We start from the raw sequence: 72,089 nt of genomic DNA on the forward strand, positions 1-72,089 counted from the left end.
CTCTGGTACGGTATTGACATCCTTGCTTTGAGATCCCACTCAAAAGTTTCAGACCATCATCAGTAATGATCTTGATGCAACAACTATGTTCTACCTACGCTTGAAGGTACAAAATCTCTTAAATCTCACAAAGAGTTACACACAAGTCTTTAAAAAATCTGCAAAACATAACTAGGGTTTCCCTTTTATATGTAAAGAAGTTGGAATGAAACCCTAAAAGCTTTTGGGGGCTTGGGCCTGATTTAAAAATCTGTAGAATTTCTGTGCCTGCAATTTTCGATTGGTCGAGCCTAATTTTCAATCGGTCGAGCTTAACAGAAATTTTCTTCCTTTTTTTGCAATTAGCTGAACTTGAAACTTGAAACCAACACTTAGACTAGACATGTTTTGTTCTCGGTTTGCCAACACAATAAAAACATGATTCTAAACATTTAAACCTAAATCTTTAGAACCTAATAGTTAGTGATTGCTCTCCCAAGTCCCAAGGAATGAAGCACTGGTTTCTGTTATAATCTTGGGAAGTATACTTTTGAGTCTATTGGCCAAGACCTTTTCCATTATTAATTTTGTAGAGCACGTTTGTGAGACTAATGAGTCTATACTCAGTAGCTTTTTCAGCTAACTGTGCTTTTGGTATCAAAGCAATATACGTATAACTGTGCCTTTAGTAAATCCCAATCTAGAATAGCCACAGTCACTTGTGGTCTAACAATGATCTAGAATCTCTAAGAAAATAATGCTAGTTATTCATCTAGCTATAGGCCTGGGGCTTTATATTGATGGATGCATTTGGAAAAATAGTATAGCCCTTGTCAAATGTCAAACCTCCTCTGCGTATACTCTCTGGTAAGTGCTGAGTTGAATGAGTTTTGTGAAGTTTGACTGAATGGCTTCGGCCATATATTCAAATCTTCCACAGTCGTTGGAGTGTTTTTTGGGAAGAGATGTTCAAAATACCGTGTAAAAACCTCACTATCCTTCTTTTAATTGCACCATTGACCCGTCTAATCTGGATTCCTGAAATGGTATTTCTTTATTGTCATTGCATATTTCCATGGCTTTTGCATGAAAAAAATCAGGTGTTCTGGTCTCCTTGTGCAAAGCCACTCTTACCTTGACCTGTGTTTCCACATTACCTCCTCCATTTTTGTAAATTTTCATTTATTTTCATTGCATATTTGCATGGCATTTTATATTCAGCTTATGTTCAACTGAGTTCCTTCATGTCGTTCAACTCTTCCAGCTTGACATTCAGGTCTTTTATCTGATGTTCTACGTACCCAAAGAGTTCAAAGTCTCCCCACGTCGATTTATGTTTGGGTGCCCATAAAAGCATGCTTGTAATTAGTGTCTGTTTGAAAATTACTTATTTTTTATAGTTTATTTACATAATGCATTTGAGAGAAAAGGTAAAAGGTTAGATAATTATTTTCAAAAAACTGAAAGTTAAATTATTTGAAATAAAAGTTGAGACAAAAAGTAAGGTAATAAGACCTACAAAAAGTACATAATTTAAGCAAAAAACTAGCTTATAATCGGTTGCTATGTTTGTCCCTTGAATCCGCCCACCAATATGATGTTGGAAGTGTATATATAATGTTATGTAAGATTGAAACTGATATCATTTGTCCAAATTCAACACTAAACCACCTCCTTCACCAAGCTTCGGTACCATGATCGTATTTGGGTAATTAGCATTGTTTTAATTCTTCCCATATACTTTGTTGGTCAATTGTAGTTTCATTTAGAAATAAGACTTGGAGATTTTTCTCTCTCACCAAAAGGCGGGGAGCTTGAATTGATCAAGAGTTTCCAAGCCTTCGGTAGTTTCATACCAATGTCCTTATTTGTGGTTGATGTGACTGAACCTTAGCATCCCCATTTGAGAAAAGTCCTGCTATGCTTCCACCCAGGGCCGGCCCAAGGCTTAGGCCTAAGGCCCCCATCACAAAATGTTTCTACCCCTAAGAAAAATAGACCCCGACCCACCTTTTAAGAGGCCCAAAATTTTATAAAATTATAAAATTTTTAATAGTTGTTCACTTTTTTTTTTAATTTTTTTTTTATGAGTGATACTAGAGATACCACAAATGTTACTATAGACTTACAAAGTGACATGTCACAAATCACAAAAAAGTAATTCAAACTTTTATTAATTAGTTTGTTGATATTCATCAATTATAGCCATTGTTACATTATATTGTGAAAGTTTTGTAATACCTATAGCATTTTCCTTTTTCACTTCTAATAAGGCTTACAATACACAAGACCAATAGAAGTCTAATCCAATTGAAACCCTAAAATGTTTTTTTTTTTAAATGTTGCAAATATGTAAGATCATCAATGCTGATTAATCTCTCCTAATATTTTGAGACTTTAATCTTTATAAACCAATCTCCTACATATCCATATACCAAATAATATATATCTTTTTTATCCCCAAAGAAAAAAAAAAATCTATCTTTCTCTCTCTCTCTCTTGAAAAAAAAATTAAAAATTAAAAATTAGATTACAATTTTACTTTACTATGCATCGTTATATATCAAAGATAAGGTAAATCTTTTTTCTAAAAAAAAAAAAAACATTTTTATTTGTTTTATTAAAACTTATGCTTCAACTGTGATATTCAATTCTCTAGATGAAATTAACCTTAATTTAATTAGTATTATTCATCAAATTAACCTTGATAGGATTAATATTAAATAGGCCCTACAAGATTCTTTTGTCTTAGGCACCAAATTATGTTGGGCCGGTCCTACTTCAACCATAAACCATGAGAAAAAGAAGAAGGTAAAATGTGTATATATTGTACCACATGAACAGTGATTGTGGATATATGTACAGTTATTGTAACAAGATATATTTACACATCTATACACCCATTGATGTGGGCAATTTTTGGGCAAAAATTGAGTATAATTTACCACTTTTTCTATTTTAGACTCACTAATGTGAGCACTCTAATGCCCTTAGTGGGCGTTTAGTTTGCCGTGATGTTACATTATGACGTAATATCACGTTGTTGTAATTTCACATTAATGTAATTTTAATACAAGAATATGATATTACATTGTTTAGGAAGATGATAAAATTAAGATGATACGATATATTTTGTAATTTTAAATTATGGTAATGTTAGAAAAAATAAAATAAACCAAAAACTTTAATGATACATCAATGTAATGTGCATCACATCAAAGACACATCACAACAAGCCAAACGCTAGTTTATTATGTAGGATGGGATTGAACCTCAGCAGCCCCATTTGAGAAAAGTTCTGCAATGCTTCCACCGCTCTTCGTAGCTTGGTTCTCAACACAATCACTGGAGTTTTTATCTCTGCACCACCATTTGCGTTTGCCTACAGCTAACTCAAAAGACTTTGTGGACTCGTTGTCTTCATAGTCCATCACCATGGACTGTGTTCATTCCTTTTTCCATTTTGGGCCTTGAGAATCCAGTTATGTTGTCAATATTTCTCCCCCTTCTAAATGTAAATTCGGATCTTTTCCATTTTGGGCCTAGAGAATCCAGATATGTTGTTAATATTTCTCCCCCTTTTAAAAGCAAATTCAGATCGCATTTCAGATGTTGGTCCATTATAGCTATTTTGATGTTGGCTCATTACTCAAATTTCTTTCAGTTTCAGACATGGCCAGATCTTTGAGTCTCATGTATTCTCCTTCCTTCCCATTCGTTGAGCCACAATCCATAACCACAAAATCTGCTTCTTCGTCCTTGTCATGATTTTTTTCCCCCATATTACCTCCCCATAAAATCCACTTGAAACTAAAAACGTAAGGAAAAAAGTTTGCCTTGTTATCATTTACAATTATACTTTTTTTTTTTTTTTTAAGAATTCTTTTATATTTTATGCTTTATCTTGAATTTTTTTTTTTTTTTGGATGTAAATGACTATCATATTAGTGTAATTTTTTTCGCCAATTATCTATCATGTGCTCCTGATTTGAAAGTCATGGAAATATTATATGAAACATTAAAAAAAAAAAAAAAAATCTATTTGCTACAATATATTGAATTAAGAATGTAATTAAGTCAATTATAAATTGCAGATATGGAATCAAAATAATTGAAAACTAAATAGCATAATAAAAAAAGGGTTTACCACTGGGGGTGGTTTGTTTAGTGGTCATGAGCTCACTCCTAAGGGTTTGGGAGGTGAAGGTCCTAGGTTTGAATCCCGCAATAGGAAGTACTTGGAAATAAAACTTCATATTCTCAGCTTATACTCACTAGCGTTCTTGATGGAGTTGGGTGCACAGTTATGACTCATCCGGATTCCTTACTCCTGTAGGCCTGAGCCTACCGGGTAGAGTGCCACTATAATCACTTCAAAGTGAAAGACGCCAACTCAAGTTACCCCCTACCCATTTTTCTTTAATAAAAATAAGGGGTTTACAATTCGACAGATATTATTACATTTTACACACAAAAAACTAATGTTAAAGTTATAACCTCTCTCTCTCACTCTCTCTCTCTCTCTCTCTATATATATATATATTGTTACTTAGATGATTATAACTTTATTTGTTTGAGTAATTTCTATAAAGATACTTACACTAAAAAGAATTTGGATGACTAAAACATTTTGAGGGCATCAATTATCATTTTTATGAGGGCTATCTACAAATAAATTTAGAAAAATTATTGAATACTCCAAGAGTACTATAAATGCGTACTCCCTATTTCTACATGAATTGTAGGTCCCATCATAAATTTAATTAGCGAAATCCACAATTATGTGAGAGGGGAGAATACGCATTTATGGTACTCTAGGAGTACTTAATAATTATCCATAAATTTATACAATATGGGATCAATGAAGAATATTCTTTTGAAGAAGGGGGGGGGGGGGAGGGAAACTACAAGTCGCTCCACCATATCTACCCATAGAGATAGTGATTTGATGCATTCCTCCTATCTTTATTTTCGTTTAAATCAACATGATAACGCCAAAATGATGCTCTTAGATTTTTTTATTTATATTTTTTATAATTCAATAGTTACGATTGTGGAGGGTGATTTGAACCGTATATCTTTTAATGAGGAATACCAGGAGATGCTAACAAGTTGAGCTATAATGTGCTTTTAGATTTCTGTTCTATACTATTCCTAGAAAAATAAAAAATATATATAAATAAATAAAAGATTTTGGTTCTATACAATAAGGATTTAAGTATATATGGGTTGAGTTCAAGTTACACCTGATATAATTTTAGGCAATGTTACACCACTTAATATTTTTTAATTGAATACGAATTTTAACAAATCAACCGTTGGATTATATTATCTTCGTGCATTCTCTATTCTTGCAAAATTTCAAGACAATTAAATATCAATAGTCATGTCATCAATCAATTATTTAGATTCAAATTTTTCTAGTTTAAAATAAGGTATAAATAATGAGTTTATGGATTGAATGGTAAATAATAACTGATTGGCTTAAATATTGATATGTATGTTAAGAATATATAGAACATGTAAACTAACGGTGAAATTTTAAAAATATAATTTTAATAACAAGCCATTAGCTGGTGTAACATACATTGCTTAAAGTGTATATATATATATATAACGAAATAGGTTATGTGACTTAAGAAAACCCATTTGAAAGGGTCAACGCGCTTTGCTTCACAGTAAACAGAGACTTTTTTTTCCCCCTTGATTACCATGTTTTAGTTTTCTTTGAATGAACACATTTGCTAAAGTCAAAAAGAAGCGATTAGGACAGAAAATGGTTAAGTCCATCTCAGGATTGCCCCCCACCCCCCACCACTTCTTCATATTCATTCCATCCTATATACCCTACTTCCGACCTACATAAGCATGACGTGAATAGCCTTTCATATATAGCACCTGCACCTCCAACACAAACTTATGTAGCACCTCTAGATCTTCGTCAAATGGTGACTAAACAACAAACAATTTTCATGAAATCATGAGGTTTTTGGCTTTACTTACATGTTTTTTCCTCTATATGCTCTGTTATTCACTGAAAAAACGCGGCTTCAAGACAGAAAATGACCGAAGATTTAACAAGATTGCATTATCTTTTTTCTTTTTTTTTCCCACCAAAATGCAACTTTGAATATGACAATTCATTCCAGATTGGTGGGGGCTTCAAATTTGCCAAAGCATCAAGCACTCACTCTCAATGACATTTTACCTGTATGGAAAATAAACTTCCTCACTACGGCATGTCCACATAAAATACTGTTGTGAGTGTTTTAATCTTGTAAGCTAAGTCTTGCTAATCACCACTTTTTTATTTAGAGAAAGGTCTACCTATGTACTTGACATATATATGCGCGTGAAAGACTAAATTTCTTATCGTATTAAACTATGGGTATACTGTTTAAGAGACTGTTTTTATATAGTTAAATAATGAACGTCATATAAATAATAGGAGTGTAGAGTTAGTAAAGTACAATGAGCCTAGAGCCCGTTGGGCTTGTATCTTAGTAGCTCCTCTCAAACTCATGTAGGTGAAGTATGACTAACTTGACTTTGGAAATGAAATCATGAAAGTGGCCTGGTGGAAGAAGCTTGATAAAGATATAGTTAATTAATCTCTTGAAGAGGTAGATCGTAAGTGTAAGGTATCTTGACGTAGATGATGATGAATGAAGTGGTAATTAATCTCAATAGTCACTGTGGACAATCTTGATGGTACTTCAATTGTCACAGTGGATCTGAACTGCAATAAAACATAATCAACTTTAAGAGAATTGGCATCAGGTGTGCCTAATATTAAGGGCCTGTTTGGTATGCAAGTTCAAACAATAGTTTTCAGTGTTTAAACACTAAAAATTGAAAATTGTAGACTTCAAAAATAAAAGTGTGTTTGAGTAGGAGTTTTTTTTTTTTTTTTTTTTATATCAAGATTGTTTGAGTCACACTTCTCAATTTAGGGTGTTTAAAACATGTATTTTGAAAACTTATCCATACCAGTTTTAAGTTTTCAAGTATTGTTGCTAAATGGTCTTTTTGCAAATAAGTTAAAAATCGTGGGGTCTATTAACAAGACTAAATTCGCTTTTTTCTTTCTTTTTCTCCACAGCACCTCCACTTTTTCCTTCTCTATTCTTTTTTTCTTTCTTTTTCACTCTCCATAAATAAAATATTATTCTTTTCATCACTTAAAAAAAACACACACACAAACATACACATACTAAACACACAATTATGGTTTTTTTTTTCATATTTTAAAATATATTATTTGAAACATAGTACCAAACACATTTTTCACATTATAAGTACTTTAAACATGTGTTTTTACAACACTTTTTAAATTACAATTTTCACATCATTTTTAATAACAATACTTGAACACCACTACTAAACAGGCTCTAAATTTTTAGCATTCGACACAACAAACATCAAAAGCCACACCTCATTAGATGTGCTAAAACTCAAAATTTTTTTAGAACATGCTACAATAACCTTCTACTAGTAGAAGGGTACTGTAGTATGTTGTAAAAAAAAAAAAAAAAAAAAAAAAAAAAAAAAAAAAAAAAAATCTCATAGAAGAATACTGCAACATGTTGTAAAAAAAATTATTCTCTCCTCTCTCTCTCTTTTTTATCATGAGAATAGGGGGTTAAGAATCACACTCAACTTAAAGAGTCTACCTACGCTTTGATACCAAGTGAAAGTTTTAATTGAGGCCACTTTATTAATTATGTAGATTTAATTAATATTTATTTGATTAAATTAATTTGGTTATTACTTCATCAATTAACCACAACCACAATAAACCAAATATGAAAAATTAAAGCAAACAACACAAACAAGAGATTTGGGGATAAAATGGAAAATAGATGGAGAACCAACTCCAAAGGGAAAAACCACAATGAGAGTACCTCTACCCTATAAAGAAATCTACTATACGAAGACAAATTAATTTTACATGTAGTTCATACCCATGATTCTATAAACTCTACTCAATAGATAAACTTATGAATATAGATGTGCACCCAAATTTGCTCTCAAACCTTTGGCCACTCCACTACTTTCGGGGTATTGAGCCCATTCAATTCCCTATAGGCCTTCATCTATCCCATTATAGCTATATCTCTAGTATTCTTCAAAACACTAGCATGACCAATGATAAATGTATTCCAGGCATTGCTTTCACTATGAATAAGGTGTGTTACTTCATGCACCAACCAAACAATAAGAATTGGGTTGTAGTCAAACGCATCCTTTGCTATCTCAAGCACACCATGAATCACAACCTATTCATCTCTGAGACCTTACTTCAAGCCTTTTTTGGATTCAGATTAGGTTGAGTATGTGGATACTCGGTGCTTTATATGCCATCTTTCTGGGTAATAATCTCATTTTTTGGTCCTCCAAAAAACAACACACTGTTGCTTTCTCCTCTTAGAAAAATGTTAAGGAGTGAATAAGGAATTAACTCGTAATATGTCCACTTGAATATGGATTTAAAGTGGTGAAAATTATTGAGTCCTACAAAAGATAGGAAAGAAATAACATATGAATTTATATACTCATGGGCTGTACATTGGATTGGACTTAGGCATGTGTGGATTATGCCCCTTGTCCAATTTTTTTTTTTTTTGAGTCAGTAAGTTTGTGCACAATATTTTTTCAAATGTGTCTGTTCATTAGTGTATGTGTGTATATATATATATTCATAGCTCCTCATTCATAAAAAAATGTTTTTTAAAAAGAAACTTTCTCCTAAAGAAAAATATTTTTGTGCATAAACATAGAGAGAGAGAGAGAGGGATACATAGTTCAATTCGTTGAGCATGGATATTGTAGTGCTTCTTATCCATGCTATTAATCATTTTATCTTGGGAAACAGATGTTTGTGAGTCTCTAATCACATGCTGAATGTGTGAGGGACGAAATTTGCTTTAAGAAGATCATGTCAAACACAAGACTTAATCAATTCTGCATTATTCATTCTTCATGCATTTGGTCTATGAGTTATTTAATTATTGTACCGATTTCTTCTTATATATTGAATCTAATTTTGTTTTTGTTTATAATTACATATGTATGTTGTTCTTGTTTGCATAATCACAAAAGTAAATTATTTCTGAAATATATCCAACATCTTCTCCATTAAGCTTGAATACAAGGCCTTAATAAATACCGCCAAGGGCGGCATTACTTGTAAACTTATATATAAATTTATAAATAAATAAAAAAGATTACTTGGACCCCTAAAATAAAAATTTGAACACCTTAACCCTAAATGTTGTTTAAACACAACTAAAATAAGCTTGTATATATCCATCTTAATGTTACTTTCATAATAATTTCACAATAAAGGATAAGTGGTATAAGTTGTAACTAGTTTTTATCTGGACCCCCAACTGTCATCACTATTTTTTTTAATATTTTTTTTGCTAATACATCACTTTTTTTACCTACCTTTAATAACTTGTTACTTAGATTTTAATGTGAAGTTTTTGTGAAAGTGTTGCTTCAGTATAACTACTCCTAAAATATTAATTTTATAAGAAAAAGACAAAAAATTTGCTCCTTCATTTAAAAATATATATATAAAAAAAAAAAAAAACCCTTATCTCCAGGACTTGGCTTACTTTGTTGTTGACAACGGAATCAAGTGTTTTTCCTTATACTTTTATTCTTTATTAGCAAAGAATTATACTATTGTTACAACTAACAGATCTATATCTATATTTGTGATTCTTTCCTTATTCTCTCTCTATTTGATTAAGTTGTTTGATAAATAAACTATAGATTTCAAAATCCAAGAAGTTTTTTAGTACTTTCTCCAATTCCAAGAGAGTGGCCACATATATAGTTAAAAATCCATACACTTCAAAAACAAAAATTTATATCAGTTACTATTTGTTTTTTAGTTTCACATTTACTTCCAGTCCACTTTTAGGTATGTTACTATTTTTCTTTATCATATATTTTTATTTAATTGATATTACATACAAATATAATAATTTATATTAATTTGAAAAAAACATTTATGGTTAGTTATTTAATTTTATTTGTTTATATATTTAATAATTGTTGTCTTACCAATTTTTAAACTATTAATAACTCTTTTAAATTGTTGTATATAATATGAAAGCAGTATATACTAGAAAAAAATATTAATCATTTTATCATTTACTCGTCCTCTATGACAAATCCCTAACTCTTCGCTTCCCAAAAAAAAATCATGGAGACACCACTTAATATCGTGGCTTCAATCTTTACTATATAACCTTGGTGTGGTCGTTCCTCATGCTCCAATTCTTTTGTGTGATAATGTTGGAGCCACTTTCCTTGTTGCAAATCCACCATTTCACAAAAACACAAAATATGTGGAGATTAATTTCTTTTTTTTTCTTTTTTTTTTGGTGACAAACTTGTACGTCATGCACTTTAGGTTCGATTCATCTTGACTAAAGATCAATAGGTTGATATCATGACCAAAGGCTTCTCTCTTAACCAAGATTTATCTTCTTACCTGACAAGTCGAAGCTCTCCTCGAGAGACCCTTCATCTTGAGGGGGCGTATTAAACAACCCTAGCTTATCTTTAGTAATTAGCTCCTAAGCGTCTATTGAATTATTGTATTATATCCCTCCAAGATCTTATCTTGTGCTTTTAAATATATAGATACAATGCATATAACACTTCATCTGTGAGAGTAACAATTTATTCAAACCACTGGTTTTTCATTTTGTCTGATCATATACTATCCTTCTGGTGTTGAAATCTTGGAAGAAGGGGCCCTGAGGGCCCTAACAAAATCTAAGGTTTGCGTGCTTTTGCAAAGATACCATGGGGTGCATCAGTGCATGGAATGAGCAAAGGCTCGTTACATGTAGTCAAAGAAGAGACACCATAGCAGCAATGCTTATAAGAGAGAGAAAAAGAGAACTTATGGTTGAGTACCTAACTAATTATTATTAGGAGCAAATACGTTTATGCTTTTAATGTCACTTACATCTAATCAATCATTTCAAGTCCAAAATAATTTGAAAGAAATTTTGATTAATAAAAACAGTCGTTATCATTTTTTTCCCTCCTCTCAAACCAGATCTTGCTGTGCATCATTATGATAACAGTACCAATGCTATTAAACTGGGCCAAGCAACAATGGAGGCGCACTTATATGCCTATAATGACATCCACATAAACCATAATGAGATGGATTGCTAAAGTTTAAGCAGTTTAAGCAAGCTAAACATTTCATTATGCTGTCACATGTAATAGTTATAAAACTATATGTTTTATGACTATAAAATGTTCTTATTGGGAATCCAAGTGTCCCTTCTCTCTTTTCCATGTTTCCCTTAGCAATGTTTATTACTATTACAATAAAACCAAGTCCTTGCTGCGAATGAGAGACTTATGAATAGAAGTAAAGCAATATTGTTGAAATAATAATTTCCTTTTGTCCCCTCGTCACCCACGCTTTCTGGTACATCTTTAAGTTAAGATAATCATATGAACACTAATTTTGGGTACATGTAAAGGGCATGTGTTCCAATGAATCTGAGTGTTTTTGTGTAAGCTTTCGGTGGATGGAGACATCAGAAATGCCCATGAAACGACCTACAGACAAGCCTGCCTTGCGATTTGATAAGTTCTTGAATTGTAACCTTATGATTCATCACAACTAAGGGTCACATAAACCAAAAAGTGCAGCCCCATAGTACCTTTATTTAGCTTAGTGAGCATTCAAAAATAAAATAAAATTATTGTTAGTACACCAGGGACCACTCTGATCCAGGACCTACTTAAAATTAATGGAGATCTAGTAGTTAAAACAGCTTTGCCCATATTAATCTACAGAAAAAGTCCAAGTGTGAACGTTTCAAATCACTATAGTAAGAATATGATCTTGACTTGAGTGTTTTCTTTTTCAAGCTTTAAACTGCTTATACAGCCTCCATGATGTCACCGCTTACAAGACCATTCCGCCAAAGATCGCCAAGCAAGTACACACTTTTGCCAAAATTTCTACCAATAGAAGTTTTGAGCAATGCTTTCTTTTTAAAGATAATGTTTTTACAAATTTCTTTGGTCTTTATTGCTTGAGTTTTGCTTCCTCAAATTGTCTATATTGTCACACTTGAACCTTATTTTCTTGAAATATTTAAATTTCTTTGGAAAAACTTATCATTATAAAATGACAACAAAGATTTTATTTTATTTATTTTTGCCCACATAATCAGTGACGAAGCCCAAAGTTTATCTTTTGGGAGCGGATTTAAAATTATGATAGATATGTTTATATATTTTACATATTATGTATTGTTGAGAAAATGCTATAAACGTATTTTATAATGGAAAAAAATAATATAAGCCAATAAGTGTATCTATAAAAAATTGATAAATAGGTGTCGCGATTAGCAAAATGATTGGGTTAGTTTAATTAACTTGGGTTGATAAATAGGTTTCTTTCACACCATAGTTATCCTCATAAAAGAGGTTAATTAATGTCACTAATTAAAATGACTCTTCGAAAAAAAAAAAAAAAACTAAGTATTTGTATTCTAAAGTATACCCTACACTCTTTCTGAAAATTAAAATAATCCAATGGTGTATATATATTGCTCATAAGTAATACTAATAAGTTTATGAATTTATCTAAATAAACATAAATGGGACTTTTTAACAAAAATTGTGTACACTTGTAATGTTTATCTGTTACAATTTTTTTCATGTATGTTCTTGTATTATTTATAACATATCAAAATAGAACTTGACATTGTTTTAATCCTATCAATCATCCGTGATTTTTAAACTAAATGTTGTGACGATTTCCTTTTTGATGTACAAAAGAAAAAAATCCATTAAAATATCACCTTTCATTTTGTTGTTGTGAAATATAGTTTTGATCATTTTCTGTTAAAAATGTTAACAGAGTATATCGGAGAGCACAGATTTAACCATCCATGACACCCAGAATTAATGTTCTGACTTCTAAGATATGGAATGAGTTGGGTTTTCCAATAGACGTAACTGGTGTTGTTAACTTTGATGGCCAAAAAGTGATGAGCATCGGGAAAGGAAAGAAGAGATTGTAGTTGTTAGGAAAGATTGGATTGATGAAAAAGGAAGATGAAGGGAAGGAGGTTTGAACTACTTTGAAGTCACGAGGGTTGAAAAGGGTCTGATACAAATCAAAACTTAAAGTGGTTTTCGTTTCCAATAACTTTAGAGTCACCAGAAATTTCACAAAATTTTTTAGAACTATTGAGGTGGCTAGTGGCTAGTTGTTAATACTAAACAACAAAGTAATATCAATAATAGTCCAGATAAAAATTGGTAAAAATTTACTAATTCATCTATTGTAAAAATTGTTATATCTATAACATTACTCTTTGATTTATTTATCACTCACATAATTATGTTGAGTTTGTATGTATTTATTTATCACTCAAAAGGGATTGAGTTCAAGTTATACCTAGTATAACTTTAAATAATATAACACCATCTAATAACTTTTTACAGGATTAATAATTTGAAAATCTCACCATTTGATTATATATTCTTTATATTCTTAACATGCATACCAAATATCACGTCAGTCGTACTTTATTTACTATTTGATCCATAAACTTATATTTGATATATAATTTTAAGTTACAAATCTTTAACTTTAAATATTTGTTAGATATTGATCATTGATTATCTTGAAATTTTGTAAGCATGGAAAATATATGGAGATAATTTTGTTGAAACTCGCAACCAATAATAAAATATTAAGTAGTATAATATAGCTTAAAATTACACCAAATGTAACTTGAACACACTTGAATCCATGGAAATGGGTTCAAATTCAAGTTATACCAGGTGTAACTTTAAAGAATGTTACAATATCGAATAATTTTTTATTGGATAAATAATTTGAAAATCCAATCATTGGATTACATATTTTCTATATTCTTATCAGACATTATTTACTATTTGATTCATAAACCCATCTTTTATGCATAATTTTAAACTAAAAAAAAAACTTGCACTTTAAGGGCTTGTTTGGTTGTATTATTTAAACAACAGTTTTTGTTGTTTAAACAACATAACATGTATTTCCACAACATTTTTTACTTATACGTATTTCCATAACGCTTAAACAACATTACTAGAACAATATTACCAAACGGACCCTAAGTATTTGATCGATGGCCTAGTTATTAATTTTTTATTTTCTTGAAATTTTACAAGTAAGGAGAATATAAGAAAATAATGTAATCTAACCACAGATTTATCAAAAATCTCATAAAATAAAGAAATATTGAAATATGTAACATTGTTTAAAGTTACTTCATCAAGATCTAAGTGTCCAGTCGAATTACTTAGAAGTTTGAAACCTAGTCATTCACGGTATGTTTATGTTAAGGAATTTTTCATAGGCTTGAGGTTGAGGGGCCTTGCCCGCGGGTCTCTATCTATAGCTCGGCCACTGCTCACAGTCATGGTTCATGAATCAGACATATATATATATATAGCTAGGTCCCTACCTATCTCCATTGAACAATAACCCTATCAAATTCAAACCTTCCTGTTCAAACTACAAAGTCATGACCTTTCGGCATGCGTTGCATAACGTATGTAGTCTTCATTGCTTCATGCCTTACCGACCGCAGGATGCATGGCTAAGAGAATCCACAACATATATAATATATTACTCTTATCTCTAACCCAGAAAAGAAAAACATATCACATCAAATATTTGTTAGGAAGAGTGTTGTATTAGCTTTATATGTTTGTAATATATATAATAAGATATTCCACGAGTGAGAAAAGAAAGAAAATGAAGGGTGTGTGACTGTGTTAGTTTTGTGACAGGTTTTTTAGAGAGACTCTGCAGAATTCAAGGCAACCCCATATTGCACGAATAGAAATTTCACAAACCCTAAGATAAGAACCACGTGGGGCGGGCCACATAATTTTTGAATTAAAGAGAGTACTACTCAATCTCACACGTATACGTCGGTGTAAGTGTTTTGTAGTCACACAACTAATTCATACTATGATAATTCCATGCATATATACACGTTGCGTCAAAATTTTATTGCTATACTTCGGTGTAAGTGTGATGTAATGTCATACAACCAATTCATACTATATGATATATATTCTTCTCAAAAAAAAAAAAAAACCATACTATGATATATCCACGTGTACGCTGCATGTTATTGTTGGTAAAAGCTAGATAGAATAGAATTAAATATAATTTGATGTAATCCCATCGCCACCATTTAAGATTGGGAGAACTTTTGTCAAAAAAAAAAAAACTCGTAATTCAATTGACGTTTTCTGATTTTCTATCAAAAGTTCAAATTTTTCTTCCTTATTATCAAAGAAGTAGGGGAAAAAAAAAAGGCTAAGAGAATATTTTATATATATTTATAATTAATTTTAAATAAAGTTGGGAAGCTGACTCATGAACACATCAAAACCATCCAGAAATGCATTATTAACATGAAGTTGGCCAATGTACCAATCATGTAAATAGCAATAGACAGCTCACCAAGAATGGTAGTGGGATTTATAACAAGACAAGATATCCATTTAGGAATTTTTTTTTTTTTATAATGTGACACACAAATTTAACAACTAATTAATTTTCAAAATGTTGAAAGTTAGATTATTTGAGATAAAGTTGAAACAAAAAGTAACTTGAGACTTACAAACAGTACATAAAATAAGCAAAAATATAACTTTAATCTCACACAAAATGTCTCGAAGCAATCAATACCTTCTTATTGAAAATGAGGCTTTGTAGAATCAATAAAGTCAAGAGGCTAACTCATGAGCACATCCTCATCAAGAAAACCTTTCAGAAACACATTATTGATATCCAGTTGGTGAATGTGACAATAATGTAAACTAGCAATAGAGAGCACACTACGGAAGGTAGTGGCCTTCATAACAAGACTAAATATCTCAGAGAAATTGATGCCTTCTTGTTGATGAAAGCCCAGCCAACAATGAGATTTTTTATCTATCAATGGTACCCTTAACTTTACATTATCTACTTTCAAAACTTGCCATTGATGTGTTTTGCACAGAAAATTGGCAACATTGTGATATTAAGGAATTAAATTGCAAGTTTTGAAAGTCGATTATGTGAATTAAATAATTTAAAAGTCAAGGGAACGATTTAAAAGTAACCAAAAATTTAGAGAGCGTCAAGTGCATTTTGCAATATTATATATTTACACTTCTTTTGTTTGAACTTTTTGCAGCATATTTTATTCTAAACTTATGTAGTTGAGGTTTAAGCTGTAGATTTCCAAAGGTTAATATCTAATTATTCTCATGCAAAATTAAAATTTAAGGGAAATTACATTTTAAACATTTTTTTTTATGGGGGGTTTGGAATCAAACCCTAAAGTTTTATAACTTGCCAATTAAATCCTATACTTTAAAGGATGTTTCAAATCATATAGTTTTGTAAATTTTAAATTAAACCTCGAACTTTCAAATCCTTTTCAATTCAAATCTAAACCCGATGATTATTGACAAAGGGAAAGAAGAGAGAATTTGAATTGAAACATATTTAAAAGTTGGGTTTCACTTTTCTTTTCTTTTTTTTGGATGTTTGTTAGGTTTTCCTTAATTTGAAAACCCTTCCTAAATTATAAGAATTAAAAAGTAATTTTCCTTAATGCACCACTGAAGTGAAAATCAGCTTCCTTTAGCTAACTAGTAAATTAATATCATTAATTAGAACATGATTGAAAATTTTCATCGAGACATCAGCTTTATTTGGATCCTCGAAGCCAAAAAAAAAATCACTCTTTTCAGCATTCTTTTTGGTGGGAGTATACATGGTTGCTTGACTTTTTGATCTAAAAACTAAACTCCCTTTTTTTTAAGGTCAAATACAGGTTTGTTTGGTCATGGTCAACATGCATCTACCCTTAGCATGAATAAATTATGTCAGGTTGGTACATAGGTGTGGCTTAGGCTCTGACGAAAAGAGCTCTAAGTAAGAATAGCACGTGTTTGTTCAATCAATAAGTGTTGTTCAAAGTTCAAAGTCTAATAATGGCACATGCATGAATTTCAAAAATTTGGAAAAAAAAAAAAAATGTTAACAGTAATACGTTACGCTAATCACAATCAATTTAATATTTCAATAATTAAATTGTGAAAACAATTTATAAAATTTATTGTGTGTGTAGTATTATTGTTGTTCAAATTTTAAAATTGATAATAATAATAATAATAAGAGATATCTCGAATGTATTTATGTATAGTGTATACTGCTCTTTTCTTTTAAACTTTTTTCCACGTTCTTATATTATATTACTTTGGTATTGCTTCTTCAATTTGTCCTATATTTAGAATTTTCTATTTAATTATTACAATCTACAGTTCAGATTTTGTTTTAGTTACTCTTTGTCTCTCTTTCCAATTCAACCAGGGAATGCCTTTCTGACTAAAATGATAATCTTAATTAACACACTATCATCCCATAACTATACACATATAGCCTCACAGTTACAGAGTCCCATACAAGGACAACTTACTACAGCTTTAGGCTAGCTAGTTTAAGTTTTTAAGGGGGCAAGTTATAATTCTTTAAGGGAGGCCAAATATAATTATTTTAGGCTTAAATAGTAAAATCTTAAAAATATATACATATATATATATATATATACTATTTAATTTTAGGAAAATTAGGGAGCATCTCCCCCCAGTCTACACCTGGGTTTGACTCATATTATGTGTTGATATGTATGTAATAAATATATTTATATAAAATTGATGTTGGATTATGTAAAATATATATCAAATTTTTATTTGTGAAATATAAATAGAACATTTTTGTAATAAAAATAAAAGAGAATTTTTTTAACAATACAAACTTGGTTAATCTGATTTTTATAACTTGATAAACAAAAATCGTTATATTTAATTAATTCTAATAATATAATTTCAACTATAATTTAGTAATTCATTATTAATTTAGATTTGTGAAAGGGTAATAAAAATTTAATTTTAGTGTTTACTATATATAGAAAAATAATAACTTAATCAAGCAGCTTATAAACAAGTTTGAACTTGTTCAAAATAAAAATGAACCAAACTTAAACTTGTAATCTAGTTTGGTGGTATTCAAAATAAAATTTCATTAATTATAAACTTTTAATACTAAAATAAAATCCTACATATCTGTCAGGGTTTGTACTAAATGCAATGGTGTTGGCTTTTGCTTATAAAATTTAAGAAAATTGAAACTCTGCCTTGTGATAAAATGACATTTGCCAATTTTCTTTTAAAATTAGATTGGCAGTCATGTGTCGAACATTTAAAAACGTTTAACACACAAATTCGAAGGAAAGCAGGATGATATCATTATGGAAAAATAATAACTAAGATTTTTTCTTTAACAATACAAACTTGGTTAATCTAATTTTTATAACTTCATAAAAAAATCGTTATATTTAATTAACTCTAATAACATAATTTCAACTATAATTTAGTAATTCATTATTAATATAGATTTATGAAAGGGTAAAAAAAATTTAATTTTGGTGTTTACTATATATGGAAAAATATATTTGGTATAAAAATTAGATTTATGAATTCTAATTTCTAATTCCATTTTTCATAAATCTAATTTTTATTAGATTTATGAACGTTTTTCTTTTAAAAACTTTTATACTAAGATGCATGCTCCAAAAGAAAAGAAAAAGGACAACATTAGTGGAAAGGAAAAGTTTGGTTTTGGAACATGGGCTACCAAATGTATAATATATATATATATATATATTTATTGTGCTGTATAGAAAAAGGGGTCTCCGGTGTAGACTCATTGACTCCACATCACATGACAGCAATTAATGGTATTACCCATTAACACTATGGTATTACCCATTAATTAATAACGACAAAAAAATTTGTTAATTGAGCTAAATAGAATTCACTAAAATATGTTAACTTAATAAGGAAAGATCATTATAGATTAGATGTCAAAAGTTATATTAATCACACACTCTTATTATTATTAATATTTAATGTAATTTTGCACTTTTTATATATATAAATATATATATATATACCCAATATTTATATTATCTTTAGTTTCGAAAGGTGAATTATATAATTCATTTTCTCAACAACAACAAAAATCCCCTAATTTGTAACCTAAAATTTATTCGCGGAGGCTGATATCTATCCAGATTTTGAACAAAAGTTGACATTGAGAATTCATGATTCCTTAAAAAACGATAAAATGAAAATACAAAACAATCAATCTAGTGCCATCCAACTTCAAATCAATACATCTCAAGTATTTCTTTCTTCTTCTTCTTTTTTTTTTTTTTTTTAAAAAAAAAAAAATCAAAATATACACCCTAAGCTATATATGCGTGTTACACTGTGGGCAACCGTTTTGCCCCTATGATTGACCTAGGGTTGGTATTCAATCAGTTTCAAGTTTCAACCTCACTAAGTCTTAAATCAAACCAACCACTAATTATGCTTAAGTATTTGATCATGAGGAAGCTTAAATATGATTTGAGAGATGAGAGAGGAGAGTTTGAATGAAAGGATTATAATTAACATGCACCGACGAAATTGAAAATATTATAAGTCAAATCCATCAATTTCCAGATATATCTCACTGCAACTACTAGAAAAGAAAGGGTGGTTGAGACCTATATAAGATTATGAAGTATCCCTTCATCACTCTAACAATCTTTTCTTTTTAATTACATATTAACGTAAACAGAGGATAAAAAGTTTAACGTCATATTCATTCACAGTTAATCTTCTCATAATTAATATGATTTTATTTAGTATTTCTTATGTTGGGTAATTTAGACTCCTGTTGCAAAACAATTAACCAAATTTATGTGGGAGTTGTTCAGTTTTGGTAAATTCAGGTCACAAACCAATATCACTAAATTAACCAAGTGCAGAAAAAAAATAACACATGATATATGTTTACAAAAGAGAAAACGCTAATGGATAAAACTGTTACCAGGTTTACCACCATCCCTCAAGGAAATATATCCACCATATAGAAATAAATTTTTATAGTAATATTAACCTTAATTCTACAACTACATCAAATAATACTTATTAACATGTTCGCACATTAACATGTTCACACGTAACTCCAAATTCTTGTACTCTTTTACCACGAACCATGTTCACACAAACACCTTGTCCCGTGACCATAAGAACTTTCTTAAAAATTCTCTTTGCAGCAATTTTTGTGAAATTTGAGTGCAACAACTTCACCTTGATCACCGGTTTTGACAATGTGGGAGAATTTGTTGGGAAATTTTGACCCCAATCAATTTTTATCAATCACTCAACTCAACGTGATTAATTATACAAATTATGCATTGGTTCAATTTAGGTTGTGACGGGTGCAACCATTTAACAAAATCTAAAATGCAGCAAAAAGTAAATTTGAACATAGCAAATATGGTTACAATGGGAAAACCCTAACAAGAAAAACCCATCATAATAGAATGGAAGTACAACAACACACAAATGTTACCTGATCTTAGGTACTACTACTTATAGTAGGACTTACTCACGTAACCACATGCAACTCCAACCTAATTAGACTCCTTTACGACCTCATAAATCTCTTCGAAGCACAAATATCCAATTCGTGCCTTACTTCACTATCAACTCTTTGATCCTAGTACTGTTACCTACTGTAGAACTTACTTATGTGACCACACGCAATTCCAACTTAATTGGATTGTTCTACCTTGTGAATCTCTTCAGTGCAAGAATATCAAATTCATGTTTGACTTCACAACATTAACTCTTTGATGCACTAGTCTTGGTGCAATGTCTTCATTGGAAAATTTCCTGATATTTAATGAATTTTGAAAAGGTTTCTCAGTATAGAATTCATGGCACACAGTCGCTGCATCAATGATCTCAAACTTTCACATGTTCACCATATGTCTATGAAGACCTAATAAGGCTTTAAATACGTTCAAGAACCCTAGTGCATGGATTCGTAGGTCACTTAGTCATCTTAGGTCACAACATTAGAAAACTAAAAACACGAAACTTGATTGGTCGAGTGGAGTTGAGCTTCCAATCGAAGTTAATTGAAGCTTGATCATTCAAGCTGCAATTGAGCTTGTAGTCGAGGCAACAATACCTTCAGCTTTTAAGCAGTTTCTTAAGTTGTTTTCTAGTGTCTTCAATGTAGATCTTCAACCACTATCTAGATTCTGGAGACTAACAACTTATAACTCAAGTAGAATCAAAATAAGTTTTGGATACAGATTATATAAACCCGAGGAGCACAATACACAGCTCCCCAAAACTTCAACTTTGTTGTTTTGTATTACTCCTTTTATACTCTAGCAATTAGGGCTTGAAATAGAAATTAAAATACTCACCTTAATTGAATTCTAAATCCACGGTTCTCAATCAATCATCAGGTGTCAAGCTAAGTGTCGAGCAGTCAAAAACTTCAATCTTCTTGAGTTGTTCCGCACATAAGTCTTGGTCATCAAATACTCTTAAAAACTCATTTTAGACAACTTTTATTCAAGATTTCTCAACCTATACAACATGGACTTAACATCCATATTATTAATATTTTGGAACCAAATTCTTTCTACGTTGTATAATTTTATATTTATGTTAGAATATATTATGAAATAATTAAAAAATTTAACTATTGTTATATCTAAAATCTTGAATAAGAGGATTCTTTTTCAAGGATTATTATTCCTTAACATGGACATCTATCTGTCTTATATTTTATAGTTTATCATGTTTGTGTTTCCCCAAAAAAAAAAAAAAAAAAAAAAAAATCTTACGACTATTACTTATAACAATAAAAACTTATATTTATCTTAAAATATATTATGAAATAATAATTTAAACTATATTTATATCTAAAATATTGAATAAGAGGATTCTTTTTCAAGTATTAATATTCCTTAACATGGATTGAATTAAGTAAAAATCTCAAACTCTACACTTCTTCCAATATATCTTAAATGGGTACGAAATTTTGAATAATGGACGTCTCTGTTGAAAGCATTATGAAGTAATAAGTTAACATAAAGGTCATTATTAGCATCTCAAATCCTCATTGAATATATCAAATCTCCTTCTTTCTTTTTTTTCTTTTTTTTTTTTTCTTGGAAGGCTTATTCCTTCTTCCCCCTTTTTATTTTTTACAAGAATCACTTCAAATTGATTTTTTTTTTTTAATTCTTTAATTTAACTGAAAGATGTCCGTATAACCTTTATTTTTGTATCCAAAATATTATAGATTGATAAATTATTTGATTGAAAGTTGTAAAGAATTTAAAACTCAGATAAATAATATTTATTTCATATAGCTCTATGATTAATTATTAAATATAAAAAAAAGCTTACCGTATTTCTAGAGCTAGTGTTGAAGAAGTTACTGCTGTGTTTTTCTATCAGGGTAACATATTATGATTCAGCATGTGAACATGTCTCGTACTTTAGTTAGATTATTTCATTTTCTGTCCATAAATTGAAACATTCTGAAGATCTTATAAATCAATGATGCGGTAAATTGAACCTAAGATCTCTAAATTTATAGCTTATATCAACCTATAGCGGCCGCCTGAATATAACCGGTGGGGTTGAAAGAGTTTGAAATTGTGAGATAAGTATGATTCTATTTCTATGTCTCTTACTACAATATTCGTAACGAAGTAATAGACTTCTAGCTACCTTTATGTAAGTCTCACCACTAGCAGTTTCCTATTTTATTTGTATTCGCGACAAGGGGACCATATCTAAAGTTTTGTAAACCAATGAAAACACACCAATTCGTCTGTTTCATTTCAATAATTTTCTCAATCATACTTCGTTTGGATCAAACACGCACGTCCAGTTACACGTGCAAGTTGCTAGCTTATTCAGGTGTAATTTGATCAAGTTTTTTAATTTCGTTTGGTTAATTTTGCAAACATTACTTGACTACTTTTTGAACTCAAGTCTCCAAGATTTAAGTTTCAATGTGAAAAACTCGAGTCTCTTAAACTCAAGTTCCACTAGAAACTTTAAAAATATATTTATCATCTCATGATTTTCTTTATAAAACTCGAGTTTTAGTGGTCACATAACTAATACGTTTGCAAAATTAACTTTATGAGCAAAAAAAATCTCCACTATTGTATGTCAGGAACTTACCCAGAAGCTTCGGTCAATAAAGACAACAAGAAAGCTTATATACCTCGTGGTGACCACACTTATAGATGCAGATATGTTTATAATTTGATCCATCAAAAGTGTTCTATATTACTTTTAAAAATTTGGTATATTATGGGTCTAATCAATGTATTGTAGGAATCTTATTTGTTAATAACCATTGCAAATGACTGTGACAATTAATTTTATGGGTAAAAATTAAAGAATTAAAAATCTTAAACACCTTTTAAAGTAGTGCACGATAGCGGTGGAAATTAAAGCGTGGAACTTAAATAAAAACATTTCGTGTCAAAGCACTCGCTCTCATTGATGTTACCTGCCTACCAAAAAATCATTCAATATATATATCAATGAGGTCACCAAGCATATATGATATTCATTTGCCTAAAATTTTCCACTAATCACAGCGTTAGTTCATGTGTTGCATTTGTAATAAGTTTGATTCCCATCTTATCATGCATATCTAATCGCTTGGATTATAGTACAGGGGTTTTAATTGGCTTTAAATATTGATCACATATTATCCTTGTCCAATTGTATCTAAAGCTCCTAGCAGGATCTTACAATGGGTCACTAAAATATTTGAAAAAAACATAAAATAATTCTAAAACTAATTATAATTTAATTGGATGATATAGCTACAGAATCAAGCTAAGCAACAAATAACCATCAGCTTATACATCTCTCCCATCTTAATCCCATATGGCGAAAAGGATTCCAAGCAATTAAACTAATATAGTATTAAGGATGAAATTAAAAGATTAAAATTTACGTAGTAATAAATTTAATTTTTATCGCCACATTTTTATTTTAAGTTATCCTACAAAGTTTACGTATCAATTCTGGTCAAGCTAATTGAGATATAAGTATAAGCCGCCCACTTACATTTACATAATGAAACTACATTTTTTTTTTTTTTTTAGTGTGCTTTATTTTCTTGTGATTCTTATGTATTTTGTTCTTATTTTGGGCTGTCAAGGTTAGTGTCTGAATGAAATTAGGGTTTGTAAACTACTCAACCAAGAATTAACACTGATGACGTTTATTTTATAGTGATAGATTTAGATTAATTCTAAATTTGTTGGAATGTAGTGGCAATGGCACAAACTGCAAATTATATATGAAAAAAAAAAAAATAAATACTGCAAATTTTAGGTATTGTTCTTTTTTATTAGTTAAAAACTTAGTAGGTATGGAGAAATTTTTCACTACAGTATAGTAGTAATGGTACTAATATAATAAGAAAACAATAAGAAAACAAAAAAGGAATTTGCACTTCCATAAAGCAGGTTCCTTTGTATCCATTGTATTTCGGAGATTAGCATACTCGGCATTCGCTGCTAAATAGGAGAAGGAATTAAAATTCATTATGAACAGTCTAGACCATAAGCTCTTTATAATAATAATTTTACGATTTTTAGTGTTGGCTAAAGTTATATGACATAAAATTCTTTGTAATGAAAGTTTTCATTGTAATTGTTATTCAAGTTCATCTGTAATCATTTGGTGCAAGTGAGGTTGAAATTAGAAGAAAGTTGTTCACTATGTATTATTATAAGAATTCGATCAAGCGGACTTGTGATCGGTCGAGTGACATTAAAGGCCCATTTGGATTGAAAGGAGAAGGAAGGGGAGTAAAATAGAGTTGATTGTTAGCTGAAAATAAGCTAATTTTGGATCAAATATATTCTAATCTACTCCACTCTCCCTCCCTTCTCCTCAATCCAAACGGACCATAAAGAAATCAAAATGTCGTTTGACAAAAAGTTCTAGTTGATGTTTACTCAACACTCGATCGAGTGAACCTATTATGAAAAGCTAATAGACTTGGGCTTTCACTGGATGTTTGTAGCCTCTCAACCTTCGAACCCTACACCACATAAGGACAAAATTTAACCCTAATATTCAAAAAAGACGACAAAATAATTTATTAATAAAATCTACCCAAAGTCTTCCAATCTCTCCAATTGCCATTTACTTCAAAGAATAATTGTAAAGACGCAAGGTTGGAGTCAGCAGTTGCAAGCAGGAGCCAAAAACTCAAAGTATAGTATTTCTTAAAATGTACGCAAAGTCTAGTAAGTGAGTATGTATCCAAAAATGTTCAAAGTGGATTTGATGAGTTGGGCTTGGCCCTAGAGTGTTTTTTTTTTTTTTTTTTTTTTTTTAATTGAGGTTTCACTTCATAAAAAATTCCTTGTCTTTGTGTGAGTTGTTGAGTAATTGTTGTTTATATGCATTATCCATATTATACTCGAAATTGGTTAATTAACTATCCCAAAAAAACTAAATGTAAAATTAATAAAATTGGAAGTAATTATAAACAGCGTTTTTCAAATAATAATATTATAATAATAATAATTTATTATTAGTGTTTAACAATTCAACTGTTGAGCTAACTAATCTTAAAAATAAACAATGTTGAAGTGCGTGACTTATATCTGACAGTAAGTGCTAGGTCTCGATGAATAGAAGGGCCCGATAGTCTCTGCCAAACCTAAGGCATAAGATCAGACATAATAACGGTCAAGGTAAATCTTAATAATAGTAACAATCATTCAAATTAAAACTTTGAAAGTGGAGGATGAGAAATATACTACTTATTTGAAAAACACTTGCATGAGTTAGTATCTTGTATATTAGATACATGCCGTTTCACTTTTATAACGTGTGAACTCTACAAATAAGTGGAGTCTACACACAGAAATTATGATATTGCATATATCTGAAATATATATATACATTTTTTTTTTTTTTGGCTAGGTAATTGTTTATGCAGGTGCGGGGGCTCGTACCTCTGAGCTAACGGTTTCATGGTAAACCGGGTACCACTTGGGTTACAAGGCCCGGTGTTGAAATATATATATATATATATATGATACCTTTTTTTTTACTCACGCATAAGATATACTTCGCCTCTTCCTATTTGATTTCTCTCTTTGGAGTTCTTCGTACGTCTCTGCACTATTAGTATAACACTAATTGCCTTTTCCATGCCCTAAAATGATTAAATATTGGTTTATAAAACCTTAACATTTGAATATCTTCGACAAATTTATTGACCATAGTATAAGGAAGATTTATACTTATCATCCAACCTTCAAAGTCAAATTATACCTACCAGTATAATTTCTTAAAATTTTCCTTAGGATGCTTAATTAGTCCATAGTTTTAAAATCTAATGTAATTGCATGCCTACAGAGACAGATAGTGCTTAGCCCAAAAAATAATTGTAAATAAAATATGTACCTTTAATTTGTACTTGATTAGTTCAAGCAGAAGCAAGTAGTACAAATTTTCTGTTTAGTGAATAACTTAGTCTTTTTTTTTTTTTTTTTCTTTTCTTTTCTTCCAGGATACAATAAGAGTATAGTATCAAACTCTCTAGAATATATCAAATTTATACTGTACTAACTGATTAAAGTTAAATTGAGGATTATACTTAAATAAAACATAAGAAAAAGTGAGATGAAATATACAAATTTGAGGGTGGGGCAAAAAGATCTTATCAACAACGATGTTTTTGTCCATCGAATCTAAGGCTCTTCTTTTGTGGGACCCTCTCTAAGATTTGCTGTCACTTGCTTCTCTATATAACTTCTACCACCTCTCCTTTCAAGCCCCCCTCTCCTCTCACTTTCTCATCTTAATTCCCTTATTGTCCAAGTTTTCATTTCTTTCTTTTCATCTTTCTTACTTTTTGTTTGTTTCTAAGCAAAAAAAAAATACCCAACCATCTCAACTTGATCTTTTAGTTAATACCTCTCTCTTTTCATTTTTAATTTGCTAAATTCTATAAGCCAATTAAATTAAGCATATTGTAATTTCAACTAGTGCAACTTGCAAGCTAGCAATTAGGACAATGAAGGAGAGTAGAAAACAAGGTGCAATGTCGCCATGCGCGGCATGCAAGCTTCTTCGAAGGAGGTGTGCGCAGGACTGCGTGTTTGCGCCTTATTTTCCTGCTGACGAGCCTCAGAAGTTTGCTAATGTGCACAAGGTTTTTGGAGCGAGCAATGTCAACAAGATGTTACAGGTTCAATTCCCTTGGACCCTTTCTCTCTCTCTCATAATTGATAATGATAATTTTTACATCCTAGTATTATTGTATTATATGTTCAAGTCATTTTCATACATGTAGGTTAGATAGTGAAGTTGGTTATCTCAAAGATTTTTTCAAATTTTCTATATTTTGTATGGAGGCACAAGGTTATACCCTATTCTATATTTAATGCAAGTTATTTAACCTAGTTTAAGCAAACTCCACAAAGTTCTATGGAGGAAGTTGTGAAAGATATTTACTCCTCTGAATTAGTCACTAAATACTGGCTTTCTGCTTCTTGCTGAAACTGTTTTGGACTATATTGGAGCTGGAATGAGTGGCAGCAGTGTGGAAAGAGTTCAAGCTCAAGTACTATTGATTTCTAAAGAAACAAAAGCAGATAAAAAATAAAGCAGATAGATAAGAAGATGAGGTTTGCTTTTAGGACCAAGTTTTGCTTTTGCTAAAATGATTATATATTCAACCTTCTTTTCAAAAATGATGCCTTTATCACCACGCCAGAGGTTGCACTGGTGATAAGACTATATATATATATATATATATATGTAAATGTATATATAGAGTATTATACAGTGCACACTTTCTTTATTGTTGCATCGATGTTCAGGAAAACGTGGTAGAGAACCTCATTAATTTGAAAATTCTACTACAAAAGCTTCTTAATAATATGTCTATCCAAGAAAATCTATATGTAAACACTGTCCTTGCGAGCATGCCATGTGGAGAGCGATATTTAATCTTCTTAATTTTGATGATTTACTAATATTTAATTAATTTGTGCAACGCACGCGTTAATTACTAGTACTTAATATGGTTTAATATTGACTATAGTACTATTCAGTTCATACCTTCCTTATTTTTGCATCTATTTTCAGGTAAACGTGGTAGCTAGAGAACCTCATTTGAAAATTCTACTAAACTTCTCAATAATTTGTCCATCCAAGAAAACTTCTGTGAAAACACTGTCCAAGGAAAAGAAGAGAATAAGGACAAAAAAAATCATTTCCCGAGCCAGGACGATCATTTTGTTTCTTTCTGATTATTAGGATTCTAACATGGATCAAATCAAGGGACATAGCTAAATACTATTTGGCAAAAGCTTAGTATACCTTACAAATGAATAATTACACTTAAGTGTTAAAGTTTGCCAACTAATATAAGAACACACACATATATACACACACAAGGTCATAGATAAGTTTTTTAGAAATTATAAATTTTAGTACAAGAATTATAAATTAACATGACTGTTGATTTATCAAACTGCATATGTTATCCTCACTACTCTCTCATTTGTATGAATTTAGGGCACAAAATGCACAACTAATGGGTACAACATAAGCTTGTTATAATCAATGATCATCTCATCCATAACTATATGAAAGTAAAACTTTTAGTACACAAAACATAACAAAATGTGAATATAACTCAATTTATTTTATTTGCGCTAAAAAAGGAATGATCTTGGAATGGAAATCATGTGGTAAGAATTATATAATGCCATTTTTATTAGACCTTATGTCTCATGTTGTTACACCTTATTTCTTTCATTTTTTATGGTTCATGTTCTTAGACCTTATTCCTCATCTGGGTATGCAAAACTGACTATACTAATTCAGTTGCTTTTTTTTTGTTAATATTTATATTTCTTTGATTCTTAGATTGAAGAAACTTTTTTTATGGTTCTTTGCTATTTTTATTCCTCTCTTATAATCTTCATCAACCATTTGATACTATGTTACTATTTTAGGAAGAAACAATTTAAAAATGCAAAGCAAGATCTTCCAAATTTTCTAATATACGCCTTTACTTCCGTTATAGTGGTTAATTTCAGTTGAAGACCCCACCTAAAGTAACTAGCTAGAATTCTCTTTTTTTTTCTTTTTTCTTTTTTTTCTTTTGGAAAGTAACATACTGTTTTACCGAGTGATTCCTTAGTACTTGAAAGAGAATAAAGGATCATAAAATTAGCTTTACTCCTTGAATCACCATAATTTGTTGTGAATGGAAGATGGTTACGAGGATATTGGATTTAATAGTGATTAGCTCCTACTTTACGACCATTAAGCAGCTCTTTTTTGGTCTTGGAATTCTAATATTCTATATGCAATTTTGGAAAAGAAAGTTTGTGTATCTATCAACTTGCTTTTTTGCTTTAAGATCATGGGGGTAACTTTGATAGAGACTAATTAATACATAAATAGGTCCAAAAGCTAGGTTCGCTCCAAGTAATCCAATAAAGTAACTGGAATTTTTGTTAGGTCTCAGTAATATCTAGGAGTAAATAATGTGTAACCATGACATCAGAATGACATAAAAAACTATTTAGGACCTGCCTCTTAAATCAGAAGATATTTCATTGAGCGGTTTAATCTTTTAATTACTTAATGTATTTGTGTAAATCATATATGTTTTAAATGTGTATTTTACAATAACTTTGGCATGTCACTTTTTTTTACTTGTATTATCTCAAAATTGAATTATTCGAACCAATAGATAAACCAAAAGTTTCAGTAAGTGTCTAACTGTGACATGTGAATCCAGTAAGCAATTTAGAAAATTATAAAACACGCCGAATACCAAAAAAGTATTACTTTGTTTGAAGGAGGTTTAATTTCTAGCCTTTTGTTGAATTTCACATCCTTGTCCATGGAAATATTTGAAAGTGTTGGTTAAAACTGAGGTTCAATCGATTGCGAATATAGAAATTATGAGCTTTGGAAATAAGGCTTTTTGACCAAGTTGGCTTCACTTTTACTTCCACTCTATGGATTCAATTTAAAATGAATAATTCCTTCTTGTGGTCCAGCAAATATGAAATAAATAAACCAAGAAAACAGTATTAACATGGAAACCTAGGCCATCTAGGCTTCCTTCAAAATATGGCAAATAAACTAGGGTTCTATTCACACACCACCACACCATCACCACCTACACCACCTAGAAAGAGAAGGTAAAGCCTATGAACCACTGACCAATATTTTATTTCTTTTTAATCCACCTTCCAAATCAATAGTTGTTGAATAATTTTAGGGACACGATCAATCTCATACCCAATTTTATAATATGTGCGATTGTAAAAGGTGAACATTTTCTCTCACTCTTATTTACATAAACTCACTGTTTTTAGTTGATCACTCACAATCACATAAATCAACAAATTATGAAATTATGTGTGAAAATAAATATATCTATAATATTATACCATTCATCTCTTTCACAATATCTAGAGATTACAATAATTGTAGAGCCTTTATGTTATGATATGCATATGTTAGGTGCCAACATACTATTACTTCCCAAATAGAACAATCTAACCAAGAGGTTTTTTTTCCCCCTTTTTAAGTTGTTCAGTAAGTCTACTAAGGATACAATAATTCTCATAATCATTTTTTACAAAGGTTAAAATGATATATTATAATCAATGCAAATGAAAATAATGTTAATGGTGAGTCTTTGTGAAAGTCATATCTTACTTTAATCACAATTTATCATGTCAGTAGTTCTGAAGGAAAAAAAAATGTGAAAATTATTCCTCACAAACCATCTTGAATCAAGTGTGTTAAGGGTCTCTTGGGTTATGAAACATGCAGGAATTACCAGAGCACCAGCGCAGTGATGCTGTGAGTTCCATGGTGTATGAAGCTAATGCTAGGGTAAGAGACCCTGTTTATGGTTGTGTAGGAGCCATATCATCTCTACAGCAACAAGTTGATATCCTTCAAACCCAATTGGCAATTGCACAAGCTGAGGTGGTGCATATGAGAATGCGCCAATATCCTTCATCTTCTAATAATCCACCAGACAATAATGACTCACCCTCACCCAAGCTTATGTCTTCTCAGACCAAGTCCTTTTTTTCCATGGACATGGTGGTAGATCAGGCCAATCTGGGGGAGTCTTTGTGGTCATGCTAGCTAATTAGCTTATTGCCTTCACTTTTATTATTTTCTTATTACTGTCGTGGGCTTGCTTTATTGTCTGCCTCTTTAATACCTTTTTGTCTTTTATGTTTTTTTTTTTTTTTTCCCTCTTTGTTTAACATATTTCCTTGTAGAACATCTCGATCTTACCTAGAGATGATGATGATGATGATCATTAACCATATTGTAAATTTCTAAACATGTAATTATGAGTAATGATATAATTAGTATGAAGTTGCTGCCTTTTTCAGCACCTCATTACTATATATTAATTTTCTGAGTGAAAACATCTAATCCATCTGTCAATGTCAAAACATATAGTAATATGATTTAGCAACCATGTTGTGTAGTTATTATTTCATGCTTAAGTGCTTGACCTTTTCATGAATTCCAAAACATGTCATTATGAGTTGTTAACCATGTTTTCAAGGTGTAATGTCATGCTTGACCATATTGTAATGATGAAGCCATTGCATGGTACACTAAAGTCCACATGCAATTAACTAGAATTCACACGCATCATGATTTGGTTTCCTTTCTCTCAGTGCAGAATTGATAGAAGTTCCATTACTTATCTTAATTATTAGTCATTTATCATTGTTCGTATCAAATTGAAAATTCAGTATTAATCACATTATAGTTTTCATTAATTACAAAGTACTAATGCAAAATTAGATTAAAGCTCTTAATTAAATATCTTCAATTAACTATTCAATATCTATTTTTCAATTTTTGTTTGAATTGCAGGTAATTTATACAGCATTCAAAAGTTGTAAAAGATGTGAGGTAATATGAGCGGATCATATATAGTATTTAAGACCTTTTCTTTTTGAGAAGGCATAATATTTAAGATTTGATTCGCCAACACCTTTGCGCACCCTTGATACAGTGGTCACTCCACAAGTATAAATGCTTATGAAGTGTGGGGTGTAAGAGTCAGGGTTCAAGTTTCCAGAAGGGAGCTTTACACACATATACAATTAGATTAGGTTAGAGTGGAATTTCTATCTTGTATAAAAAATTAAAAAATTAAAAAAAAAAAAAAAAGACTTGATTCGCCAACAAGACCTATTTGTTTAAGCATATAAGCTAACTTGTTTTTTTAAACCAACTTCCAGGTTTTTAAATCTTCTTCTTTTTTTCTTTTTTTTTTTCTTTTTTTTTAAGAGACAATAGTAGTTCAATCCAACTTTTTTTTTCAAGTCAAAGAAATCAATAAGTTTGACCTATCCTAAACGGACACTTAGTCAACTTATGAGAGCTATAATATTATGATCAATATTAAAGCAGAAAGTTATTTGATTTTATTGATATATACCATATGGTACACATTAATCTATTGAGTATTGTATGTATATATTATTATATTGTATTTATATAATTGAGAGTACATGATAAGATTTGTAACAGATAAAAATTATAGAAAGTCAAAGATATGAATTTGCTAAATATAAATGATAAGATATGATCGCTCAATAAAAGTAAGCTACAAAGATAGCAAAATTCGGATCTAAACAAAAAAAATAATGAAAGCTGCATTAGAGCACTAGTGTTGGGATGTAAACACCTCCAGTTGTTATTTTACAACCTAAGACAGCAAAAAACCACTCCATCTAGGTTTGTATACTTAAAAAAATTTGCAACGTATGAATAGTAAGGTTGTATATATGCAACCTTACTATTCATAGGTTGTAAAAAAATAATATTTAATCTAGTGGTTGTGTATGAAAAGAAAAAGATAGTGGGAGGAAAGAGAGAGAAGAGTACATTTTATTATTTTATTAGATAATTTATATTATTTTATTAGGTTATATGTAAAAATAAAAATGGAATGTAGGGTAAATTGTAAAATAAGTTTGTAAAATACATAAAGTAGTATTTGAAGGTGCAAAATAGTTTTTTTTTTTTTTTTTTTTTTTTTTGCATCCCCAAATGCTAGTACTCTTAATAACATAAATAAATTCAAATCTTCTATCACACTCTCACTGCTTCATTTTATATCCCAGCAAAAAAATAAAATAAAATAAAAAACAAAACAAAACATGTCACATTTCCACCTATCCACTTGAAAGTTTAAAAACCAACTTTCTTGCACTTATTTTTCAAAAAAAGTATGATTTTATTTACAACCAAAAAGAAAAGGGAGGAAGGGCTCTTAAACATCACTAGCCTAGTTTGACTGGCCCAGGAAGGTTTGTGATGGGCTCGATCCAGTTACACTGAGAAGCTAATTGAGTTAATAAGTGGACTAAGGTATTACAAAGTTTTGTTTTTTGAGAAAGAAAGTTGATATACAAAATTTATACATTAATGTTTAAACCTATTCAACAACAAACTTATACATTCTATTATAAAAAGAAAAAGAAAAACTTATATATATTCTATTATAGAAATTATATTTCATAATGGAAGTCATTGGATTTCTAAGGGGATTTGATATTTTCAGATAGGACGATGTAGCCTGATAAGAACCATGAAATGACTATACATTTGGTAGTTAAGACACCAACTTCATGTGTCCCACACTCCCACTTCCCAAAAAATCAGAGGAGCTTGAATATAACATCACAACCATCAACTTGTGAAACAGCCCAAAAAAAAAAAAAAAAAAAAAGAAGAAGAAGCAAAAAGCAAAAGCAAAAGCAAAAACAACGAATAGAGAAGAGTTTTTGAAGAACTTTAGGGCTGTTGGGTTAGCCGCAAAAACACCGTTTTTTGTTTTATTTTCAATTTTTAGTGGGTTTCACTGCTGAAAAAAAGTGGTTTGATTTTAGCATTTGTATTCAGTTTTCTTTTTCAATATTCTAAAAATTAAATACAAAAAATAAATACTACTTTTTAGTTGTAGGGCGTAAATGATTTATGGGCCAAGCCGAGGAGGATTATGGCCCAAGTTTAACAAAATAGCCTTTGGGTACCGCCGAGGGTAGTTCAGTCCTCGGCAGACCCAAAGTTCCCCCTCGTAAAGAAGGGTAAAAATGGTATAAAACTGAAACTCGGAAAAAAGATCTAAAATATCCGGGGAAAGCTGCTGTTATTATCATTTAATGTTCTGAACCCGACAGGGCCGCATTCTTTGGCTTTTACAACCACCCCCAACGACTTTGGGGGATAGACTGATGGGACAAGTATCAGTCTTGGAAAGATTGACCCTACACGTGGATGAAGGATAAATGGATACAGGCGAGTATAAAAGGAAAACAAAGTAACCTTGGGGAGAGGCTGGGAAAAATGGCCAAGAAACGAGAGCCTCCCAGCCTACCTCCATGAGAAGTACTCTAGGGGTGACGATCATTTAACCTTGTATGAACCCCCTGAAAAACCCACCACCTATCGATCAAGGCCTAGCCTTTCAAACCCACGCTCTACAAATGATATTGTTAGGGCCGTTTTACGTGCGAACCCGACACTGTTACGGTCCGCCACGAATCGTGACCCTACATTAGTATTTTCGTTTTCTATAAATACAAATATAGTGACATATTCGTAAATATTGTGATAATACAAAATTACTTTTTTTAAGTGATGTGACATATGTGAATGAGAAAAATTATTATTTTTTAAATAGAAAATAATGACCAAATTTGAGTATGATGTATTTTATACCCAAATTATATATTCAAAACAGCATATCAAACACTACTAAATATGAAAATGAGTGTTTTTTTTTTTTTTTTTCCTATATTCAAATTCAGGATTTGAATATAGAATAAAGAAAATGAGAAGTGGATACACCAATTTTTGAAAATGTGATTTTTTTTTTCTTGAGGATGTAATTGGTAGCCTTGAACTCGTGACTTAATTGAACATCAAATGGCTTAAAATGCTTAAAATTGAATTAGATGTGGAAGTGGCGTTAATTTCATCTCAAAAAGGGCAAAACTGAGAGCTTTCTTACTTCTCTTGTGAATCATTATAGAGATCTAATGAAGGAATTTGAGCTATGCAAATGTTTTTGTAAAGATGGATTGCTGCTAAGATGTAGAATTTTTTTGTTCATCATGAACACCACTAAGAGTAGCCACATGGCAGTGTAATTGGATGTTTCAAACTTATACTATAGAACGATTGTAACAACTATTGTTTAAGAAAATCCATATTAAAGGAAAATAAAATTCGCGTGCATAAAATTATGACTTCTACAAAATATTTCTAACTACATGCTATAACTACAAAATTTTATATTAGATTAAAAAGTTTTCAAATTTTAAATCCAAGGCCCCATTTGATTGGGGTGATTTTAGGAGTTATGGAAAAAGGAATTAAGGGGAGGGAGGGGAGAAGAAAATAGTACAAAAAATAAGGGAGAGGGGGAAAATGGGAGGAGATTTATGTGGCACCTAGGTGTTTCTTCCCAAGCTAACCAAAATTCTATCTCTCCAATTTTGTGAGATATGAGCAGAGGAGTCTTGAGAAAACACCCAAACTACCCCTTCAACTATGCATTAATGTTATTATTGTTGTCGTGTTTTTTCTTTTCTTTTATGGTTGAATCAAGCCGTGGGGTTTTTTTTTAATCGATGTGTTGTTTTAAATCAAATAGTGGGTTTTGAGTAGATTTTGGTGGGAAAGAGGGGTGGAGAAAATAGTAGAGAAAATGAAAAAGGGGAAAGGGAGGAGATTTTGGTAGGACCTAAGTATTTTCTCCCTTGGCCCACCAAAATCCTATCTCTACAATTTGAAGATATTTGAGTAGAGGAGTCTTGAGAAAACACCCAAACTACCCCTCAATTGTGCATTAACATTATCGTTGCCATTGTGTTTTTTCTTTTTTTGTTGAATGAAGCTTTTTTTTTTTCTTTTTTTTTTTCCTAGTCAACGTGTTGTTTTAAATCAAATGGTGGGTTTTGAGCAAATTCTGGTGGGAGAGGAGGGTGGAGAAAATAGTAGAGAAAATGAGGGAGGGGAGAAAGGGGAGGAGATTTTGGCGGGACCTAAGTGTTTTCTCTCGAATCCCACCAAAATCCTTATCCCTCCAAATTGGAGAGATTTGAATAGAGGAGTCTTGAGAAAACACCCAAACTACTCTTTCCATTGTGCATTAACATTGTTGTTGCTGTTTGTTTGTTTGTTTGTTTTTTTTTTTTTTTTTTTTTTTTGGGGGGGGGGGTTGAATCAAGCCATTTTTTTCCCTATTAACATGTTGTTTTAAATCAAATAGTGGGTTTTGGTTTTTTTTTTTTTTTTAAATCAAAAATGGCTTTTAAAAAAAATATTAAAGTAATGATTAAAAATTATTTCTTATACTATGTAATAGGGCATGAAAGTAAATTTCTAAAAATATATTTTCTGCCCTCTCATTTTTCTTCTCAACCAAATAAATAAATTTTCCACTCCTCCACTTTTTCATCCTCCAATTAAACACTATGAGAGAAAACTAAAATTTCTTCTACCCTTCCACTTTTCAATCCTCTCTTTGTTAATCATCCTAATTTTCCATCTCCCAACCAAACAAACTCTAAGTCTAGACTACAAAAGTTGAGTGAGCATCATTAGATTCAACCTTGGGTAAGTGGGCTACCCTTGGAAGTTTCTTCTTATTCTCACTCTTCATAAGTTTTTAAACTTCTTCACAAGAAATACTACTTCCTCCTCCTCTAGGGATTCCTTATTAGAGGAGACACTTACCTCTTCTTACACAGTTTTTAAGGTTAGAGATTTCTCTAGGTTGAGGGAGGAAAATTTCATTCATTTGGATATGAATCCCACATGTTCTTCTATCTTGATTTTATTGAGATCCTTATTTTCCTTTATGTTTGTGACTTTTGGATGGAACCTCTCAGAAAGAGATCTCACAAGTTTTCTCAGAATTCTAGGTTTAGGGATTCTCTCTCCTAGGTTGAAAATCAAATTGACCATGTCATTGAGGTTATCATGAAATTCATCAAAAGTATCATCTTGCTTCATCCTAATTTCCCCAAATCTAGATATCAACATTTGAAAAGTTTTGAGTTTTTCACTATCTTAGAGTCCTCATGTATTTTCTTTAGATGTCTTAAACCTCCTTACCAATCTCACACATATATTCTCTAAAACTCCTCTTATGAGATTGCCATGAAAATAGTATTCAATCATTACTATTTTAATTATGTTGGGTTAAGATAGATTGACTCTAGTTAATTAATTCAATTACCCAAGTTGATTAAATATGTCAAATTACATGCAAATCATGGAGACACCAACAAATCACAAAAAAAAAAAAAAAAAAACTAAATACAGTGGAAATTAAATTGCCACGATGATTTGTTGACAAATGAGGAAAGCCTCTCGCAAGGCGAAAACTCCCATCGGGTGAATTTAAGGTCACTACTCCCAAAAATTCACTAATCAATACTCAAGCAGTTACTAGTATGAGGATTCTTACCACTACCTTGGCATATCCCAAAATACCAACTTACAGTTGAATCTTCACTCTAATTCCCAATCGAACTTAATCTTGTAATAGTCTTCTTTCCTTTGTTATACAAATCTCCAATTTGTGACTAACTTATTTGTACTAATCCCAGTACATGACTAACTCCAACAATTTGATTGATTGTTGTTGACTACAAAGTTCTTCACTTCATAAATAATGAAGATTAGGAAGCACTTGGTTACAAAACCCTAAAGTGCACAATCGCAATAACTTCTTACAGAGTGTATGAGTTCTAGGTCTCTGTTTTCGTGTCTAATGACTTTTAAAATAAGCCTTATATATGACTAGGGTTGTAAGAAGAGAAATCCTAACTATTCAAGTCATCATGGGCTGTATTTCAAGTCTGAGATTTCTGAAATTGTAGATCAAGCTTGTGTTGAGCTTTTCCATTCATCTTCGATAGTTGCATCTATCAAACTTGTGTCGAGATTTAATGAAACAGTTTTTTTTTTTTTTTTTTCACTTGTTTCTTGGATCAACCTTCATGTCTTTAATGATATGATTTGTTATGTTTGAACAACATTCTACTTGATACATTAAAACCAACTTATATCTACCAAATTACAAGTAAAATGTGTTTAATGATATGATTTGTTATGTTTGAACTACATACTACTTTATACATTAAAACCAACTTAGATCTACCAAATTACAAGTAAAATGTGTTTTGTCAAATAATTAGCCAATTACATAGAAAATATGACCCTGACAATTTATATTCAAGACTTTCATGAAGATTTACTACAAAAACTCACTGGATAGGATCTTTGTGATTTCAAAACAATCTAACTATCACTGTCATTAGAACCACAAGACGAATGAATAAAATTTAAGGATTTTCAGTTTGGCACAAGGCAGAAAAGGCAAAGGTTTTCGTGTTGCTCATGGTGTGGAGGCCTTTTTCTCTGATGAGAATTCATGCAAAGTGTGATTTATATAGGTGCAATAGTTTGTTAAAAACCCAGCAATACACCTAGTCCAAGTAAAAATAGATAAAATTTCGCGTGATCTTGCTCAGACGAGTGACAAGCAAACTATAGATGCTTTAATATTTCATTGGTGTGGAATTTGTTATATTACAATTTCTTTGAGATATTTAGTGCAGCTCTTGGCAAACTTTTACAATAAATCAAATACACCCAAATGTTTGAATAAAAAATGTTGTCTTCAAATTAGCCTATACTTACCCCCAATAAATAAAATAAAATAAAAAACCTAACAAAAACATTGATACATACACATCAATAACAAGATGTTACACATTTAAACCTTCTTGAGCTTTTTATATAATGGTGAAGGTGATTTAAGCATACGGCACTGCTTCAGGGAGGCTAACTGCTGTGCCGATGCCCTTGCTCGCTTGGGGTCTAAAAATTGTGATGTGGATATTTCTTTTGTAAACTCACCTCCCAGTTGTATTATTTCTCTGTTGGAATCTGATCTGTTGGGAACTTATCTCCCAAGACTTTGTGCAGACTTGGCTGCATCCTCTGTTTAAGCTAATATATTTTCCAGTTAACCAAAAAAAAAAAAAAAGAAGGTGATTTAAGCATATTCAGTGCGAGCATAATTCTTTGAGGCAAAGAGGGGGTTGCTGATATAAATTCTAATATTGCCTTAATTTTATATAAACCTTCACAAATCTCATATCCATAACTTTTCCTTTATAAGAAATCCCTCCCTACCTTATGAGTTGTGACCCAAAAAGAAAGACTTTGTCATAAGTCGGGCCGGGTTGGGCTCAAAATTTGAGGTTGGGTCGATTTTATGGCCACACATTAGCCTGCCAATGAAGCAAAGCCCAACCCAGAGATGTACTGTAATATGTTCTGAAGATCTAGCTCAGACCTGCATGCGAAATTGTAATAGAATGATGAAGAATCGGACCTTCGTAGTTCCTACCCATTGGGCCTAAACAAGCGTAAATAAAAGGACCATCCCAACGTCAACTAGTTTAAACTTTTATGCTTCTTATTTCGAAGACCCAAAAAACAAAAAACAAAAAATCAACCTGCTAAATGACAATTGATAAACCCATCCACAGTCCACACGTAAAATTACTGTCTTATTTTGATAATGAAAAGTAATGTAGGATGATCTTAATACCTATTATTGCCTCAGATACCATTCATGGCAAAGTGAAAATATGCCACTACAAAAGATTTTTAATAAAATCTGTGGGTTCCAAATAATTTTATTACCATTATTTTTATTAAAAAATATAGTTTACCACATAAATTCTTAGCTTTACTTATAACTCAACTAATAAAATCTCTATAGACTTGTCAAAATAGAAAAACTTAAATTAGATTTAGGGATTTTTTTTTTTTGGTATGTGACAAGAAGACTATCTAGAAGTGTTGGCTAGATTCAAACTCTCCTACATAAAAAACTAATATATATATATATATATATATATATTTTTTTTTTAAATTATCGATGTCTTTTTTTTTATAATAAAAAGTAATTATCATCAAGTAAGCACCATAAGTTGTTAATCCTCTTGTATTTATAAGATTATATATATATACCCAACAAAAAGAAAATGAATCTAAGGCTCTTAATATTAAGTTATCAACATAAGGCAAATGCAATAGACCAACATTAAAGGAGGAGAACGACACATCATGGCAGGTAAGTTTTTGGCATATAATAAGACTTTCTTGACAAACAGTTGAAGTAGGCAGTTTTTGGTATATAGGAACTCAGTAGGGAGTCTTCAGCAGTCTTCTGGGTCCAATAATCCTAGGCCATGGCATACTTCTGGTCCAGGATCGGGCAGTAGTCTCGTACTTCACTCTGTCAGTCTTATACATGTAAGCAATCTCAGGCACCAGAGGATCATCAAAATTTGGATCTGCCAGCAGTGAAAATATTGAGAGGAGGACCTGCAAGCACATTACAAAATTAATCACAAATCGAAATATTGTTGAGCAAAAAAGACAAAACCTATATAATTGGGCTTCTATAAAATGCAAAATTATTATGCATACTATTGCCAACTCCAAGCCTTACAGGGGATGGTAGCCAAAAAATGTACAGAATAGTGAAAATACCTAAAATATTGTATCACATGTAACAATTAGTAAGAAATATTGATGCCCATCAAACAAAGAAGCACATTACCCAGGATATGCTAAGGTCAGGGTTCCACTTCTCTTTGAGAATGTCAAGACCGATTGTACCATAGCTGTCAATGTTAGGGTGGAAAACCTTTGTCTTGAAGGAAACCTGTCCATTGCACAAATATGCAGAGTTCATGTGACCATAAAACACCCAAAGTAACGTATTATGAATGTCACACACACCCAAACCCCCCCCCCCCCCCCAAAAAAAGAAATAAGTTCCAACTTGATGAATTTGCAAATATGTTCATATGCTAAATGCTCGACGCTAGAGTAAGATGGCAGGCTTTGCAATTCATAAAACTTGATAGGTATTTGGAAACATGCATTTCAATCCCAAATCCGATAAGTGCAGTTCTTAAGTTAACACAAAAGAGACAAGTAGGTAGAAGACAGCCAATAACCAGCGCTCACAATCAAACATGCAATTGTGAGGCAAATTCACACTCATCCCACTAAAAAATTGTCAGAAGTTTTATGTCCAACATTCAACAATTAAATTGTAATGTTGTTGTTGTTGTTGGTTTTTTTTTTTCAGCCAAAGACCTTGTAGCTGAATTGGCACCTCCCCATGCACAAAGTGCTTGGAGGTCTAGAGGGAAAGAGTTCGAACTGCGGGATTAGCAACATATTGTAATTATTTCTCAAAGTAGAAATGGACCTAACCTCAAGTGTGTTATCTGTAATTACCCCTATTTCAAGTAGTGAAAACAATTATGCTATGTGAGAAGAGATGCACCCTGCAGACAGCGACACACATAAGGTATTAAACAAGGACATTGAGACGTGAGTTTTTACCTTGGGTGGCCCGTCTGGTTAATCTGGTGAGAAGTGAAGGTGTACAAGGAACAAACCCCCAGCAAATGGACTTTCTGCAGGACCCACAATTGTTCCTTGCCAGTGGTATATATCCTTATCCAAGAGGCCAGCAAAATGGAAATTGGAAAACCGATGAATTAAAAACTGTAACAGTAACAACAATAAAAGCACAAAAAAAAAAAAAATTAAAGATAAAAAAATCAAAAGCCAAACCAAAACCAACCATCTAACCAGCACCATTACAAGGTACTGGCCTTAATTATGAATAAGTTAACCACTTACCAAACTAAAAACCATGCGAAACACATTAAAACTTTATGTTGATCATCTTACTCACACACACATATGCTGGATGCCAAAATACCCACTAATACTAATGCAGGAGCATCAACAAGCTACAAGTTGTTATTTGTGCAACAGCTAATAGGATTCACTTGTAACTAATTACATAAAAAGTTAGTTAGTTAACACAGCTTAGACCAATAGAAATTAGGCTGGTTTTGAGCCAATCAAGTGGTTGTTTTGAATCAAGTGGTTGTAAAGTCAAAACAGTTTGTATAAATACCAATTGGTATCCCATTTGTAACTAGTTTTGATATATGAATGAAATAAGCCTTTGAGAGCTTTTCTTGAGAACTTTGAGTTCTTTATAAAGGTGTCTAATCACCTATCAATTTGTTCTAAGAAACTCACATCCCATTTAGTTCTAATTCATATCACAGCACATCACTTTCTCGGCGTCAAATACACACAAAGATGAGTGCACTCTAAATCCTGTAAGAGCCATATGTATTATTCTATGCATGCCATTCCTACTCTCTTCTATCTTTTATGCATTGTTTGGATTGAGGGGGGAGGGAGGGGGAGTAAGGAGAAGTAGAGTAGAGTTGGCCAAATAGTAGGCTAATTTCCAACCAACTCTACTCTACTCCCCACTATTCCCCCTCCCTCCTCATCAATTCAAACAAACCATTAGTTTCACCCACTTCAATAAATCTTTTTCACATAACTATTACAATATTTTCTATACTCATGTTTAATACTACAACAACAACAACCAAGCCATGTACATGTTTAATATCCTTCGTAAAACAATAAGAATTATTAAAAACCCAAATCGGCAACAAATGACGTATTCAAAGATTTTGGACAAAATCAGAAAACAATGAAACCAGCTAACACTAAACAAAATTATAAACGGGTATAGTTTTTCTCCTCTATTCTAAGATTGTAAGAGATAGTGGCTCATATTCTAAATGAGTAAGTAACATAGTTCTCTATATTTCACTTAAGTTGTGTAAGACAATCAAATTCATACTTACAAAGCCTGGATACTATCAAACTCATATAGGCTACGGTGAACATAGTATATGCCTTATAAGAAAAAGGGAAAACTTTAAAAAAATGAAAAACGAACCAGCACTGCATGAATCAGAGGGTCTTTCTCGAATTTCTTCAACTCTGTGGTCATTTTCTGATAAATTTCTTCACTCAAGCTACCACATAATTTTTCACAGTATCTGTGTAAGAAAGAAATCAAATGTAAACATTTGTTCTCAACCATAAAAAATAAAATAAAAAGCCTAGATCCCACTTCAATCAAATCTAGACATACTAATTCCCCCCCCCCCCCCCCCTCAATGCAAATAGAAATCCATATTCAGTTAAATTTGTTGTAAAATAATGGAAGCTCAAATTACCAAAATTGGTTGTTGTAAAGTTGGAATTTACAATTATGTTTATGTTAGCTTTAATTCTGTGTCAAATTTAATTGTATTTTATTCAATTTTTTCCCTGTATGTTTGTAGGAGATTTAATGTAAGAGTTGAGTGTGAGAGTTTGAAGAAGAAAAGCTCAACACAGTGAAGATCACGACTGGCTCGTGACTTTATTTCCAACTTGGCAGAGATTGACCGAGATTTACACAAATTTGATCACGTGACTAGCAACACTCCAAGTCTCCACAAACAGGGGAGCCCTAATCAACCCTTGTATCCTATGGTAAATCAGGTATCTGACGTGGCAATTCAAAATTCTAAGGCTGCTCATCCATCTATTTCACCCGGAATTTACAACCTCAAGCCAAATCCTAAGCCTTTACCAAAACAGGGAACGTGGATAAGGTTTCAGAGGCCAGTCTGCTTGGAGAATTTTGACACAAATGGCTCGTTGGCAATACAGGGAAAACGGACAAAGAAAGCAATTGATTCTTCGCCGGAGTTACCAAACAATAAATTCAAGGTTTCAGTGGTGGAAGTCTCCTCTTCAATCAAATTGGTGGAGGCTATTAAACAACCTTGCCAAGAGCAATGAGCCTATTAGTTTGGAACTATCATGGGCTTGGAAACCAACATACAGGGAAAGAGCTCAGTGAATTAATTCAGGCATAAGATCTCTCTGTCATGTTTATAACCGAAACATGGGCAAACGAAACAAGCCTAGATTGGTTACAAAGAAATTATAATTTTGAACATAAGTGGGTGGTGGAGAGAAGTACACAAGGCGGAGGTTTGGTTCTTTTCTTGAAGTCCATGGTTAACCTTTTGGTGGTGGATTTGTCCAAGTACTATATTGATGCTTTGATAAACAAAGATACTGAGGAGGAATGGCGATTTACTGGCTTTTATGGTGAACTAGAGACATGCAAGAGGCATGGGCAAAGCTTCGAAGTTTAAACTCCCACCCAAATATCCCTTAGCTATGTGTAGTGGATTTTAATGAAATTTTGAAGCAGGATGAAAAACTAGGAGGTGCAATTCGAAACCATAATCAAAGGCAACTTTTTCGTGAAGTAACAGATGAGTGTGGCTTCCTTGATCTGGGATTTGTCGATCAAAAATCCACATGGAGTCGACACTATGCGGATGGTCACTTAATATGGGAGAGGTTAGATAGAGGCTTAGCTACCAATAATTGGCTCCCTAAATACCCAGGTACCCGTGTTCAACATCTAAGGTGTGATTCATTGGATCACTACCCATTACTTATCAATCCCTCGGGTATTGACTATCCAACTCAACAAAAACCATTTTGGTTTGAAGAAATGTGGCTCTTCGACTCTCGCTATGGTGAAACTATTAAGGTAACAAGGAGACAGTCTTTCAACCTGAATTCTAACAATGAAGTTTTAAAAAAAGTAAAACAGTGTGGCAAGGATCTCGCGTGTTGGAATCAAAACTGTTTTGGCAATGTACGGAAAGAACTGGAAAAAAGAAAAAAAAAAATTGCTTGCTCAAGCCGAGATTGAGTCTATGCAAAATGGAGATAATTCTCGAATTAGGGAGCTGAAAATTGAGATTAATGTGCTGCTTAGAGAGGCTCAGATGTGGAGCCAAAGATCACGTGTGAAGTGGGTCAGCCAAGGTGATAGTAACACAAAATATTTTTGTAAGGTTGAATTTATTCAACCATCTTATTGGCTTTATTCCGTGCCAAATTTGCTTGTAATTCAGCATTTAGTAACCCTGTATTTAGGTGGGTTTGATGTAAGGGTAGTGAGTGAGATAGAGTGAAGTTTGCTCAAGAGTGTGCAAGAAAACAGAGTGTCGCGGCTGGGACTCGCGGGTGACTCGCGGCTGCAAGCCGCCAGAAGCTGCACACGTGCCAAGCGTGCTGGAAGATGAACAGTCATGCTAGCTGGAGCACTACAGGACAAAACAGGACAACTGGCCATACGGTTATCTCGCGACTGGATCTCGCGACTTAGTCAAGCCGCGAGGTCAAGCCGCGAGCCACCCCTGTTTTGTAAAAACCTGACGTTTCACATTCCTCTCCACTCCAGTATAAATACCCCTATTACCCACGATTGAAAGAGAGCTTCCAGAGAGAATTTTGAGAGAGAAACCCTAAAGAAAAACCAGATTGTTTCACCCACAATCTATACCTTAGAGACTCTTCAAATTCCTCAACTCTCTTCCTCTCCATTGTCAAATCCTTGAGAGGCATTATACCAAACCAGGTTCTCACCATCATCATCATTGTGAGACTGCTGTTTGGATTTCTGGGAAGCAGTTAGGAAGGAGCCAATCTTTATTGGTTGATGCTACGGTCTAGTAGCGGAATCCGGAAAGCTAGAAAAGAAAAAGGTTCGGCGCAACCTCGTTGGAGCAAGAAGCTTGGAGGGCTTAGGTGCACTGGGTAGATTAGGCTTGGAGGGTCTATTGCTATCCTTGTATCCCAACTGTATTTTCTAGTGGATTGATTACCGCTTGGAGGGCGGCGGAGAGGTTTTACGCCGAGGGCTTCGGTTTCCTCTTCGATAACACATCGCGTGTTGTCTTTGTGTTTGCATCTTCCTTCCTCTCTATCTTTGCCTTTTATTTATCTGCTGTGGATTTTAATCTGTTATGGCTTAGATAGTATTTAATCAATTTCGCATGATAGCATATGTTAAGTTTCCGCACACTAGTTGTTTGACATATTGCTTGAATTGATTAAGTTGTAATTTGGGGGTCTAAACGTTCAAAGGTGTTTTTGTACACGTTTTTGAACTTTCAATTTTCACAGTTGGGCAACACAGTGACATAGGAAAAATAAAATCCTGGGAACTAAGGATGATCAGGGTTTATGGCATGACCAGCCAAGTGACATATCTACAATTTTGGTGAATTACTACCAAGTTCTATTTTCTTCATCAAGGCTGAATCTCAATGACTGTGTGCTAGATCAAATTCAACCTGTAATCACTAATGAAATGAATAGCCAACTTACAAAAAATTTCCTCGCGAGTGAAGTAGTAGTGGCACTGAAACAGATGGACCCACTCCAGGCACTTGGACTAGATGGGATGCCTCCCCTCTTCTACCAACATTTCTGGCCTGTTCTAAACAGTGATGTAACTCAAGCAGTCCATTCATGACTCAATTCAAGTACTTTACCTAGCCCGATTAACCACACTTTCATTACATTAATTCCAAAGAACAATAGTCCTAAATATGTTCATGAGTTTAGACCCATAATTCTCTGTAATGTCCTTTACAAGATTTTCTGTAAAGTGCTAGCAAACAGGTTGAAAAAAATTCTACCAGCAATCATTACAGAACACCAATCAGCATTTACTAAAGATAGGCTAATATCTGACAATATTCTGATTCCTTTTGACACACTACATTGCATGAAAAAACACAATATAGGTAACTTCGACTTCATGGCACTTAAACTTGACATGAGCAAAGCCTACGACAGGGTAGAGTGGTCTTTTTTAGAAGCACTCATGAGAAAGATAGGCTTTAATGAAAAATGGATAGGGCTTATCATGGTGTGTGTGAAGATGGTTACCTACTCCATTCTTACTAATGGCGAGCCCAGAGGAATGATTCTACCAACAAGGGGTATTAGGCAAGGAGACCCGCTTTTGCCTTTTCTCTTTTTGTTATGCAAGGAAGGGCTGCATTGGATAATAAACCAAGCTGTAAGATGGGGAGAGATAACTAGTTTTTCTATTTGCAAAAGAGGGCCAAAATTAACTCACCTATTATTTGCAAATGACAGCTTGCTATTCTACAAAGCAACACTTGATGAATGTGAGAAGTAATGCAAATTCTTTCAACCTATGAGTCAACTTTAGGCCAAAAAATAAACAAAAACAAGACAACGATTTTTTTCAACAAATTGGCCAAGAAGGATACAAAGGAAATGATTAAAGGAGTTTTAGGGGTGCAAGAAATTAAACATTATATAAAATATCTGGGATTACCATCTCTAGTTAGGAGAGAAAAAAGGCAAGCTTCAACTATATTAAGGAGCGAGTTTGGCAAAAATTGTAGGGTTAGGCGTATGATAATAATTTACACTACTAACCCTGCAATTTTTTCCAAACTCACTCCTTAATATAGTTAAACCTTGCCTTTTTTTCTGTCCCAACCAGAGATGGTAATCCCAGATATTTAGCAATCATCCAAGTAATCCCAACATATGCTATGGGGTTGTAATGCCCCAACCTTGCTAACGTAGATAAGTATGAGGGCGAATTTGGGCTCCAAATCTATTTTTTGATAGGATTCCTCACAGTCCTATGGGTTAGCCTCAAGCAAAGCCTAAATAGCCCAACTACAAGCACTTTGGTGGCTGCTAGCCCAAAAACTCTCTTAATCTTAAAGCTTGCCTCTTCTCCTCTCTCGTGTATCTCTCTCAGTTCTTTTGTCCTCCCTCCTAGTGTTTACTCTTTTCCTCCCTTTTTACTCACCTCTTGCTTACTTCCTCTCCCCCCCTATATAATCTCTTTTGAGTGGGGTTCAAATCATTACCGTTTCCCCAAGTTCCATGCAATCCCACCTTCACCCAGAATCCCAAGGAATTATCACATCTTCTAAGGATTCTCTTGAAACTTGTTCCAAACGCCAAATAGTGCTCGACAAGGACTTCCTAAAAGCACTTCTAGTGCTCGGTGACTATCTAAACTTCTCTACTTCCTCGTTAATTTCGTACTATCTTGATGGTTAGTAGTGGGCCGAGATGTGACCGAACACTTAACGAGTTCACTGAGTATTGCTCTCCAGATCCTAATACACTTATTGTTGGGTTGGGCCCATCCCCACAGGATTCGGGCCAACCCCAATCCTGTGGGGCCGGTACCGATCACCTAGCCCAAGACCCCTACAATAGCCCACCACGATCCTGTTTTCATAAAGTGGAAATAGGATCAAGGATAATTGCTTTGGTGATCGGCTATTTAAAAAAAAATGACTGTTATGTCTCGAGAAGTGTAGACACTCGATTTTACACCCATAATTTAATCTTAGGAGATGACTAGAGTGACCATTCATATACCCAAAATTTAGAGTTGCATTACATGCATTAATTCATTCATTTCACATCATAAAAATGATCTTGAGATTTTAACGGTCGACGATATGTCCGATTTCCAAATTGGACTGTCAGATTGAAAGATATCACATGATCGAATTTTCACGGTATGTATGCATTTTGTTTGGGTGGAACTAACCATGCATGATTAATTTAAATTAATTCTGATTGATTAGACAATTAAAATTAATTAAATAATTTTGTGATTGGTTGTTGGTTGTTGGTTAGTGTCAAAAATAGACTTGCATGCATGGGAACAAAGTGGATAATCAGATAACAAAGAAATTGTGGATAATTAAGACTTTTTGGAATATTTATCTACAAGATAATTATCACTTTAATGACCTGAATATCAAGAAAAATGGATTAATTTTTAGAATACAGATTAAAAATGCGTCTAGGTGCAATTCCTGGCTCAAAAATCCTCAAAAATGGAGTCCAAATTGGACCAAAATTCAAATGCAGGCTTGGCACCCATGAAGGCCATTCAGCACTCTTAGAGGCCCGGAGACCTCCTGATTGAGATAAAGCCTATCTTTTTCAACTTTTTAGAGATAAGGACGCATTCCAAATCATATCTAATCTCATTTTTTAAGCACCTAATCTCTATAAATAAAGGAAACAAATTAGAATCAGGGGCTCTTCTCTTTTGATTTTTCAAGTCCCTTTACGTTAAAGACGTTCTAGAGGCTTTTGCTTTAGGAACTTCTTTTTTGTAAGTAAATTATTTTAGACTTCAAAGAGGTGAACAAACTTCTTTGATTTCTAAAATAGTCTTTCATTAGAAGAGTACGCTCATGCAAGAGGTATTCCGTTTTTCTTCTTTCTTTTCTTCTTCCATTAATTATTGTTATTGTTTGATGCATGAATATGTTTAGCATGTTTTATCATGTCTTGTTCTTAATATATAATTACCATGCTTAGATAGTTTGCTAGAATTTTCTTTAACATGTTATTGTTTATTGTAATTCTTTTTCTTAAGTTTCAAAATCTACTAATGACTATCAAAGATTATTTTAAAATTCAAAACTGATATGTACTTTTATTAAATACAGATTTGATTTTTTTTTAACACAAAACTGATCTATATTTTCAAATTTGATTTTTTCTAAATTCAAAACTAATCTGTATTTTCAGATCTGATTTTTTTTAACACAAAACTGATTTGTATTTTCAGATTTGATTTTTTCTAAATTCAAAACTGATTTGTACTTTCATTAGATACAGATCTGATTTTTTTCTAAAAAGTTTTCTTTGTTATAAAATTGCAAATTTTGAAATTTAAAAGAAGGGATTGAAAGTTAGTTTAAAGTTTTATTAATATGTGATAATGCATGCATAATAAATTTTCTCACAAATGTGGATCCTCTTTCAAAAGTCTTTTTTTATTTATTTGTGTCAAACAATAGATCTATTTTTTTTCTTGATAAAATCATTTTTTTAAATTTACACAAAAATAAATCTGATTTTTTTAACAAAATCTTATTATTTCTTTTACATAAAAACATATCTGATTTAAAAAAAAAAAAAAAACAAGTCTCATTATTTTAATTTTCAAAACAGATCTGAATTTTCTTGAAATAGAGGACACATCCATAAGGATTATTTATTTAGATTAATTTTTGTCAAGTGTCTGTTATGCGTGTTCAACATATCATTCAACATCATGCAAAAAGGGTATATTGGTCATTAGAGTTTAGAAGATCAGACTCTGTCTGGGCGGAATGGGTGCCTAACACCATCCCATTCCGTAATCTAACTCCTGAGCTTGGATTTTTGGATAGGTAGATTAGTGTTTTGTCTTTTTAATTTTGGTAGATTGTAACTAGGACCAAAGTTTTGTATTTTTTAGCATAGATTGTAACTAGGACCCAAAGCCTTGTAAGGTTAATTTACCAAACTGTATTTTTCTTTATTTAATCAATGATATTCAAAGTATTTTGGACTTGTAATTTGTATTTAATTTTTTCTTATTTTTTTGTATAAAAAAATAAGTGGCGACTCCACACCACTACCCAAAAGAGAGGTGCCCTTACAAGTATCAAAATCTCTTTTTGAGGAATTTTCGCAATCTCTCACAGGAAGATCAAACGTCAATCAGTCAATACAACAAAAATGACATCTCACCTATGGGGCACGCATGGCAATATTCATTATATCGAACGGTTGTGATGAACTGATGCTTCAATTGCCAAGACGCACATGAAAAGAAACAACGGTCTGTATTAATTATGGCAGTTGCATTAAATGACATTTACTCCTTTAAATACTAACACAGTTTACATTATTCTTTTCTTTAGTTCTTTTCAAGTTCAGAGCCTTATTTCTTCCTTCTTCACGAGCCCTTAAATTCATTCCAAGACTATTCTTGTCATCACAAAGTTACTCAATAAGTCCTCTTCCCTTTATCTATTTCTTAGTAAACTTGATACGAAAAATGGGTTTTTCATATCTTTTAAGAACTGATGCAGTCGTAGAATCCTTCAAAGCAAGGTTCAATATCCCTCGTGATGTGAACATATCATACTGTCACAAGGGAGACATAAAAGACCAAAGGTTACCACATGTAGTATTTTTCCCTTTAATGTCTATATTAGAGGATGGGGTTAGATTTCCAGTAGATCCTTTGTTGCTTATAACCCTTAGTTTTTACGGGCTTAGCCCCGACCAAAGTTTACCCAACTTTTATAGGCTAGTTAGTTGTGTAGGGTGTCTTAACCGATTTTATGACCTCAACCTTACCCATCATGATATTAGCTTCTTGTATGCTATTCGGGGGAGCTTGAAGCATGCATATTACCTTCAAACCTGAAACACTATGGTTAGGTTGATATCCTGTCTTCCTGACTCCAATAGGAACTCTGTGAGGGAGTTCATGAGAGTGAGCGGGAATTGGCTGAATGGCGAACTTACCTACCCACCTCTCCTCTTCATATAGGTCAATACTTTCTTTTTCGACTCCTTAACATAACCCCACCATGCATACTTTGCACTTTAAGTTTTTTTCTCTTTAACATTTGGTGTGTTCTTATTGTTGTTTTCATATACATTTTTCATTGACTCATTCATTATTTCTCACTACAGTTTCTTAAAAATTTCTACTAGATCCAAGTGTGATATGGACTCAGGAGCTCAACTTCGTCTATGTTCGGAAATATTCGTACATTATGATGGGCAATTGAGAGTGTCCGATCTAATCTTTGGTTATGTGCCCTCTTACACTAGCTACCAAGATTCCTCAAGCGCTTTGATGGTCGGCAGCCCACTTTTGTCTTACCTTAACGTTCGGTTGCCCGGATTTCTGTCAAGCGGACTTACTAGCGGTGAGGTGAGACACCAAGGACCTAGAAGAGTCAGACAAGGTTCACTCGAACCTGTATGTGACGGTTCGGCTGACACCGTTTTTTAGGGCCAGGCTGTGCATATTCCAATAAAAGCCCCTAAATTAGAACCCCTGTTGTAGAAGCCCCTGCTCCTTTCAAACAAAGTGGAAGTGAGATTCGAACCTGGATTTGCAACAAGCCCACAGGTTGTCGATGAGGAAGTGGCACCCTCTTACGTTGGCTTTGGCGGCAAGAATATCTTGATGCGATGTTGGGTCTTGGAGTGCTGACAGTGGAGATGAGCTCCAAGGAATGTGAAGCCCAACCATGGATTGGCTGCTGAGTCAATGGAGATAAGGTGGTTGACGGCATGGGTTTGGTTTTCTGCTCTCAGGGAAGAGAAGGGAAAAAGGAACACTGATTAAAAGAAGGGCAATGGGAATATATTTCTTCTATCTCCTCTAGTAAAAAATTTTATTTTGTACAAGGTGTCAGCTTTTTTTTAAATGCAACACACATATACCAAACACATATTTATATTTTTCGAACACTGAAACATGTTATTTAAACCATGATACCAAACACTTTTTTTTTTTTTTTTTATGAACACTAAAAACACGTGTTTCAACAACATTTTTTAAAACACAGTTTTCACATCATTTTAAACAACAATGTTTGGAATCAACTACCAAACGGACCCTAAATTTCACAACCATTAATTAATTATTATTCTCATTGAAAATGTGATTTTTTTTTTTTTTTCTTGCGGATGTAATTGGTAGCTTTGAATTTACGACTTAGTTGAACATCAAATGGCTTAAAATTGAGTTAGATGTGGAAGTGATCATTAGTTTCATTTCAACAAGGTCAAAACTAAGAGCTTTCTTACTTCTCTAATTGTGAATCATTATAGAGATCTAATGAAGGAATTTGAGCTGTGCAATTGTTTTTGTAAAGATGGATTGCTGCTAAGATGTAGATTTTGTTGTTCATCATGAACACCACTAAAAGTAGCTACATTGGTGGTGTTATATGTTTCAAACTTGATGTACTATAGAAAAATTTTAACAACTGTCGTTTAAGAAAATTCATAACAGAGGAAAAATAAAATAAAATTCTTGTGCATCAAATTATGGCTTCTACAAAACATTTCTAGACTGCATGCTGTAACTACAAAATTTATATTAGATTGAAAATGTTCCAAATTTTAAATTTAAGGCCCCCTTTTGGTTGGGGTGATTTTAGGAGTAATGGAAAGGGGGAGTGGGGAGAAAATAGTAGAGAAAATGGGAGAAAGGGGGAAAAGGGCAGGAGATTTTGATGAGACCAAAGTGTTTTCTTCCTAGGCCCACCAAAATACTATCTCTCTAATTTTGAGATATTTAAGCAAAGGAATCTTGACAAAACACCCAAACTATCCCTCCCACTATGCATTAAAATTTTTGTTGCAGTTTTTTTTTTTTTTTTTTTTTTTTTTTGCCGTGTTTTTTAAATCAAACAGTGGGTTCTGGTTTTTTTTTTTTTTTTTTTCCTTTTAAATCAATGGTGGCTTTCACCTCTAATTCTATATATATATATATATATATATATATTAAATAGAAGTGGTAATTTTTTTATTTAATGACTAAAAAAAATTATTTCTTATATTATGTAATAGGGACATGGGAGTAAATTTATACAAATATATTTTCTACCCTCTCATTTTTCTTCTCAGCCAAACAAATGAGTTTTCCACTCCTTTATATTTTCATCCTCCCAACCAAACACCAAGAAAGAAAACTAAGGTTATGTTTGGTAACATTTTTTGTTTTCTATTTTCAAAAACTTGTTTTTGGGAATATAAATTAAAAAAAAAAAACAATTTTCTTGTATTTTTGAAATCAAAAACATGTTTGGTTAGTTGAAATTTAAAAAAAAAAATAGTTTTTTGAAGAAAAAACTAAAATATATTGTTACTAGGATTTGAACTCCAATGCTAACTCATTAAATGAGACAAATTCATTAAATTAATATGTGTTTTCATTGACTTTTGAAAATTAGAAACTGAAAACAACTTTGTACATGTTTTTAGTTTCTTTCATAAATTGAGTTTTGAGAACAATTTTTGTTTTCTGTCTATTTTAAGTTGCCAAACAAGTTTTTTAGTCTCAAAAATAGAAAATTGTTTTTGGAAACAAAAAATAAGGGGGGAAAATAGTTACCAAACATACCCTAAAATATCTTCTATCCTTCCATTCTTCCATCTCCTCCCTATTTTTTATCCTCTCACTTTTGCATCCCCCGAACCAAATAGACTCTAAGTCGAAATTGCAAAATTTGTGTGAGCATCACTAGATTCATCGTTGTGTACGTCAGCTATCCTTTTAAAACTTTTTTGCATGAAATACTACTTCCTCCTCTAAAGATTACTCATTAGAGGAGGCACTCACCTCTTCTTACAAAGTTTTTAAGGTTAGAGATTTCTCTAGGTTGAGGGGAAAACATCCCATACGCTTGGATATGAATCACACAAGTTCTTCAATCTTGATTTTGTTAAAATCATTATTTTCCTTATGTTTGTGACTTTTGGATGGAACCTCTCAAAAAGAGACCTCATGACTTTTCTCACAATTCTAAGTTTAGGGATTCTCTCTCCTAGGTTGAAAATCAAATTGACTATGGCATTGAGTTTATCATGAAATTCATCAAAATTATCATCCTGCTTCATCCTAATTTCCCCAAATTTAGACACCACAACAAAAGTGAACTATGGTGATGAAATCAGTGAGGAAAAGAAGAATTTGTCACCAAATACTATAAGAAATTTATATAAAACTGGTGATGAAATCAATATTTCGTCTCTAAAGATATTCAAATTGGTAACAAAATATTTCTTTCATCACTATAGGTCATGAAAAATGGTGCGGACCCTACAGGTGTCTATGGTGATGAAATATTTTGCCTCAAAAAGTTAGATCTAGGGATACTTACCAAAGGTGGCGAAATTCTAAATTCATCACCCAATATTAAGATTTAGGTATCGTTGGTGTTGAAAAAATTTTTCATCACCTATCTGTTACAAATACTAGCACGCAATGCCAATTTTTGAGCACGTATTGAAATTTTTTTTAGTAACCAATTTTTTTCATTATTATTATTTTTTTTTTAGGTGTAAAAAAGCCCAATACCCTATCACTTTCTCTCTCTCTCTCCCCTCTCCTCACGCCTCTCAGCCTTGTACAGATCAGTAATCTCTCTCTCTCTCTCTCATGCTTTTTATTCTAATTGGTATATCTTTTTACTGATTCCTAGTTAATTTTTCTTATTATCTTGTAATTTTGATATTGTGGGTTTTTAGGTTTGAAGCCATGAGCACCATATATATGAGTCCTATGTGTATGGTTCATTATAAGTCTATTAATGATTTGCTTAACTTTGCTTAAAGATATTTAACTTATAAAATTTTGAACTAATTTACTGTGGCTGTAGTAGATGGTGGTTTTCTAGTGATATTTTTGTTTAGTTTTGTTGTGTGGGGCATTTGTGATTTTTTTTTTTTTTTTTTTTATAATTTTGGGTTAGGATAGGTTAGGGTTTCAGATCAATTATCGAATCCCTTGAAAATGTAATCATGATGGAGAACCCATTATATATAGCTACAATCCTCAAAATGCGATAGTAAGTCATAAATTTTGTTGTTTGGAATTGATACATGTGTGGATCTATCATTTTTTTAAAATTAAAATTATTGGTAACTAATTTATTTTGTCTCTAAATATAATGCTTAGTGACAAAAATATTAGGTGACGAAAAAATTTCTTCACCTATCATTTTTTTATTAAAAAAATTTAGACATGTTAGTGATGAAATTTTCTTCACCAGGACATTTGGTAATTAAGATTACGTGACGAATGCAGTTTTGTCACCATATGTCTTAGGCAATGAAAAAAGGATATATCTTGACAAAAAATTTCGTCACTATAGTCCATGTTTGTTGCATGATCTAGAGATCAACATCTGAAGTTTTAAGTTTTTCACTATCTTAGAGTCCCCGTGCATTTTCTTTAGATGTCTCAAGCCTCTTTACCAATCTCACACATAGATATTCTCTTGAACTCCTCTTGTGAGCCTGCCATGAAAATAGTATTCAATTGTCACTGGATAGGGTCTTTGTGATTTCAAAACAATCTCACTGTCATTAGGACCACAAGATGAATGAGTAAAATTTAAGGATTTTTCAGTTTGTCACATGGATGCAAAGGCAAAGGTTTTGTCATTGCTCATGGTGTGTGTTAACATGTATAGTGTTGTGGGCTTTAGGCCCAACTAGATTACTTGTATTGCACACATTATTATGTACTACACTCATATGCCTCCTATATAAAGGCACTCATGAATATTCTTTTATTTTGAGAAATACAATACAATCATTCAGTATTTCTAACAATGTGAAAGCCTTTTTCTCTAACGAAAAATCGTGCAAAGTGTGAAATTTTTGCTCGAACGAGTGACAAGCAAACTATCGATGCTTTAATGTTTCATTGGAGTGAAATTTTTCATACTTCAATTTCTGACATATTTAGCGCAGCTCAAATACACCCAAATGTTTGAATAAAAATTGTTGTCTTAAAATTAGCCTATACTCAAAATATATATATATATATATATATATTGATACATATACATCAATTACAAGAGGTTATTTCTTCTCAAAAAAAAAATTTACAAGAGGTTATTTCTTCTAAAAAAAAAAAAATTTACAAGAGGTTACACATCAAAACTTCCTTGAGCTTTTTAAATAATGGTGACGGTGATTTAAGCATATTCAGTGCGAGCATAATTCTTTGAGGCAAGGAGAGGGGTGTAGATATAAATTCTAATATTGCCTTAATTTTATATAAATCTTCACAAATCTCATACAGAGTTGGACTTAGATCCATAACTTTTCCTTTACAAGAACAGGAAGTACTACTACATTATTTGAGGTTGACAAAAAGACCAAGGGCTTTGTAACTTAATTTGCACATTTTTTATATATAAAATGCTTGGAGGTTTTGGAAGAAAATTATTTGACCAATGGAATTAACAACATGTTGTAACTGTCTCAAAAATAAATGACGAAAAGAAATCCCTACCTTATGGGTTATGACCCAAGAAGAAAGACTTTGTCATAAGATGGGGCTGGGTTGGGCTCAAGGTTTCAGGTTAGATTGATGTTATGGCCAGTGGCCACACATTAGAGTCATTAGACTGCCAATGACGCAAAGCCCAACCCAGAGATTTACTGTAATATGCTCCGACAGATCTAGCTCAGACTTGGATGTGAAATTGTAATAGAAAGATGAAGGTTTGGCCCAAATGCACCCCTTCCTACTCATTGGGCCTAAACAAGCATAAATAAAAGGATCATCCCAATGTCAACTAGTTCTAACTTTTTATGCTTCTTATTCCCAAGACCCCAAAAAAGAGACCAAAAAAAAAAAAAAATCAACCGTAAAACTATCCACATGTAGCATTAGTGTCATATTCTAATAATAAAAAGTAATGAAGGATAATCTTAATATATATCTACTTTCACGAACATCATTCATAGTAAAGTGAAAATATCTCATGCTGCAAAGGATTTTTAATAAATTTTGTGAGGTCCAGATAATTTTAGTACCAATTTTTTTATTAAAAAAAAATGATAAAATTTTATAATTTTTAACTTAGCTTTTTATCTGTAACTCAACTAATAAAATCTCTTGAACTCGTCAAAATAGAAAATTTTAAATTGGTTTATTGATTTTTTTTTTACGAAAAAATTTATTGGTGTGTTGTCATGATAATAAAAATTAATCATCACCAACAAAAAAAAGGAAAGAATGAAAGGATTAGTTGGTAAATTAAGAGAGTCGATTAGGTTATCAACATAAGGACAATGCAATAGACCAACACAAAGGAGGAGAAAGATACATCATGGGCCAGAGCACATGAAGATGGTGACTAGACTTGGGTTAAGGAATAAGGATAGATGGTGAGATGACAGACAACATGATGGTGATGGAAAAGATGCACAAGCAGGTAATATCCTATATGTTCTTTAAAAGGAGAAGTATGATAATGTTTTCCTACCCTAAAAATTTGGTTTGTAGAATTGTAGGTGCAATTTTTTTCTCTTGCTTATCTAGAGATAGACTTTGTTGTTCCAGTTATAATTGCAACATTAATATGGTATCATATCTTAGAACTCATTTGGCCATGGAAGCATTATAGACAGTGCCACTAGGCGTCTAGCCTCAATTACAAAGCTTAATCTCAAATTTTCATCATTTTGGTACCCAAATTTCTGCAAGAATGTTGACCTCAATTTCTTTTTTTATTTAGAGAAATTTTGACCTCAATTTTGAGTGAAAATGGTCCACAAAAAATTGTTCCCTTGAGAATCTAATGAGGCCTGAGCCCGCAAGGAATTGAGGCAATTGTTGCTGTTTATAATTTTGTGGGTCGCAATAATGGGCAAGATAAGGCTGTCATGACCGACAAATCTTCTAGATGATTTTGCGATTGATCTAAATTTGGACTCTATTTGGAAACAAAATAGCAACTGCCAACAGTAGTTAATTATCAATTTCATCAATATATAGGCTCGATCCCACTAAGCCTTGTTAACTCTCCCTTTTCTTGAAGGGACTATTAGTTTTAGATGGGTTACACTTGCAGCAACGAGGACATCTTGCTAATTATAGAAAGGACAAAACGGGGGATTTTTTTTTTTTTTTAAGATAGAAATTCTATTCTAACCTAATTTAAGTGTATATGTATATGAAACTTTCTCCTAAAAACTTAAACTCGAGTCTTTACCCCCCACACTCCACAAGCATTTATACTTATAAAATAACTTTCATGACAAGGATGCTCAGTAATCCAATGAGTTAAAAGTGAAAAAAGAGCTAGCTTAAAAAATACAAAAAAGTTATTAATTTTTCTCTTTTTGGCACAATACTTGTGCAATTAATAGTTTTTGTCAGTAATATATGAGTGAAAATGATGCTACTCTAATCATTACTTATTACATCAATAATTAGAAGGAAAAAAAATTGTGTCTCAATTAAAATAAATTGTCGAGAGTGGGCTAAGGTTGTATGGGTTAAACAAAAACAAAAAAACAAAACTTAGATATGTTTATTGAAGTTCAAAATTTACAGCTAGCCATAGCACCAACCACATGCTAATGAATATTTAATATTATTACATGATGGTGACTAAATATCATTCTATTTCTTTCGTTTCCAAATTGTAATTATACTCCAAAATTATAGTTCTTCATCAACAAATGAGTTTTTCCATATTCTTCCAACTGCTCTATTATGAAGGCCAAAGAACCATTGTGAACATGTCCGGCCGCCTAGTCTACTAGCTGATTTCTCGCTGTGAACATAACCACGTGATTGATGATATCATGAGAATTCCTTGGGTAATCATTTGAAGCAAAAAAATGATTATTTTTTAGTCACTTTGGCTTATTAGTGCTTTCTTACGATTGTAAGAATGCTTGCTTGTGACACCCATTTGCATAGTTTTTTTGTTTATTTTATTTTTTCCCTGCTTTCGTTTCCTCCTAATCCAAAGTCTTTCCCACGGCAAAATGTGAAACCAGCATCTGAAAAGACTCTTCTTCCCCTTTGCTCTTTCATGTTCACGTTGACTTGTACAGAGTTGCACTGTGCAAAGACCTAAACCTTGACCATGTATGCACAAAAAGGAATCCAAAGAAGTAGTACTTATGACTTCCTTCCCTTGTTTTACCTGCATTGCTTTGGATACCCATGGTCAAGCATTTGTCATATTTAGTGTAAGTTCATTTGCTCAGTTGCACCAAGGGGGTACAGGGTACTTTGATGAACATAAGAAACTTCATTGAGAAAAAAAAAAGAAAAAGTAAAATATGAGAGAGAGTTCTTCAAGAGGATAGTTTATCCTTTGTTTCTTTACTTTCCATTTTTTAGCTTGTTGGGATTTGTGGAGCCTAGTTTTATTTGATCCGGTTTGACAACCCGACCCGACCCGAATAATTTTGCATGGTTTTTAATGGGAGATTTACTGAGGCTTAGTCCATGGAGTGGAGACTTGGGCTAATAAGCCTAAGCCAGAGCGCTCATGGACAAGCCTCTTGGGGGTCCGGGGTCAACGCCCCCGGGAAAAAAAATTTTGCCCGTTTAGTCCATTGTGGAACCGACTTTGGTGATTAGGGTTATTATTGTGAGTCGGTTGCCGTGTTTTTTATATAGAGTGAAAAATCTTGTAGCCGCACCTTGTATTTTCTTCTTCCTTGATAATAGTGAAATCTCTGCAACTCCGTAGACGTAGGCAAATTGCCAAACCACGTAAATACTGTCTTATACGTGTGATTGTTTTTCTTTAGCGTGTGCTTTCTCTATTTTTTTTGTTTCTCATAGGTTGGAAATTCGGGTTAATTCCCTACATAGCTAAGATACATTTCTATTTCTAAGAAATATATCAAAGTTTATAATTATGTACTATTGGTAATGGGAAGAATTGTTTTTCTCCTTTTTTTTTTCTCATAATATTTTGCTTTACTATAAATTGAATTCGCCTCACGACAATGGTGGAGCTAGGATTGGACAGTTTGGACTTAATGGGAGCAAAACTATATATGGTACATGCAATTACATATATATACTTGTATTTATACACGAATTTGTATGAAGTGGTATAAAATTATTACCAAAAAAAAAATTCATATTATCAATTTTTTTTAATATTTTGAAAGGTCACTGTAGGGGTAAAGTTCATCAGTCAACAGTGGACCTTGGTGCCCATGCGGAGCCCAGCCATAACAGGAAGTGAGGACATGGCCAGAGGGCTTCCAGCCCAACCCTGTTGGGCCGGGCCGGGCTTGTTTAAGAGGCGTCCGAGGAGGATTGTCTCCTCGGACGCGCCAAACGGGAGTCCAATTCACACTCTTAACATGGTGAAAGGTCATCCAAAATCAAAGGAAAATGCTAGACGTTCAGGGGGCAACCATAACTGCCGCATTAAATGCGAGGGAGCTACTTTTCCAACCGCATTAATGTGGAGAGGACAGGAGAACAGTATTATCTTGGCCAGTGCAACTCACAGAAAAGGGAGGAGGATGTCCTATGGGACAGGCACTCAAGTAGAGGCCCAGATGATCAACAAGTGTAGGGTCATTATCATTCGAAGGATGCTATATAAGAGAAGAAAACCCCCATGATCAGGGGATCGGAAGCTGGAGAGCAAAAAAGTAAGGAAAGGAAGAGAGAGAAAGAAAGGAACTCTGTAAACAACACTTTGGGTACAACCCTAAGAACTATTATCCCAGGAAACTTAATGAAGTATTCCCACGTTCAAATGGTTGCATGGCTTACTAACAATTACGTTTACTCTGTCAAGACCTAGTTCTACGTCTCACTCTCTACAAATTCATTGTTGAGGGTCTTTTGGGCCAGAATCGCTTGCTCGCTGGGCTTGGGCCCCAAAATCTGTCCCTTACAATTGGCACCGTCTGTGGGGAGAATTTGTGTCTCGACAAGTGAACAGTAAGAAATGGAAGGATCAGGCCCGCGCCAAACCGGACATGCAGATTCTCAACGGTAGGACAATTTTTTAAATGTCGAACGAGGGAACGATCAAGACAACCAACGAGAGGGAAGCGTGAACACCTCTTACACGAGTAAAAGCCGTTCAAAGGGGAAGGATCATGCATCCCATGAGCAAAATGATCGAAAGGCTTTACGAAAAGAGATTGACGATTTGAAGAAAAAGCTACGCCGAGCACAGCAGAAACGTCCTTCACCCGGCTCGAGCTCTAGCAGTGACGAGGATAACGAATATCGGCGAAGATCAAGAACCCCTCTGAGCGAGACCTTTTCCTATGAGGAAGAGAGGCCTCGTAAACGCAGCCGCAAAAGCCTATCTTACCAAGGCCTGGCCAACGATGCCATGAGTAAGGCCCTGGATCGCATCTCCCAGTCGCCGTTTACATGTAGAATAGAGAGGGCAGTGCTTCCTCTGCGGTTCCATCAACCAACGTTTGCCATATACAATGGTCGGACCGACCCAGTGGAGCATGTAAGCCAATTCAATCAAAGGATGGCCGTCCACACCAGGGATGAGGCGTTAATGTGTAGGATATTCCCATCTAGCTTGGGACCCATGGCGATGAGATGGTTCGATTCCCTCCAGCCGAATTCCATAGATTCCTTTAAACAGCTGACGCAGGCTTTTGGTTCCCGTTTCATCACCAGCATTAGAGTCCCTCGGCCCCTCGATTCCCTCCTATCCTTGTCCATGCGGGAAGGAGAGACGCTGAAGGCCTACTCGGATAGATACTGGGAAATGTATAACGAGATCGAAGGGAAATATGATGACGTCGCCATCAATACGTTCAAAAGGAGGCTTACCGACAGAACATGGCTTAAGAAAGTCCCTCACTAGAAAGCCAGTCACCAGCGTGCGCTAACTCATGGACAGAATCGACAAGTACAAAAGGGTCGAGGAGGATCAGCAGATGGGAAAAGGTAAAGCGAAGGTCTTCCCTCAGGAGAGGAGGGACTTCAGGTCGGAACAATTTAACAACAGTAACAGACCGAGAAGGGACTATATAGAGCAGTCCGGATCTACTAGGGCTCAGGCAATCCATGCTGTGTTCCGAGAACCTTTTCACAAGATCCTAGAGAAGGTGAAGTATGAGCCTTTCTTCCAGTGGCCGAACAAGATGGCTGGCGACCCTTTGAAGCGTAATCAGAACCTGTATTGCGCATACCATCAGGAGCCAGGTCACACTACTGATGATTGCAGAAACCTGAAGAACTATTTAGACCGGCTCGTCCGAGAAGGGAAGCTGAGACATCTGCTGCATCGCTCTAAAGGATGGCAAGAACCATCAAACAATGAAACCAGACAAAGTACGTTGAGGCCACCCATTGGTACAATTAATGTCATTCTCGCCGCACCTGGAAGGACAGGCTCTGTCCCCTTCAGGGTAATGTCAGTGAGCAGTTTCTCGACTAAGCCAGATGACAGGGAATCCAAGAGGGCTAGAATGAGCGCCATGCCATTAATCGGGTTCACGGAGGAAGACAAACAAGGAACTATCCAACCCCACGATGATGCCTTAGTCGTTACGCTCCGAATAGGAGGTTATGACGTGAAAAGGGTGTTAGTTGATCAAGGCAGCGCAGTGGAGATAATGTACCCTGATTTGTATAAGGGACTGAACTTGAAGCAGGAAGACCTGTCGCCATACGATTCCCCCCTGGTTAGCTTTGAAGGAAAGGTTGTCATCCCGAAAGGCATGATTAGGTTGCCTGTGCAAACAAACTCAGATGTGGTAGAAGTGAACTTCATTGTCGTAGATGCATACTCCCCTTACACAGTCATCGTGGCCCGGCCATGGCTTCATGCACTAGGGGCTGTGTCGTCAACCTTGCACCAAAAGGTGAAATATCCGTCAGGAGGTCAGATCAAAGAGATAATAGGGAACCAGGGAGTAGCTAGGCAATGCATGGTGTCAGCAATCTTGCGACAGCAGAATTGCATAACTTCCACTTCGGCCGAGAACGGCTTATAGCAATTCATGACTGCGGTCCCAACTGCGGGCAGTGGAGGACCAGCCATGGAGGTGAACTGTGAGGAGTTGGAGAAAGTACTTGTCAGATCTGACCCTGAGAGGTTTTTTCAAATTGGTTCGGAATTGCCACCCCAAGAGAAGTCAGCACTGACTGCTTTCCTCCGACAGAATATAGACGTGTTTGCTTGGGACCCCTATGAGGCCCCCGGGGTCGACCCAGATTTCATCTGCCACCGCCTTAATGTGAACTCGGCCATAACACCTAAGAGGCAAGCTCCTCGACGACTGTCGAAAGAACATACTGACGCCGTGATAGAAGAGGTCACAAGATTAAAGAAAGCAGGGGCTATCAAAGAGGTTTTCTATCCCGAGTGGTTAGCCAACACGGTAGTGGTGAGGAAGAAGAGCGGGAAATGGCGGGTCTGCGTAGACTTCACCGACCTAAACAAGGCGTGCCCAAAGGATCCCTTCCCTATGCCCCGGATAGACCGGTTGGTAGATTCGACTGTCGGACATCCTAGAATGAGTTTTCTAGACGCTTTTCAAGGCTACCACCAGATACCCTTGGCCGCCGAAGACCAGGAGAAGACTGCTTTTGTCACCCCAGTTGGGAATTATCATTATAAAGTGATGCCCTTCGGCCTAAAAAATGCCGGGTCAACCTATCAAAGGATGATGACCAAGATGTTTGAGCAGCAGATGGGTAAAAACATTGAAGTGTACATAGACGACATGGTGGTTAAAAGTAAGTTGGCTCCCAACCATATTGATGATCTTGGCAACGTTTTTCAGATATTAAGAAAGTATAAGCTACGGCTGAACACAACCAAATGTTCATTTGGAGTGGGATCTGGAAAATTCTTGGACTATATGGTGACTCACAGAGGCATTGAGGTTAACCCCGACCAAATAAGAGCCATCCATAACTTGCAGCCTCCTCAGAACCCTAAAGAAGTCCAGAAGCTTACTGGTATGATAGCAGCTTTAAACCGTTTCATCTCGCGATCAGCAGATAGATGCAAGCCATTTTTTCTCCTATTACACAAGTAGAAAGGAATTGAGTGGGATGAGGAATGCGCTATGGCTTTCCAACAGCTAAAGGAATACCTCGCCCATCCGCCGATTATGTCCAGTCCTGAGGCCAACGAGGTTTTGTTTGCCTACATAGCAGTGGCCCCACATGCAGTAAGCTTGGTGCTAATCCGAGAAGACAACGGCACACAGCGACCAGTCTATTACGTTAACAAATCACTGCAGGAGGCAGAAACCCGTTACCTTCCCCTCGAAAAGGCTATCCTGGCCATCGTACAGGCCACAAGAAAGTTGCCCCACTACTTTCAAGCACACACTGTTGTGGTGTTAACTCAACTCCCCTTAAAGTCCATCCTGCGCAACGCCGATTACACAAGTAGAATTGCAAAATGGGGAACTATTTTGGGCGCCTTTGACATTAGATACATGCCTCGCACCGCTGTAAAGGGCCAGGTCCTCGCCGACCTAGTGGCAGAATTTGCGGAGCCTGCACCAGAAGGAAAGGAAGTGTCAGTCTTACTGGGGGCTGGCGAGCGGGTGAGCAGCACAGTTTCCCCGCGTGGACTCACTTGGTGGAAAGCATACATTGATGGCGCATCGAACCAAAGGGGCTCAGGGTTAGGACTTGTCCTGCTCTCTCCTGAAGGGATAACCATAGAGAAGTCATTGAGACTCGGTTTTTCAGCCACAAATAACGAAGCCGAATATGAGGCGCTATTGGAGGGAATGAGAATGATCCGGAAAATGGGGGGAAAATCTGTAGACATGTTCTCGAATTCAAGACTTATTGTGGGGCAGGTAAATGGAGACATGGAGGCAAAGGAAGAAAGAATGCAAGAGTATCTAGTTCGGGTTAAGCACCTGCATAACCAATTTCATCACTTCCGCTTGACGCGCGTACCTAGAAGTGGGAACACTCATGCTGATTCTCTCGCGACGTTGGCTACCTCCTCGGCTCAACCCCTACCTCGAGTCATTCTGGTAGAAGAGGTCCTCCGTCCACCAACAGAAAAGGCCAATGAGATTGGAATACATAACATCAGGGCAGGACCGAGCTGGATGGACCCTATCGTTCTGTACTTAAAGCATGACACCTTGGTAGACGAAAAGGTTGTGGCTGGCAAAATCAGGAGAAGAGCTACTCGATTCTAGTTATCGGAGGACTCCAAGCTTTACAAACGCTCGTTCTCAGGGCCGTATTTGCTATGTGTGTACCCAGAGGCTGCAGAACTCATCCTGGAAGAGTTACACGAAGGAATTTGCGGAAGTCACACAGGGGGTAGGTCTTTGTCTCACAGAGCCTTAACGCTGGGTTATTGGTGGCCGAGCATGCATAAGGAAGCCCTGGAGTATGTGAAGAAGTGCGACCAATGCCAGAGATTCGCTCCGAGCATACACCAGCCTGGTGGAGAGCTAAACCCATTGTCCAGTCCCTGGCCATTTACGCAATGGGGCCTAGATATACTTGGTCCGTTCCCCAAAGCAACAGGGAACAGAAAAGTTCTTCTCGTCGGCACCGACTACTTCACCAAATGGGTGGAGGCTGAGGCGCTGGCAAACATTAGGGACATCGATGTCAAGAAGTTTCTCTGGAAAAATATAGTCACCAGGTTTGGCACCCCGCACACCCTGGTGTCGGACAATGGGCTCCAATTTGACAACAAAGCCTTCAGAAGGTACTACAGTGAGTTGGGAATTGTTAACCGGTACTCCACGCCAGCTTACCCCCAGAGTAATGGACAAGCAGAAGCCGTCAACAAGACCATAATGAACGGACTAAAAAAGAGACTAGATGACGCAAAAGGAAGATGGGTAGAGGAGTTAGCCCATGTCTTGTGGACATATCGCACCACAGCTCATAGGTCCACAGGGGAAACCCCTTTTTCAATGACCTATGGGGCCGAGGCTGTCATTCCACTGGAGGTGAACTTCCCAACCCAGAGGACCACCACCTTCTGCCCCGCTACCAATAACAAGCTTCTGGAAAAGAGCTTGGACCTCATCGACGAAAGAAGGGAGGGCGCGATGGTCCACTTAGCTAACTATCAGCAAAAGCTCAAGTAAGGTTACGACGCCAAGGTGAAGTCCAGACCATTAGCGCCTGGGGATCTAGTACTGAGGAAGGTCTTAGGCACTGCGAGGAACCCCGTATGGGGAAAGCTCGGACCAAATTGGGAAGGACCGTACCGCATCAGTTCTGTAGCTGGCATAGGAGCCTACTTTTTGGAAGACTTGGACGAACATGTAGTGCCACGCCCTTGGAATATAAACAACCTGAAAAGGTACTGTTATTAATGAAAGATATAATTTTTAAATGCCGTGTTACTGTCCAGTTACTTACGTAAGAGTTAAACAGAACCCAAGTCCTGCATGGCTTCTCGGCCACAGACTTGGGGGAAATTAACCGCAAAATGGTTCTCACGAAGTGTTAAACAGAACCTAAGTCCTGCATGGCTCCTCGGCCACAGACTTGGGGGAAATTAACCGCGATACTATTCTCACCAAGAGTTAAACAGAACCCAAGTCCTGCATGGCTTCTCGGCCACAGACTTGGGGGAAATTAACCGCAAAATGGTTCTCACGAAGTGTTAAACAGAACCCAAGTCCTGCATGGCTCCTCGGCCACAGACTTGGGGGAAATTAACCGCGATACTATTCTCACCAAGAGTTAAACAGAACCTAAGTCCTGCATGGCTTCTCGGCCACAGACTTGGGGGAAATTAACCGCAAAATGGTTCTCACGAAGTGTTAAACAGAACCCAAGCCCTGCATGGCTCTTCGGCCACAGACTTGGGGGAAATTAACCGCAAAATGGTTCTCACAAAGTGTTAAACAGAACCCAAGTCCTGCATGGCTCCTCGGCCACAGACTTGGGGGAAATTAACCGCGATACTATTCTCACCAAGAGTTAAACAGAACCCAAGTCCTGCATGGCTTCTTGGCCACAGACTTGGGGGAAATTAACCGCAAAATGGTTCTCACGAAGTGTTAAACAGAACCCAAGTCCTGCATGGCTCCTTCGGCCACAGACTTGGGGGAAATTAACCGCGATACTATTCTCACCAAGAGTTAAACAGAAACCAAGTCCTGCATGGCTTCTCGGCCACAGACTTGGGGGAAATTAACCGCAAAATGGTTCTCACGAAGTGTTAAACAGAACCCAAGCCCTACATGGCTCCTCGGCCATAGACTTGGGGGAAATTAACCGCGATACTATTCTCATCAAAAGTTAAATAGAACCCAAGTCCTGCATGGCTTCTCGGCCACAGACTTGGGGGAAATTAACCGCAAAATGGTTCTCACGAAGTGTTAAACAGAACCCAAGTCCTGCATGGCTCCTCGGCCACAGACTTGAGGGAAATTAACCGCGATACTATTCTCACCAAGAGTTAAACAGAACCCAAGTCCTGCATGGCTTCTCGGCCACAGACTTGGGGGAAATTAACTGCAAAATGGTTCTCACGAAGTGTTAAACAGAACCCAAGTCCTGCATGGCTCCTCGGCCACAGACTTGGGGGAAATTAACCGCGATACTATTCTCACCAAGAGTTAAACAGAACCCAAGTCCTGCATGGCTTCTCGGCCACAGACTTGGGGGAAATTAACCGCAAAATGGTTCTCACGAAGTGTTAAACAGAACCCAAGTCCTGCATGGCTCCTCGGCCACAGACTTGGGGGAAATTAACCGCGATACTATTCTCACCAAGAGTTAAACAGAACCAAGTCCTGCATGGCTCCTCGGCCACAGACTTGGGGGAAATTAACCGCGAGCTATTCTTACAAAGTGTTAAACAGAACCCAAGTCCTGCATGGCTCCCTAGACCACAGACTTGGGGAAATTAACAATTAAGCTATTCTTGCCAAGTGTTAAACAGAACCCAAGTCCTGCATGGCTCCTCGGCCACAGACTTGGGGGAAATTAACCGCGGTGCAGTTCTCGCTAAGTGTTAAACAGAACCCAAGTCCTGCATGGCTCCCTGGACCACAGACTTGGGGGAAATTAACAATTAAGCTATTCTTGCCAAGTGTTAAACAGAACCCAAGTCCTGCATGGCTCCTCGGCCACAGACTTGGGGGAAATTAACCGCTGTGCAATTCTCCCTAAGTGTTAAATAGGGCCCAAATCCTGTCTGGCTCTTCGAACCAAGGACTTGGAGAAAATAAGGTTCGCAGCCAGTGCGCCTAACTATTAACTATCGTTCTATTCACGTATTCATTCACTTACGCTCGGTTATCAACAGTTAGTGATGGAATAGACATCCATTCATGATGAAAAAAAAAAAAAGAAGAAGACAATAATATTTGAAAGAAAATAACCTTTATCATTAAAATCCAAAAGCAGTTCTGTTTACAAACACTGGCGAGGCAAAACAAAACAAAGTATAAAAGATGAGACAAATAAATCCTACACTAGTCTCCTAAGAGCCCTGAGCAGGAGTGGGCTGACCATCAGCTGCTTGGGTCCCCGGGGCAACCTCCTTGGCCTGTGCGACGATCTCGTTGATGGAAAGGCTATCCTCGGGTGGCTTGTCCTGCGTGGCCTGCTCATTGCCCCCAGCCTCGAGAATAAAGGAGTCTGTTGGAAGAGGCTCTTTGGAGGCATCCTCGTTAGGAATTTCGCGTACATCCTCTGGGAAGAAGACGTTCTCAGCCTTCCTGAGATCAGAAGCCGCTGGGACAGCTGCCCGATCCAGGGCTACACCCCAGGACGTGGTGATGTATTCCCTGCAGACAATGGCTACCTCCACGGCCAGCCTAGCCTCAGTATCACGAACTCCACGCTCATATGAGGCCGCCACAGCCTTCTCAGCAGCTTCCCTGGCCAAGCGGGCTTCCTCCTTGGTCCTTGCAAGCTCAGCCTTGAGCGTGGAGACCGCCTGCTGCTCCGCCGTAAGTTTCTCCTCAGATTGGCGGAGCTTTATGCGCAAATCATCAGCTTGCTTTTCGGCATTCTTAAGGCCGGCCTCCGCGCTCGCATGAGCCTTCTTCACCTCCTTTATTTCTTTATCCTAACGATCAAAATCCTGTTTGAGATCGCCAGCAACCTTCTCGGCGGCATAGCGGGACTGAGCCTCTCTATGCAAGTCTTCGCAAGCCTTCTTGGCCCATTCCTCCGCAACAAAAATTTGTTGAGTGACCTGCGCTCGGAAGTAAATGAAAACCCTATTAAAACATGACGATAATAGGGTGCACAATATAGGGACGAGAAAGAAGATTCCACTTACCATGGCCATGTCCCTCTTCAATGACGTGAAAAGTTCTGGCTGACGAGTCTTTCTGAGCCCCTCCATATCACGAGGCAAGAGAAGAGGTTGCTGCAGGGCCTCGGCCAAGTATGATGCCTGCTCTTGTTGGGATTCCCATAGGGTCGCATCCCAGGGGATCGAGGCACCGTCCAATTCGATCTGCGGCGACCATGTTTGTTGTTCCCTATGAGTGGCTGCCTCGTCTCGGGTATCAGTGGACCTAGTCCTCTTCTCTCGAGGCTCTTTCGTCTCCTTGCCCTTCTTCTGAGGCCTGGCCTTCTCATAGCCAATCTCTCCCTCCTCCGTTTCTTCTACCTACCTTTTTCACCTTAAGTTAGGCATAGGTTGCAGAGCCGCGTCCGACGAGGGGGGAGGGAGAGGAGGAGCAGGAGCCTTAGTGGCAGCTTGTTCCTTCGAGACATCCTTAGAGGACTGCCCCTTGCTCCTGTTGGATAGAAGGCCCCTGAGGCCAGTCCTCGGCTTCAAGTCCATTCCTTCTTCTTCAATTTCTTCGCTGGTATCAACTTGTGCGATGACTAAACCAGTATCAAGAGCCGCTGAGGCACGGTTTAAATCGGCGTCGGAGTCCGAGAGCTCTACTACCCTGGCTAACGCCTCTCCTTCCTTGGTAAATTAGAACCGGTCTATTTGTTCCTCTAAGGATGAATGCGAAGAACCAGCCTCCTCCTCCGGGATAACCACTACGAGAAAGGCGCATTGGGGAGGCAGCTGAATAAGGGGTAAGTCTGTTGAAGCAAGGAACCCCGGTATGGATACGTCAATGCGTGCCAATCTTGGACTGCCAGCCCTAATAGCTTGGCCGGGGTCTACCAAGGATTGAGTGAGGGGAACGTAGTCCAAAATCAAAGGAGCCGACCGTAATTGTCCGTCCTCGCTCACGAAAATCTCAGATCTCAGGAGGTAATTTAGAGCCGGAACGTTGACCAAGCTCAGCTGAGAGGATGTTCGCTCCTTGTCTGCAAAGGCCGTTAAAGGGTTTGTGTTAGTCCGAGGAGGCATGCAACCAAACCAACAAGTTTAAAATAGAAAGAAAAAGAAAGAAAGAAAGAAAAAAGGGAGGAGGGCTCAAAACTAAGGTCCTCCCCACGGAATCTAGTCCTGTGACACCCCACCTGGTGTTCCCGCCCTAGTCGGACAGTGAATGCCGTCATGCCATGGTCCGGAGACGATCAGATGGTCTTCCTTCAAGCCTTTGCTGGACTTGGGAAGGCAAGATATCAACCTCACTTCGTTAGTCCTGGACTTTAGGTAGTATGATTCGCCAAGCTTATGGCATTCATAGAGATGAACCACGTCGTGCCATGAAAGACAGAGGTTCATCTGGTCGTTTAAGGCGTCGGCGCACCCCAGGATACGGAACAGGTTAGCGATACACTGATGGGGGGCCAATCTATGACTACGTAGGTAGTCCCTAGTTATTCTCCCCATTGGAATCGTCATTCCTCCTTCCACGAAGGCTATCATTGGAATTGCGACCTCCCCTGTTCTCCTCTTGAACAAAATTTCCTCTTGGTGGCAATACTCTAGGCCTACCTCCGGAGGAATACGATACTTCGCCCTGAAGCCCGCCATACCGGACGGAGAGTCTACCATTTTTTCAAGCCTACCCATTCCCCCTAATCCTAGACAACACGAAAGGAGTTTGCCTAAAGAAGAGTAACAGAGAAGGAGAAGGTAAATTGCGCGCACTTACGGGAAAGGAACTCGGCGGAGTCTTCAAGAGAATGACGGCGAAGGTAAGAGCGTGCTGAAGGAGAAGGCGCTGAGACGTTCTGAATACTGGAACGTTCGTCAAAAGTAAGGAACGGACGTCTTTAAAACCTTATATACTCAGAGGCAGTTGAACAGACATGCTCCCGCCCAGAGCAAATGGAATAATGTCCACCATTGATCTGATCTCCAACCATTGGATTGGCAAAGCGTAAAGCTCCAAAAGCTGCAATTAATCCCCCCCCGGGTCATTAAATGCCTGCAGCATTAATGAGGCATGTGAGGGCACACCCCCGCACGGGTGAAGCGGGGATCCACAGCGAACTATCCAGTAGGTATCAAAATCCCACCTTTCCTCCTCGGATCAAGAAGAAAGAGTCGGAATTTTGAGGGGCTATTGTGGGGGTAAAGTTCATCAGTCAACAGTGGGCCTTGGTGCCCATGCGGAGCCCAGCCGTAACAGGAAGTGAGGACATGGCCAGAGGGCTTCCAGCCCAACCCTGTTAGGCCGGGCCGGGCTTGTTTAAAAGGCGTCCAAGGAGGATTGTCTCCTCGGACGCACCAAACGGGAGTCCAATTCACACTCTTAACATGGTGAAAGGTCATCCAAAATCAAAGGAAAATGCTAGACGTTCAGGGGGCAACCATAACTGCCGCATTAAATGCGAGGGAGCTACTTTTCGAGCCGCATTAATGTGGAGAGGACAGGAGAACAGTATTATCTTGGCCAATGCAACTCACAGAAAAGGGAGGAGGATGTCCTATAGAACAGGCACTCAAGTAGAGGCCCAGATGATCAACAAGTGTAGGGTCATTATCATTCGAATGATGCTATCTAAGAGAAGAAAACCCCCATGG

General features: G+C 35.0%; 2 protein-coding genes and 1 pseudogene across 2 annotated transcripts; 2 read left to right on the plus strand and 1 right to left on the minus strand.

The window, feature by feature from the left end:
• The first annotated feature begins 26,799 nt into the window (after positions 1-26,799).
• On the plus strand, positions 26,800-31,412 carry LOC115984162 (LOB domain-containing protein 4-like). Its single transcript, XM_031107087.1, has 2 exons — positions 26,800-27,211; positions 30,832-31,412. The coding sequence occupies exons 1-2, from the start codon at positions 27,038-27,040 to the stop codon at positions 31,153-31,155; spliced, it is 498 nt and encodes a 165-aa protein (XP_030962947.1). The 5' UTR covers positions 26,800-27,037; the 3' UTR covers positions 31,156-31,412.
• An 8,729-nt stretch (positions 31,413-40,141) lies between these two features.
• On the minus strand, positions 40,142-43,010 carry LOC115987350 (annotated as a pseudogene).
• A 19,105-nt stretch (positions 43,011-62,115) lies between these two features.
• LOC115985842 lies at positions 62,116-63,222 on the plus strand. The gene is made up of 2 exons (XM_031108744.1): positions 62,116-62,808; positions 62,881-63,222. Exons 1-2 carry the CDS (start codon positions 62,116-62,118, stop codon positions 63,220-63,222), a joined length of 1,035 nt encoding a protein of 344 aa, XP_030964604.1.
• Positions 63,223-72,089: the final 8,867 nt, after the last annotated feature.

Source organism: Quercus lobata, chromosome 4 (assembly GCF_001633185.2).
Source record: "Quercus lobata isolate SW786 chromosome 4, ValleyOak3.0 Primary Assembly, whole genome shotgun sequence".
In the NCBI taxonomy this organism is placed as follows: domain Eukaryota; kingdom Viridiplantae; phylum Streptophyta; class Magnoliopsida; order Fagales; family Fagaceae; genus Quercus; species Quercus lobata.

Excerpts from the sequence above, each read along its gene's own strand:
- LOC115984162 (XM_031107087.1), top strand. The coding sequence starts at position 27,038 with ATGAAGGAGAGTAGAAAACAAGGTGCAATGTCGCCATGCGCGGCATGC. Across the intron at positions 27,212-30,831 it reads ATGTCAACAAGATGTTACAG|GAATTACCAGAGCACCAGCG; the intron begins GTTCAATTCCCT and ends TGAAACATGCAG.
- LOC115985842 (XM_031108744.1), top strand. The coding sequence starts at position 62,116 with ATGGACAGAATCGACAAGTACAAAAGGGTCGAGGAGGATCAGCAGATG. Across the intron at positions 62,809-62,880 it reads GAGGTTATGACGTGAAAAGG|GAAGACCTGTCGCCATACGA; the intron begins GTGTTAGTTGAT and ends AACTTGAAGCAG.